The 69309-nt window shown below is 42.7% G+C and overlaps 7 protein-coding genes across 9 annotated transcripts in view; 2 read left to right on the top strand and 5 right to left on the bottom strand.

Annotated features, from left to right (window-relative positions):
* Positions 1-1107, top strand: part of LOC121622401 (hormonally up-regulated neu tumor-associated kinase) — a 12425-nt gene extending 11318 nt beyond the window's left edge. The window contains exons 13-14 of the mRNA XM_041959360.1: positions 1-236; positions 332-1107. The exon at positions 1-236 is cut by the window's left edge and continues 62 nt beyond it. Of these exons, the coding sequence (XP_041815294.1) occupies positions 1-236; positions 332-1107 (1012 nt within the window). The remainder of the gene's footprint in view (positions 237-331) is intronic.
* A 7930-nt stretch (positions 1108-9037) lies between these two features.
* On the bottom strand, positions 9038-20868 carry selenoi (selenoprotein I). 2 transcript variants are annotated; one of them, XM_041958339.1, is made up of 10 exons: positions 20717-20868; positions 18093-18161; positions 17562-17670; positions 15904-15978; positions 13965-14227; positions 13293-13401; positions 13165-13213; positions 12894-13074; positions 12626-12802; positions 9038-12253 (listed from the first exon to the last, which is right to left on the bottom strand). In XM_041958339.1, the coding sequence occupies exons 1-10, from the start codon at positions 20771-20773 to the stop codon at positions 12146-12148; spliced, it is 1197 nt and encodes a 398-aa protein (XP_041814273.1). In that variant the 5' UTR covers positions 20774-20868; the 3' UTR covers positions 9038-12145. The 2 variants fall into 2 exon arrangements, with proteins under 2 accessions (XP_041814273.1, XP_041814275.1); XM_041958341.1 differs by having other exon boundaries at positions 12188-12253.
* Positions 20869-21275: 407 nt separating this feature from the next.
* On the top strand, positions 21276-22477 carry ost4 (oligosaccharyltransferase complex subunit 4 (non-catalytic)). The gene is made up of 3 exons (XM_041959221.1): positions 21276-21280; positions 21795-21932; positions 22347-22477. Exon 2 carries the CDS (start codon positions 21796-21798, stop codon positions 21907-21909), a length of 114 nt encoding a protein of 37 aa, XP_041815155.1. The 5' UTR covers positions 21276-21280; position 21795; the 3' UTR covers positions 21910-21932; positions 22347-22477.
* Positions 22478-22667: 190 nt separating this feature from the next.
* agbl5 (AGBL carboxypeptidase 5) lies at positions 22668-37354 on the bottom strand. Of its 2 annotated transcripts, XM_041959279.1 has the most exons (17): positions 37263-37354; positions 35561-35847; positions 35225-35396; positions 34921-35087; positions 34580-34757; positions 34075-34253; positions 32414-32945; positions 32065-32234; positions 30654-30789; positions 30214-30431; positions 29900-30102; positions 29013-29189; positions 25332-25474; positions 25137-25189; positions 24674-24867; positions 24249-24382; positions 22668-24168 (listed from the first exon to the last, which is right to left on the bottom strand). In XM_041959279.1, exons 2-17 carry the CDS (start codon positions 35773-35775, stop codon positions 24091-24093), a joined length of 2949 nt encoding a protein of 982 aa, XP_041815213.1. In that variant the 5' UTR covers positions 35776-35847; positions 37263-37354; the 3' UTR covers positions 22668-24090. The 2 variants fall into 2 exon arrangements, with proteins under 2 accessions (XP_041815213.1, XP_041815214.1); XM_041959280.1 differs by lacking the exon at positions 29013-29189.
* A 3414-nt stretch (positions 37355-40768) lies between these two features.
* Positions 40769-46049, bottom strand: LOC121622400 (ubiquitin carboxyl-terminal hydrolase 12-like). Its single transcript, XM_041959359.1, has 13 exons — positions 46020-46049; positions 45792-45853; positions 44604-44703; positions 44334-44494; positions 44020-44151; positions 43794-43917; positions 43540-43691; positions 42811-42913; positions 42541-42617; positions 42258-42366; positions 42083-42143; positions 41667-41777; positions 40769-41240 (listed from the first exon to the last, which is right to left on the bottom strand). The coding sequence occupies exons 1-13, from the start codon at positions 46047-46049 to the stop codon at positions 40984-40986; spliced, it is 1479 nt and encodes a 492-aa protein (XP_041815293.1). The 3' UTR covers positions 40769-40983.
* A 2364-nt stretch (positions 46050-48413) lies between these two features.
* LOC121622399 (ubiquitin carboxyl-terminal hydrolase 12-like) lies at positions 48414-53769 on the bottom strand. The gene is made up of 13 exons (XM_041959358.1): positions 53740-53769; positions 53510-53571; positions 52337-52436; positions 52067-52227; positions 51783-51914; positions 51557-51680; positions 51303-51454; positions 50520-50622; positions 50250-50326; positions 49967-50075; positions 49792-49852; positions 49379-49489; positions 48414-48952 (listed from the first exon to the last, which is right to left on the bottom strand). The coding sequence occupies exons 1-13, from the start codon at positions 53767-53769 to the stop codon at positions 48669-48671; spliced, it is 1506 nt and encodes a 501-aa protein (XP_041815292.1). The 3' UTR covers positions 48414-48668.
* Positions 53770-56160: 2391 nt separating this feature from the next.
* Positions 56161-61386, bottom strand: LOC121622397 (ubiquitin carboxyl-terminal hydrolase 12-like). Its single transcript, XM_041959357.1, has 13 exons — positions 61357-61386; positions 61127-61188; positions 59960-60059; positions 59690-59850; positions 59406-59537; positions 59180-59303; positions 58926-59077; positions 58197-58299; positions 57927-58003; positions 57644-57752; positions 57469-57529; positions 57054-57164; positions 56161-56628 (listed from the first exon to the last, which is right to left on the bottom strand). Exons 1-13 carry the CDS (start codon positions 61384-61386, stop codon positions 56372-56374), a joined length of 1479 nt encoding a protein of 492 aa, XP_041815291.1. The 3' UTR covers positions 56161-56371.
* Between the last annotated feature and the right edge of the window lie 7923 nt (positions 61387-69309).

Below are 69309 nucleotides of genomic sequence, written 5' to 3'. Positions count from 1 at the left end.
AACTGCATGTCAGAGCAACAGGAAGAGGCCCGAGGACCTGCACAGAAAGGACCACCGAGAGGACACAGAGAACCGTTCGCCCTCTCCATCTCTACCACAGCTTCCTCACTCTGCCTCCCCCTCAATACCACCCCGCCTTCCCTCCCCGTCCCCCGCCCGTCAGTCTTTGGAGGATGGGGCCACTGACGAGGAGATCGCCATTACCTTGGACACCAGAGAGACGCTGTTTCCTGAAGGTAAAGATTCCATCACAAACAGAAACAAAAGCTGCACACATCCACAGTTCAATGTGTGACAGTCTGTCCTGTGTCTGAATGTTTGTGTGTTCCAGTGTCTGTGTTTGGGGACAGGGAACTCGTCCATCTGTCTCCTCCTAAAAGCTCTGCATCTCAACTCTGTGACTCCGCCCCTTGCCAAGTCCCATTACCAGCTGAGCCAATCAGAGACAGCAGCCCGTTGAGACCGATCCGACACACGCACCTGCTCAGGACAACTCAATCAGACGGGGTGGCAGACCCGGGGTCAGACTGCTTCCACGACAACCGGCAACCGGACGACCACTCTCATCACCTGACCATCAACGAGCGTCTGGAGAAGCTGCAGACGTTTTATTCCTCAGAGAAGAACGGCATCTCTCCCAGGATGCTCCTGGAAGCCGACACACACTCCTCAGACAGAGACCACCTGGGTGCCATGGAGAGGACGCAGACGTCGCCCTCTGCCCCCCTGCCCCGCCTGCGTAACGTGGGGCTAAAGGACGGACGGGGCAGGAAGATGACATGGGAAGGGTTGACCCGACCCGGGCCCCCAGGACTCCTGGTGAACGGGTCTAAACCTCCTGCCTTCCCCTCGCAGAGACAACATACTATGGTCATTAAGAGCCTCAGGCAGGAGAGGGGCAAGAGAAGAGATTTGTCAGGAGCAGGAGGTGGAGGAGGAGGAGAGAGAGGGATGGCAGGAGGAGGGATGAATGGAGCAAAGAGGAACTCAGTTCAGCTACGCTCATCTCTCCAGCGCCGGGTGGCGGACCTGAATCTGCCGCTGCTTCCTACAGCCCTGCAGGGGAAGACAGACAGGAAGAACCAGCTACACAGCATGGATTATTGATACATAGGCAGGGGCACGTGACAGAGGCAGTGATAGAGGCCTAAAGGTGCGGTGGGAGGACAGGATAGGACTGAGGTTTGGATGGTATGGTAACATGGATGGTATGAAATACTGTCTAAAGTTAAGGCAGCAGTTGAGAACTGTGCATAGACACTTACTGAGGAACAGGTGTAAACGGCAGCTACAAAAAGATTATTGTTCTCTACTTTCACTGTTCCATTCATGTCTTGCTCACTAACAGGACAACAACATACAGGATGCATCATTTACATGCTGTAGTGCCAAAATTCCTGACTCTGACCAAACTCATGCATTTTCATTTGGGCTTTGGCAGCTAGTAGGGATGCACCGATGCAAGAGACACACGGAGACACAAGACAGACACACAGACACATTTCACCTTGGATCGAGTTCAGTTGCAATGCAGTAGAGTGGCTGTTTACTGTGTCAGTGAAGCATCTCTTGAAGGCTGCAGCTAAAGTTCCCTTTACTGTTTTGATGCCATGGTCCTCGTCTGTCTCTCCGGTCGAAAGTCTGCGGTGATCTGATGCCAAAGCATCAGAGGAGCTTACTTTGCAGGTTGACTCCACAAACAAAGCCAGAACAGTTAGTCTTTGCCAGAAGTGTCCCATGGTAAGTGGTAAGGATGTCAGGAACCTCATATTTGGACCCAGATATTCCCAGAATCCTCTTCTGCTCGATGAGACATGGTTTGGTATTACAGTTTCTATGATGTGGTGACGCCTGGGAATCTCAAACCTCAGCTTCAGTTCACTGAGAAGACAACAAAATGCTGTACTATCTACAGCTGACAACAGCTGGTCATCCTGGGCAATAGCTTCTGTTAAAGAGCTTCTGTTATTTGTACCGCCAGTGGGTTGTCGCTGGCTGTTTTCTCTTGCTTCTGCATCATTTGCTGCAAAGTAGGTTTTCGCTGTTTCCTGTTGCTAGCATTAGCAAACTCATTGACCTCTGTTGGGTCATGTTAAAGCAGCTACTTTTCGCCCCTCATGTTGACAATTATTTGCAGTATAATTTACAGTCTGCTCTACCTTCGGTATCGTCGTTTATCCTAAAATATGTCAATCTGCTGACTTCGCTCCTCCTGCTTGCCTGCTCAACTGACAAGAGGTTAACGCAGTGTTGCTGTAAGGTGGCATCGGGTACCATAGTATCACAATAGTATTACAATTACAAGTACATGAGCACTCTATCGTACCTGATATCCAATACTGCTATCAGGGCATCCCTATTAGCTAAACTTTGATGTGGTCAGACTTGACCATTTTCTTCAACATGTTAATGTCCACCCAATGTGAAGTGCAGAATGCACACAGACTCATGGTCCTATTTGTATTCACTGTTCTTAAATACATTTTTGTACTAATGTTGAAAGTGAAAGTAAAAACATGTCTCAAGTCTACCCTTCACGTTGTTATGTCTTGAATTTATTTACAAAGTTAAAGCTCAATTAAGAAGATATTAAGGCACAAATGGGGTTTTGACACACTGGACTTGTCTCTTAGCCGATCATGCTCAGCTAAATCGCTGCTGGAGCTAAAGGCAACTCCAGGCTTTAAAAGTTCTGTAAATGTGCCTGCAGTCATTTGACAATATGTTCTTCAACCAAACAACACATTTTGAATGGACCTTTCTGTGGGACTGATTTGACTTACTGTGGTGTGCTGGAAAGAAAATCTGATACGCTGGACTGTCTCAAACTAATTGTAGCTTGTTAACAAGCAAATCAAGTGCCTGTCTGTTAGTGGTCATTGTGTTCACGTAGAATCTTAGATACTGAGAAGAAACCAACTAAAAACTAAACTAAACTAAAAAAAGGAATAATAATACTGACTAAGTGGTATGTAGAGGCTGGATTTAATCAGGAGTGGTGAATTAAGAATGTGTCTCACACATCATTAGATCCTGTTATCCAACAGACTGTTCTCAAGATTTTATGTTGAATTGAACTGAACTGAATGTATATTAGCAACTGGCTGCCTTTTCATTCAATAAATTGTCTTAGTTCTACCACAGCTATTTGTGTGGTAAACTGATGAGCTGACTGTTGTCAGGTTACAGTTTGTAGTGTTTTGTGGTTACGGACATGAGCCAAAATGGCTCCGGTCAAATCGTTACCTAACCGAAACTTAAGGGATGAACCAACCTGTAACTACAACCCAGGTTTGAAGCTCTGCCTTTTACTTGAGCATTTTATTGTGTGTTTAGAATTCACTGCACAAAGCCAACTCTTCATCAGACCGCTGTGAGGGTGTCGGATGTGCTTGCTGAATTATTTGTCACACGACTGCAAAGCTAATTTACCTGAAAAAAAGTCAGCCTTAACAAGTCTTTCCCCAAAATCTCTGAGTGTGTTCTCCCTCCTGCGCCCTCTGTCTCGGCACTCTGGATCATTAATATTCAGATGTGCCGCAAAGAGGTGGAGGAATCTGGTTGCTGCTCCGTGGCGCTCTTCGTGGCTGTTCAATAATTGAGGGGTTGTTGCCTGATACTCTGTATGCGTGTGTGTGTGTGTGTGTGTTGGGGTATGGTGCATGGAGCATGGTGCATGTTCCGCGTGTGCCCACTGAGGACAGATTGAACCCACTGAGGAGGATACATCCCCCGCTCCAGTTACCTGTCTGGCTACTTAACAGTGATATGAAGCAGTAAGCTCTGATACTGTATCAGACGAACACACACATTCACGGGGAACAATGGCAAAGCGCTAAACAAGCCCGGCTGGTTAACTGGACAAGCTAAGTGAGCCTAAAGAAGGGCACTAATAATTCAATTTTAGTCATTTCAGTGAAATCCAGTGACAAAGGCTCTTTAAATACGTATTAGCACTCATGCACTCATGCAGGGGACCCACCAAAGACCCCCCATCCCAGTGAGAACTGAGCTCCATGTGAATGGTCTATTTGCGTAAGAATTGAACAAGTATGGAAAATCGATCAATAATGCATGTTGCACATAAGGCTGCATCCACGGCTCCCGGAACATTGCGTTTGCATGCACGCTGCAGTGAACATGGTTCCGTCAGAAGAGCGCGTGCCTGTAACGGTGACATCGAACGGTGACTTAAAACATGTTTCCATGTGACCACAGCTGGTTATCAGTTACATAACGTCGCGCTGTTTCGCTCAGCGTCCTGACCAGTGAGAGACACCAAATCAGAGCGAAAGGCAAAGTGAAAGTCAACCGAGCGCTTACAAGTCAGGGATTGAATTCTCATCCGTAATCGTGCATTGATCTAGCAGTGTTTGGATCCTGTTCTTTTGTAAAGAGGAATGGGCATAAGCAGGGACAGACTAATCGCTGGCAGTATGTAATGTACCTGTTCACACTCCGATGGTTGACGCTCCACCTTATGGGAATTGTAGCTTTTGAATACTGATTGGAGCACTGTGAGGCATGCAAGAGGAAGCCATGCTTCCAACCTTCGGTCTTTGGCGATGCCCACGTCCTCCCTCCGCGCCATTTCTCCTGTTTCTTGTTGTTAACACGGCAGAATGTAGGTTGAGGTGCATTAAAGTTTCAGCCACTGTCATGCCCCCTTAGGTAAGACGCTATAGAGACGGCCAGTTACGGTCAGCAGAGTTAGTCGTGCATGTGTGTGCGTTTCATTTGGGTTTGTTGGCATTATTAAAGACACAAAACATGCCCGGGCATGTCTACTTGGTTCTTACCTACTTTGAGCTGGTTACTTATTAGTGAGGCCTTACTGGACAAATTGAAACTTTGACCTGATGATGGTGGTGTGCGATGATAAGTTAAGGGATCACCAAGGCCATTATGACTGATGCCGTCCGAGACATGTAGGTTATATCAGACATGTAGGTTATATCTAGACGATTTCACGGCAACCACAGCGGCGGGCCGATCGACATTATCATTAAGAGAGACAATACGTGCAGATGGACTGACCGCAAAGAACGGCACTGAAAACTGACATACTCTGATTCCAGCCTGCAAGCTGAAACCTCCATCCGATGCGTGCATGTGTGTGTGTGTGTGTGCGTGTCACATTGTGGACCCACGACCATCGATGCCATCATTTGATGTAGCGCAGCCTAATCCCTGTGTTAATGACTGATGAGAGATATGTCCTTTGTGTTTGCTTTTTCAGAGGACAAATGGAGGATTAAGAGCCGAGACAAAAGAACGAACAGCCAGTGCAGCTGACCCCAACAGTGACCTCCAGATACAGCGGGTGGGGAAACCGTATTGTTCTTGTCTTATAAACCAGCACTCAGCTACCTGGAAAAAAGCAAAAACTCTGTGAAATGTAAAAAGCTTGTTGTGATATCAAAATTTGATCAAATTTATTTAGCTAATAATGATACTGATGTGGATAAAGCATACTGGTGGTCACCGGGAGGCCACGGGGGTTACGGGTGCAGTGGTTATGGAATGAAATGGATGGTGTTACTCCATTAGCACTTCAATAGTCTTGGGTGTCTCTGAGAATAATTGCCGTGCCCATCACAGTGTTTGTGTGTATGTGTGTGTCAGTCTGGGCAAGCCTGTGTTCCGGCGTGTCTGGTTTCTAATGATGGTCATCCATAATTGAGACTCAGCCCGCAGGGGGAGCGGTCCAGGGTGGCGTGGTGGTTAACTAGTCTCCGGCTGCTCGCCACGGCAGCGTGCGAGCGCCGCGCGTGCGTGCGTATGTGTCACGGGGGTCAGCGGCGCACAAAACGTCCAGCAACGATCAGCAACCCGAGCCGAACGCTGTTTAATTGATGCCACCTCTGATTAACTGTCAGTTCAGGATCAACACCAGCTAATTCACTAAAAGACGCCCTGACCAGAGGCACGCTGTGTCACTTTAACCTCAGCAGAGGGGAACTCAGGATGGTGAACGACAAAAACGGAATGGAAGTTTATTGGGAGTGACCACTAATTATTCTATGAAGCTCCTCAACACTTTCAAATGTGACACCGTACAACATCTTTTTAAAATTTTTAAAATTCTGTTGATGGCTCAAGTTTTCGCCTCATTTTTGATGGTCGTCTCATTTTTTCTTTTGGTATCACTTTATCATAAGGTGCCAATAATAAAAGCTTCGTAAGTCATTTATTAATCATTTATAGACCAGGTATAAGCCATTAAAGAGAACAACTTTAAAGTTTCTTATTTATAGTTCCTCAATTGTAAGCGTGTAAATTCTGCATTTATGCGCGTACAAATACAAGTAAGAGGTCATTTAATTTCCCACCTTTTAACAAGCCATCAGCTAAAGCTGGTCAGTCACCTGCAGTTATTTTTAATAAGTCATTTAAAACAGCTTTTTATACCTTGTCCACACATGCACAGGTATTTTTCACTTTGGCCTTTCGTCCACACACAATCGCAGTTTTACGTTGCTGGATGTGGAGCTTTTGGAAAACTTGGTTCCAGGGGGAAGATGCTTAGAAAGTGAGGTGATGTCGTGCAATGGCTAACAGGATGTCTCTGCTACATAATCCCACACTCCCACGACCCAGACCCCTGCCACCAACGCCACTGGTTTTGGACAATGCTGGTTGGGCCTCTAGTAGCGGTAATAGCTGTTTTCAGGCTTCTGATTGGCCGACATGGCTTTAGGGTGAGGGCTATATTGCTGTTGCTTTGGCGACCTTTGACAGCGCTTCGATTGTATTTTCACATGGCTGTTGGCTTGTGTGGGTGGGATTTTTTTTATGAGAATGAGGGAGGAATTTAATAACAGTTTAAAAAGTCATTAGTTACATGTATTAGTTATTACCAGCTTTTTAAAGGAGTCTATGGTAGCTGTCTTGAATCAGAGCTGACAACAATCGTCGCTTTCAGTGAAGGAGAAAGCTACAGCTCGATACTAAAAACACTGACTTTTGGCTTTTGATGAAAAAAACGTTAAACAAATTAAATTCCTCTAATGTCGGTACAGCATGAAAATTGCTTCACAACTTACTATGTGCATGTACGTACAGGAAAATCTGAATTCTTACAGTAACGTGCCTTTAATGTGTGAAGAGCAGGGGAAAGTGTCAGAGAACCACAGCCAGATCTACTAAAAGGCTCTCAACTGCTTTTCTTTCAATGCTCCACATTGTGTGGCGATCTTTAGCCGAGGAAAACACTTTGAACCCCGCTTCATTTGACTGCTCCCAGACAATGATGTGGATCACATATTTAATGGACGAGCGAACCTCTGGCTCGCTCGCAGCACATTGTTTGGATGAATCATTGCTCGACGAGGGTCATATTTCTGGATGAAAAAGATCCCGTCAAGATAAGCGGCCATCGCGATCGGCCGCCAGCTGTTTTGACAGGCACAACTCAGCACCTACACTTTCACAATAGAGGGGTCGATCCAAGACCGGCATGCTGGGCCTCCACGTTCAAACATAACTGACTCAATGATATACAAGCCATTATTAAAGGAAAACTCGCCTTGTAGTTCCTTCCTTTGATGTCCTTTGGCAGTTTCTCTTAAAGATTACTTGAGGATTTCTGATTGCTTTCCGTTTGGAAGTCAACGCTCCCTCCCCAACTTCAGACTTCAAACCGAGCTCTTGCTGCCAGACCAAATCGCGGGCGAGGAGACAATCAATTACTAATGAAGCCTGTAACAGAAAGCAGAGCCACATGAGTCAGAGGTGTTAAGTTCAGCACACACGTTGTTCACACTGCGGACGATAAAAATGCTGTGTTGTTTTACCTGGGAAAGTCATTTTAGAGAAACTTGCATCATTCAACACTGTTTAGTCCTCGACTGCTGCAACCGTGGGCATACAGCAGAAAATCATGTGGCATGTGTTGTTCTGCAGCGCCATCTGCTGAAGCCTCTATGTAGTGCAGGTTGTTTTGCTATTACAGTATTCGCTAAATATGTCCCTCTCTGCCAGCTCTGCACAACACTGAACACACTGTATCTGCTCTCACTGCACAACTCAAAAGCATTTACCAAACTGACGAAAAATTGAAGCAATGCATCACATTTCTGAGCACTTTTGCTGACATTAATAACATATTCCTCATAAATAACTGTGGTATTGTGATGCATCATCTGTACTGCAGTATGGTAGAACGTCCTGATGACACTGAGGGAATGATTATAAAGATCAGGCTTTACCCATAAAACTACATTACTTCTCCAAACATAAGAATTTTAAGTGTGGTATTTTTTTTTCTTTGCTTTTGCATGGTGTGAAGGCGAATGACCAGCAGCTGTTCTTCAGAGATGAGGAATTGAGGATTTGGAAGGGAAGTAGCCTTCGAATGGCTGAAGCTGAAGCGCGCAGTAAGTACTCCTATGATGAGGAATAAAATCCACAGCATGGCTGCTTAACTGTCTATGAAGGGGCCACGAGAGGAAAAGTTCAGCTCAAATTTCAGCTTATTCATTTCATGCATTTTCTAGCTGGGTAGAAGCAATGTTGTGAATGGAGAATATAAAAATATAAGCTACATGAGAGCACACACACTACCTGCAATGCTACAAATGTCATTTTATAGTATAGCGTTGACATATGCCAACACATACAGCATAAATAAGACAAAACAATCATTAACAACATGTAGCTTTTTGATCGTAGATGTTAGCGTACGTGACAGACGTAGAAAGAAAATGTGGTTCAAAGATGCATGCTGTAATTAGAGTGTGTGTAGCTACACGTGCTTGTACGTGTGCAGTATGTGAAAAGAAAAGCCAGCTTTTTTTGTTTGTTTGATATGCTTATGTAGTTGCAAACTTGACCTTTTGTAAGCAGTTGAGAAAATCTGGATAAAGTGCCATGCAACCATGGCACAGGTCATGTTTACACTGAAGAAATATAATTACTTGACATGTAAATGCTACCGAGCACACAAGCTGCTCTCTGCTGGTCCCTAGTGGATATTAAAGGAACTCATAAAAGTTCCAGGTTTCTGGCTCCGACACAGTAAAGTGGTTAAAGAAAAGTCACTTTTATTTGCTTCTGGACAGTCCTTTCTTTCACTGGTTAAATACAACATCACAAGTAGCCACACTGAAGCCCTGGGGTGTTGGCCAGGGCAGCATTATACAACAACTTAGTCACAATTTGAACAGTTTGGTTCATTGATCCAGGGGGGATTAAGACTGTTTCCTACAAAGTGGTGAATGACGCTGAGGAGCACACTACAAAAAATGCCCAGAAATTAAGCTCAGAAATTTAACAAATGTGTATTAAATTGACTTCAGCTGCCAGCTGGATGAGAATTTCACTTGTTCTGTGTTTTGTTCGGGTATTTTCTGCCTGCTTGTTTCATTGAATGGCACAATTTTTCTCACCCAGCTAACATTTTTCATTTAACGTGACATGAAATCCCTTGTTGCATTTAGCATTGTTTGTAGTGTTTGCAGCCTGCGGTGGAGGCATTCACATCTAGATCCAATCAGATAGTAAGGAAGCAGAGACTAGAAGTGTTAGAAAAACAAACAAACAAACAATAAACAACTGCCTCGTCTGATCCAGTAACTGCTACATGGATGGATTTGTAGCTTTGCAGGGTTTGGAGCTGATGAAAAGAACACTGCTGATTGGCATCATGCTCTGGTCTAAAAAATGACCTGCCCCATGTTTATAGAAATCCGCCTATGGGAAAACAAACCCATTTGTAGCTTAAAAAATAAAATAAAAATGAAGAAATAATATGTGTATTTACACAGATATCCACACATACAGAGTATACACCCATACATTAACAGACTTGTACACAAGGACCAGCACATAGCCGGACAGTGCATGTGCCCACCAGAAAAACAGTTCACTGTCCTGGTGGCAAAATCTCTGTTGTCCTCACATCACTACAATCTACGGTCTCCAAAGTCACAGATGTAGGGCTTCATTAACAACGTGTCAAATTAAATTTCAACCATTACAATGTGCTTATGACTGCATACAAGCCTTCCCCAGTTGCAGTGCAGAGGTACTGCAAACCGAAACAGCCTACTGTACTGGGTATTATGGCAGTAGAGATGGATCTTACGTTGTTTCTCCCAGTCGCGATAGTATGACAGCGACCCTACAAGGCTGTGGTCTAAACGTTCAGTGTTGCATAACAGTTCATGTACAAAACGTCTTGGGAAGTGGCAAAAATGATCCACAAAGAAAGATCCGAGTAGATTTTTCCTCCTGTGTATCGAATGGGTCCTATGTACCTTTTCATCACAAAGTGTTGTCACACTTTCAATCTGCTGTATACGAGATGATGAATATTAAAAAAACAAACAAAAAAAAAAAAAACACAGCTTGCCATTAACAAGGCAAGTACTGTTAAAGGCTTTCCCAACATACTTGATATTCTGGCTCGTTTCAACCATTTTCCTTCAGAACCGTTGAGACCCCGACACTGGGCCGATGGTTTAGCCGACTGGATCCACTTGTTCCACCCCAAACCGCGGCATGACATAAAAAGGGCTCTGGATTGCTAGTCTGGTTGAGAACTACAGTTTAAAAACATCGGTGGAGAAGACTCGTGGAATGCTCCATCCTTTGTCTTGGCTCCACATTGATCATTTAGGATTCAATCAGCTTGAACTGTGAAACTCTTTAAGTGCAGCTGGGACTTCTCTGTCCTATGTCAACAGATACTGGAGTCCTTGCAGATAGACAAGGCACTCCAAAAGGTCAGATTACACATAAAAGAACGACTTTCTTCCAAGCTACAGCCACACTGACAAACTGTCGATGTCGTAGCATGAAGAGAGCGAGAGGTGACACAGATGTGAAGCCTTGTCAAATCTGAACTGATGAGTCCAGTCTGCAGCCACTACTGAATATCCATTCACCATGGAAACGTTTGAATCACACAGAGGAACAGTGTTTACCAGACCAAAAAAAGAAACTCAACAAAACACAACTTATCTGACAGACAATATAAAAGGTGTGTTAATATGTGTGCGAGCAGGAGACTGATGCCAGGCGGTGTTGCGGTGTTTGTGGCGTCCTGTGCGACGGCTTGTTCCCTCAGAGTGAGTCCGCTCCGCTCGCGGTTTTTGAACGCACTCTTCATTCAAGCGCTGCGCGACTAAACCACAAACCGTTGCCGTGGCGACAGACAAACAAAGTAATACCAAACAAGTGTATATAAAAACGGAGTAAAAAATAAAAACCGAACGAATCAGCGTGAAGACACGACACCTCAGAGGGTAGGGAAGAGCCGGGAGGCCAGTGCTCAGACAGAGGTCGAAGTGGAAGGTTAGTAGAGGTCACCCTGGTCAGTTCTCGCCCTGGTTAGTCAGAATCCAACTCTGTTTACTCGTGACAACCGTCAGCGCACAGCAGAGTGTGGAGTTAATTAGAGGGAAATGTATACAATGTTTTACAGGAGTAATCGTTTTTTTAAAGTTTCATTTCAGCTTGGAAATAAAATGCCCCGAACCCCTTCACACATATCACTGGGATTTCAGGCTGAAAATCATCCGATGATAACGAAGGTGACGGAACCTTTAAACTGGACACAGCTGTGGATGCATGAGCCACATCTGGGCACAATTGAGAGATTTGGTCACGTTTGAAACAACACTACTTGAGGCATTCCTGTTAATATAATAAAACTGAAAACATGTTTCCCCAAGGCATATCGTACATTCATAATACTGTGTGAGTGTGACTGCTCGTGTGTGTGTGTGTGGCTGTGTTTGTATTTGAAATACCTGCCACGAGATATAAATTATCTGCACGAAAGCAGAGTAATGTAGGGTAAATGTGTGTGTGTGTGTGTGTGTGTTTTTGCATGGCTCCTGTCCTCATGACTGAAGCACATTTCCGTAGGAAACAATTGCACCTCATTGGCTCAACCAAGTTAGCCAATCACCAATGTCGGAAGCCAGAGCCCCTGGGCCCGCCCCATTGCAGAGACCAGAGTTTGGTTGGTTGATTAGGAACGTGTGCGTGTGTGTGTCTTGTGTGTGTCTGAGGACAGTGGGGGGGGAAAAAGGGCCGCAGTCTATTCCACTTGCAGTATCCTCATGGATGGAGGGGAGGGGATGCGGTTTCCGTGGTGATGAGAGTGAAGTGTCGATAAGCCGAGGAGGGAAGGAGCCTAAACCTCTGCTTCTTTCAAGCCGATTCGTTCCTCCTCCTGTCAGTCACTGTTGGGCTTTTTCAGGGAGAAGGCAAGGATGTTGAAGTGGCCGCTGAGCTGTTGTACCTAGCAAAAAAAAATTGACCATTTATTTATATAAGGCCATTATTTTATACCTCAATTCTGTCTTAACTCTAACCCTAACCAGGCAACCAGCGGAGGCTCCAGTACATGACCACTAAGAGCAAATAAGCCAAACCCACACACACTTCTGAACTAAATTAAATAAACAAGATATAACATGTTGAGCTTTGGAGATGCTGGTAGGTGATTTTTGTTAGCTTCTGACAGGGCGAGGCCAGCTGTCTCCCCCTCACGTACAGTCTTTATGCTAAGCTAAGCTAACTGGCTACTAGCTTTTTTCAACAGAAGTAGTCTGTGTGTGTGTGTGTGTGTGTGTGTGTGTGTGTGTGTGTGTGTGTGTGTGTGTGTTCTTACCACTGATACGCCGTAGTGTATGTGTGCTAGTATGACAGCAGCTGTCCACACATATAGCAGTAGGGTCTCGTTGGTGAACGCGGTCATCGCTAACAGCACCACCAGCGTCATAGGCAGCAACAGCCAGCTCAGCGCCTGGCAGCGCGTGTTGCTCATCTGACACACAATCAGCTTACACTGCGAGGTAAATGCAGACAACCACACATGAATAGGTGCACATTAACACCTGAGTACACACAGTTATGTGCTGCGCGGGTCGCCGGCTCACCGTGACATTGGCGAAGGCTGTCCCCACCATGAGGTAGAAGATCCTGGGCTGCAGCTCGACAATGTTGGATGGAGAGTAGACCACCCAAGTTGTGGACAAGACAAAGAGGAGGACGGGAGACAGGAAGGGCAGGAAGGCTTCGTACAGGCTGCTGTGCTTCAGAGTGTTACTGCGGTGAGCTCTGCAAAACCACAGAGAGTGAAGAGTTCAGAGCACCGTGTGAAATAATAATACTAAAATATCCTAAAGCACCAGTGAAAAGCTGACTTACTTCAGGACATTGTAGAGGCTCATGGGTAAGGTCACACTGAAGGAACAGACTGGGAATCAAAAGACAGTAATTATTGCAGCTGCTTCAGCCAGTGAATGAATGCACACAATGTGACCACCACAGCTCACCGATGATCATGAAGGTGAAAAGGTCTCTGTAGAGGAAGTGCCAGATGATTGGCTGGTACCATGTTTCCACGCCGACCACAGCGGTGACCAAGTAAACGAGGGAGATGGTCTGGAAGGAGATGAGACGCAAAATCATCAGGATAAAAAGAGATGGGATGGCAGTATGTTTGACAGCATGTTTCTCTGCTCTTCACCTAACTAGCTTCCATGTGTAGTGCCGTAGTAAGCAAGCATTATTTCCAAGGCCACGTTGTCCTGTGGGATTGCAGCTTATGCTAAAAAAGCCCTGTTCGTTGCTAGCACATCCACTGTTTAGTATTTACTCACCATCTGGGAGCCAGTTCTCTCTACACTACCTTTACCAGCGTGTGCGCTAACGCCAGCAGCTCTTTCAGCCGCAGAGTTAAACAACTCATGAAGCTAACATTAGCTAGCTAGCTACAGCTGATAAAAGCTGCAACAGGTGTATTTTTCAGGTGATAAATATCTACAATTATATAGTTAGGAAGGAGAAGCCTGGTTTTATGTACCAGTGTTTCAATTCAAAGATCCTTTTAAGGATTAGGAATTTTGATGTTGAATCTGACACTTTTCATTGTAAACTGTGTTATGCAAAGCTACCTGTGCATTTCAACTCATGCCACACCTTAGGCCATGTGTGTGAGTCCTTACCACTTGGCTTATGTCGTATCCCCACGGCAAAAACAAGATCCCAGTGTTGTATTTCTCCCAGTGAGACAGAATGAATGAGAACAGCACCACCCACAGGATGTAATACAGTGTGGCAACGCCTACGCCACTTTCCCCACGGCCAAATATGGAGTAGACGGTGGCCACGAAGAAGATGCAGGCCCAACTGTCGAGGCCGTGGTCAAACAGCTCCCCTAGTGGTGTGGAGGAGTTGGTGCGACGAGCCTGTTTACCGTCAACACCATCTACACACAGAAAAAAAAAAGGACACGGATCATTCCATACAGTTCATGTTTATGTGAATATTTATAGAGAAGCACATAAACATACAAAGTGCAAGCAAGTTTTTTTTTTTAACATCTCGCATTTCCACTTCGCTGCCCACACTCACATAACTGTACAAAGTCTTTGAAAACAGCCACATTCCTGCCTCCCACCACTGAATTCACTGTCACACCAACTGAACTGCACTTCTTTCATTTCATCCACACATGGAAGTATTCTGCAAACGCATCCTCGTAAGAAACGCCATATGGAGAGTTGCTTTATTTCACGGGTTCACAAAATGGTCAGCAAGACTTTGAACAGTCGTTCGTCTGGTTCACAGAGTACAAGTCTACGCACGAACAAACACACAAACAGAGAAGGAATTTGACAATAAAAGAAATCTGTATTTATTAGACTGTAGTAAGAGTCACTGCCCAGGAGAAAATTTGATGGCATCTGTATGACTAAGTGCCCTCAGCTCTCTAAGTGAATGAACTATGAAAAAGTAGAAAACATCAGAATCAGTTTTCCCCCTCTGGCACTTTGATTATAATCCCTCTGAGCTTTGGAGGTTTATAGGTTCATATTTGTGATGCAATGCTATAAACTGCAACTGCCTGCTGATGAGAGGCATCATTCAGGTGCTCTGGGTGTGAAAAAGTTGGGAAGACATGTCCAAGTATTCATCACGCTTAATGTAGCACCTTGCTGTGTAAATACTGCTCTGTTGCTGTGACTAGTCCCTCTTGGAGGGTTTGGGTTGATCCTAATTCCTGGAGTACAATCACCTACATTATACATCCATTTAAAAGTGCATTAAATGAGTGTTTGGCCACTGACACAACATCACCTATTTCAGTTGTTATGATGAATGTGTCGGCAAACAATTGACAATTAACATCAGCAGACATGGAGCCATATATCAGTTCATTTGGAGTTGTGTTTCTGGCCACCTGATGAACTTAGGTGCTGTGTTCACTCTTCTTCAGCTGTGTTTTGCTCCACCAACTCCAGAGAGATCTATCTGCAACTCCCTTCACATTACACACATTCATCACGTCCACTGTCGATATGAAAAGAATATTTACTCGTGCAGTTTTTTCAACTAAAATTGTGTGTGTACTCATGTTGACAGGCAGCTAAAGGTGCGTCGGGAGTATTTGAATGCTGTGATCATACTCCACATTAACACCTTGAAATATCTGGTTGATGGCACATAAACAGTTACTGAAGTTCTTACAATGTCATTTTAGTTTCTTCGCAACAAAATCTCCTCACAATCCAGTTTATTCTAATGATAATCCTGCTGATGGCATTGCTAATGTGGCATCCTGTTGATATTGGTATCTGTATTCACCTGAAGCAAGATATTCAGGATTATATATCTGCAATCACATTTCAACACACAGTACCTTGATTATCTAAAGGAAATTAAGATGAAACTAAGAGGAACAGTGTTTACCAGACCTCTGGTGCAGTATATCTTAGCAGAATGCGCATGATTTTGACTAGGACACCCTCTCCTCATAGCGGTTTTGGATGAAGTCCCAGAGTCACCGTACAGAATACATTCCATTAGGAAGAATTTCCCCTGAGCCTCACAAAAAGCCAGAGAAAAAAACAACACAGAGGGGCTGCAGGGGTTAGGACTCACCGAGTGTATAGGCCAAGAAGTTGAAGATCCCTGCAGCAACCCAGACCCAGCTAGGCACGTGTTCGTGTCCTGCAGCTGAGAAACAGATAGTGTAAATATGCAGCATACCACACAGACAGTCATAGATTAGCAGAATGAACTTTCACTTCTCTTACTGTCCTCAAATTTCCTGAGGGGTTGGTTTAAGCCTATCTAATGTAAAATAAAGGGCCATTCACAAACAACTCTATGGAGTAAGAACTGCTAAGTAGCATATATTTAGGTGAACCATTAACACGTGTGCATCATTTGAGTTAGCTCTTCTTGTGAGGACACTTGGACTGGTCATTGAATAGACTCTAGAGGTGAGAGTATGAGTAATGTCTACCTGTGTGTGTGTGTTTTAATTGTGTACCAACATTATTGTTCAAAAGTTTAGAATCGCCCGCCACAAAAGCTTTGATTCGATTCTCAGGTGGCTGAGAGGGCTGCTCCAGATTTATGAATGCTCTTTCATGCTTTTAGGTCGGAGACCATCCTCTTTACACAGAGATGTTATTTTGTATGAAGGGTTTGTATAAAATGTTTTGTACATGAAGAACAAAACGCTGCACAACAGGTGAACCTGACTGACAAGTGAAAGGGCAGAAAGAGACAACGAAACCTCTGAGCTACAGCTAAATAAGAATATCAATCACCAGTCACTGGTAAAAGACGCTTCACATCAAAATGTGTGCAGATTCAAACAGGAACAGGTTCCTGTTTCAGTGTCAAGTGCACAATAATCCAAAACAAGCTGGAATTAACAGGCGTGTTGCTTTAGCAAAGCTTCTCTCAAATCTTCCAAATAAAACAGGTTCGTCCAGGGTTAACGCTACAGGAAGTGGATGACAGAGAACCAGCTGAGCATCTGATCAATCTAACCACTGAGCAGACTGTAGAGGGGACAAAGACAAACAGGGGCCCAAAATATTCAGAGCCCAGCTGCAGCGGTTTGTGGATCAGTAATGATCTCAGGTCACTTTCTCTGGACAGGAAAACAAATTCACAATCGAAGAATAAAACGGTCACAACAGAATTCTTCCTGCCACGCAACACCCTGGCAACATGGACTAAATTAATAATCATTTAATTGTTCTTCTAAAACTATTTAAATGTAAATAATAGCAAAAATATTATTTACTATGTATAATTTACATAGAAAAACTCACAAATAATAAATTTGGTGTCTAAATGATACTCTTTTTGTCTGTTAAAACAGCCACTATTGGAAAAAACATCAATAACACAGGTGATGCCAAACTTGAACAGCAGTGTGTGTGTGCACAAGATGAGACTGAACAGACATCTTATCTGTTATCCTTAAAGGGCAGTGTGTCAGTCTTTGTTTATGCTCTAGGGATACTGCTGTGTATGTTAACAGTAGTTCCAGGATGTGTTGCAGGACGTAATAGGTTAGTGATTACCCTGAGCCACCTATAGGCCATGTTTCAGTGGGTGATGGACTTTGCCTTTCATAAACCAACTCGCCAGTATACACGCCTCCGGTTTTCTCTCCACTCTTTAAACAGACGGGGTGGATTCACCCACTTTAAAGAATGATGCAAAATAAACTGAACAACACTCTCGCACACACTCAAACACAACCAGGGCAAAAAGAAGTGGTGCGGAGGACTTACCAGAGGCATTGAAGTCAAAGTCGTAGAAGGCCAACATAAGGAAATTCAACACAAGGAACATAAAGCCTGTAAATGTAATGAGGTTTGGAGCCAACCATGTCGGTAAAAACTGTAGAGAAAGAGACAGACAGATATAAAAAGATAAAGAGTAACACTTAACATGTCCCCTGGCTCTTAAAAAGAGTCTTCCCCTCATAATATTGACACTGACTTAAACGACGTGACAGTAATTATTGTTGTCATACTTTATGAACAGTTACATAACTGGGACAGGGATGAATATTGTAAAATGAACATCAGGTTGCAGTCAAGTGGAGATTAGTATAAAAATAAAGGCTTGGTGTAGATAAGTAGATAAATGTGTCAGTGCTTCAACAACCTGCTCACTTTACCAGGTACATGAGTGCAATCAAAACAACACAGTATCTCCAAAGACCAGAAAAACACTATGACAACACAGACACACAGACACATGCACGCACGCACGCATGCATGCACACACACGCACAGAGCTGAATAGGTCTCTCTCACCTTCACCACAAAGTTCCAGAAAGGGTGCATGACGTACACAGACAGGGGGTTCGAGTCCACTGCGCTGTACTGCAAAGAGACACAACTTTATCAGACGGTGTGATTATCAAACACAAACAGCAGCATGTTTAAATTGGATTCAATTCATCTGACTGCATGTGAAGTGAGGTTTGCCATGTGGCCTCACGTGTAACTTGTTTACTGGCTAATGTTGGTTGGTGGCCTGTCATCACGCAGCTCAAAACAAACCTGATTCCAGTCTCTGTTACTCTATCCTGGCATGACGAACATGTGTGCGTGCTACAGGGTAATGTACCCTCCCTGGAATACATATAATTTAAGATGCGTGTAAGGCTGCTTTCTCTGTGCTCTGTTACACTTTCCAGTTAAGACCAAATGCCGCCCATCTGATGTCAGTCTTCTGTGAGGGCTGCTTTCTGTGATTGACTTTAATGTCTACATTTTGGTCTCATTCTCACTCTTGGTTCCCTTGGAAGAGGACGGGGATCTTCATTTTCAGATGACATCAAGAGGTTTAATTATTGATTTTTAAATGCACTGTTCTCACAAGACTCTCTGGAGCTCAAATTAACTACTACAAATGTGTATTAATGCAACAACAGCCTACACAGCACTCCCTCAGGCAGTATGTACTCGAGCTTGCACTGGGCCTGCACAATTAATCACTATAAAAATTGTGCTGTCATATTAACACTATATAGATATATATAACGCTCAAACACTGGTGGATAAACTCATGAGTAATGTCAAAACAGTGAGTTCCTCAAATCAACAAGGGCAACTAATGTGCCCAATCATCACCACGTATGCAAAAGCAGACACTTCAACCGTAATTCACACTCTAATCTTGCACAAACGCGACTGCACGAATGAAGGCGCATACATGCAGCCACACAGAGACACAGCGAGGGAGGAGGCGGCAGCCTCTGTTGCAGAAAGATGGACAACGCCACCGGTGGAACAACCTTTCTCTCTCACATGTTTTCCACATGCATGCTTGTGTCTGTGCACTGATTGAGAAAATAAACACAGTGTCAAAGAGAGCCACGGTCCTCTCATTCACTCACACATGCCATCCCCCGCTCTCCTCCATCCTGGAGCCACGGGAGCTAACACATGGAGCGAGCCACTTAAAAGCAATTATTGGAAAAGGGTCTCTCGTGAAAAACAGCTCAGGGGAGCAGTTCCACACAGTAATCAAAGGAGGAGACAGAGCCTCTGTGACCTGCGCTGGTGTCATTTAAGGATAAAGAAGATAACCAGGAAAAACTAAAGACTTTGCAAAACACACAGGTTTAAATGAATGAGGACTTTGAATGCATTGCTATTGCTTCTTGTTTGCAAGCTTCATGGATTCACTGCGTGCCGTTCGGATCATGAAATCCCACATGTACAGCGGCCAAGTCAAATTATATCCTCCTTATCAAAACTGTATTGCCCTGTGTTGTTAGTTCTTTGAATAACTGCCACTCCTGTTTTCTACTGTCCTCAATGGCCAGTGACAAGACAACTGACTGCTTGTATCTGTGTTGGCACACTGATATTAATCTTTATGAGAATCATCTGAACACTAAAAGGTCTGTGTGGCAAGCAGAAAGGGTGTTACTGTTATAAACCGTCTAACAGCACAATTCTATAGTCACTGGACCACAGTGCTGTATTGTTCAAGTTGAGTGTTTTCCCCTCACTTATCCATTACAGCAGCTACTTGGATTTCTTTCTCTTATGTGGTTGCATCTAAAAAGTGGCCTTCCTTGTAAACAGGGGATGTATGTCTGAAATGTGTAAAAACACAGTAAAGTAAAGCTTCATTTCATTGCTAAGCACTGTGGCACAGAAAGAGTAGCTAGCTAACTATTAGCACGTTTGCGCCAGTGTCAAGAGCAGCATGGTAAACAACGCGACTTCCGGCCTTTACTTTCAAAATAAAATAGTATTCGCCAACATTTTGTTCACACATTCGCTCCACTAATATTTAAGTATCTTTGCAATACGTGAATATTATGTGTTTTGTTTAATTCACCAGGCTTGCAACAGCATATAACGCTTAAAAGTCATCCTTGTAATTGGAGATAAGTTGTTTTTAGGGTTTTTTCTTTTAGATGTTTATATGTGCTTTTATACCCATTCAGTCTTCTCTATGTAAAGCACTCAGTTGGTTTACGTGATTTCTTTCTTGTAAAGCACTTTGAGCTGCAATTCCTGTATAAAAGGTGCTAAACAAATTAAGTTAATTATTATTATTATAGCGTTCAAGCGCCACTGATAAAAAGTGTAATCAATAGGTAGTGAGGACAGCTCCATAAATAACAAATGTATGGTCATAACAGCATATAGGATGCCATCATAATTGACCTGAGCAGATCATACTGTAGTTTTTACTATCGAATCACAACACGCTTTTATTTTTGGGGGGCATTTGACCATCACCGTGTGATTGTGGCGAGCTAACTCTGGTTACCTTCACGCACTTTTCTTGCCTGGGAAGCACCCTGCAGATCGTGACAGCTAGCTGTTAAACACCCACACACACACACACACACACACACACTGTCGGATCAATGGCTAGCTGCTAAGAGGCTACTGCTATGTATTAACCATACCTTATATTTGTCGAAGCCTGCAAGCTGCTCCTGAGTGACATATTCATAAAGAGCCATGGTGAGATGGAGATGAATGGATATCTCTTCTCGGAAATGCAAATCCCCAACGTTAGCTGCCGAGTCGAAGTACCATCTAGCTTGTCCGGCCACTGTCTTTCACGCCGGGTGAGGTGATGTCGAAACATTCGGGCCACTCCTACGGGGGGCAAACATCCTGCTAGCTGCAGCTCTGTACCGCCACCTCTGGCCTGGATGACAGCGATGAAAGAATGAGAAAAAACATCATGAAATTTTTTCGGGTGGTCCAAAATGACACGATTTTAATTAGTTTGAATGTTACTCAAGAAAACAAAAACGGAAAATGATTGTTGAGGTGTCGTATCTAGATTTTTTGTTTGTTAATTGGTCATTGAGGTCCGCTCTATTAAAACGATTTCTATTCCACTCTCAAACGTGACGTGGCCTTCCCCTCCAACCGGAAGAGAGCGACAGATCGGCGTGTTTGCTGCTGAGCGGCTGAAATATTGCTCGGAACGAGAGAAAATAAACAATTTAAAGGATAATGTAAGTAATAACATCAGTTACGCTACATTGCAACATGTTGCATTTTGTAATTTTATTGATGCATCATGTGGAGCGTCCGCTGTATTGGTTAATTCGGCCAGTATTCGTTCTACTAGTTAGCTAGCTAGCTAGGCTAACGTTACACAGATTTATGTTCTATTCTCAAATTGACCATAATTTGTCAGACTGATTTAACGTTGCCATCGTTTAAACTGTGATGTACTGTAGTGATAATTGTTACAGTAACTCTAGGATTTGTAATGTATTTTTCCTACTTTCCAGGCAGACATAAAATTCCCTCAAGATTTTAAACTTGACATCATGCTTACTATCATTATGGATATAAGTCAGGTGGATGACTTCACTGAAATGAATGTAAACAAGTGGCTGGAAAGCTAAATCGGAAGTCATGCTAAAACATTTCCATGATCCTTAGCTGTTTGCTAAGGCCCAACATGCTCATATTGTAAGACTGAGCAGCTTTCTAACACCAGTATGTCTCTATCCTTTGCAGAATGGTGACAGACGTGCAGCTGGCCATATTTGCCAACATGCTTGGCGTGTCATTGTTCCTGCTGGTTGTGTTATATCACTATGTTGCTGTCAATAATCCCAAGAAGCAGGAGTAGAGTCTGCCGGTGTGATTGGAGAGGTGAGTGCAATTTATGTTTGTCTAAAATGGGGGGTATGTTTTTGTGGTTGCCACTGTCAGTCATGTTCCACTGTGACCCTGAGCACGTCAAATTGTTAACTCGGTGCTACATTATTAATTTGACATACTAATGAGTGAAAGTAGCAAGTGTGGTGTTTTTGTTGGTTTAAAATGCAAATGAAGGTCATCATGACACATGGAGTGGTTGAGTTGTTCCAATTTAGTGCATAGTGGACGAGTTGACATTTGATCATTGAGCATCACTATCAAAATGTTGAGTAACCTTACTTAGATATTTGTTATTGACTTCTCATAGTCTTGTTTAAAAATCAAAGAACAATCAGCTTTCAAGAGGAGTTTTCTTTCCAATGTTTAACACCTGTGAACCTGCTTAAAGTCTTATTCTCCCCACAGGTGAGATGGGACCCCCACCACCATGGAAACAACATTCCCCTCTTCCAGGCCTCTTTCCAAGACATGAATTTCTTTGTAAGATTGCACAGTAGTGTGTTTGTTTTTTTTGTAATAAAAATGTATGAATTCTATTTGCGTTAACGTTTGAATAAATTCTTTACTTTGCTCTGCATGCACACACTAGATCCATTCTGAGTCATGATATTGCAAAAAGTAACAAACATGGGAGTCTTTCTCAAGTTCATTTATTCATACTTCAAGTTTGTTTAAACACAGTATTTTTACCAGTCACAGTATAGTTAAGTTGGTAAAAGTCAGTCACTGGGTTAAAGATATGTTTATTACAACTCCTGTAACAGTTTAGCATACACAAAATAGTTATTTGAATATATATGGTAATGAAAAGATATGTTCCCATACTGGTGTGATGTAGAGCAAAAAGCTCTAAAGGAATGTGACAGGGAAGGTATGTTCAACACAGATATAACAGTATCCACCCACCCTTTGGACCTTATCACTAGACTCTTAACAGTTTCAAAGAAACAAATCAAAGTAAAGGAATCTCTTAGATAACCGTTTGCAAGAATTTCAGCCATTACTAATTATGTCTGACTTGTTTCTAAATACCTGTGTTATAAATTTCCCATGAGACAGTTCTGAGGTAGGCTACAGCAGATTCTTCCTCCAGGACTTCATTTGACCCTCACATTTCCACAAGCCTTTCAGACATACGCTGCCCCTGCCAGGCTTCGTGGGATTGGTACTTTTCAGTAACCTTGTTTTTATTGCCTCGTTAACTAGTAATTGACATTTCAGGTACAAGTATTTACCCTAAAATACCCACACACAGATTATCTCCATTCACTATTAGAATTCCATAAAGAAGTGGGTGCAGCAGTGATAATTTAGGCGTGCCATAATTAAACATGATGAATAATTGTGCAGCTAATTACTGTTTCATATTTGCACTGAAATCTGTGCTAATTTATGATCTTACATTTTAGTTTCTTTGCTGTTGATGAGTGTCAAAAACAGAAAAAGTCCACTGGGGGGGGGTGGATACCTTTCATAGGCACTATGTGCAAAGCCCAAAGAACTTCTGGAGTAATTACATTAAATACACACTTCACTCACACATTTATCTCTAAACTCACAATGGAAATAAGGTGATAAAGGTGCTGCCGTGCTCAGTCTGTGTGAAAATCAACCGTTTGCTGTAAAAGTGCAGGTGTCTGACGGTGAAAATACTTATCAGTGCAAAACAGTGTTGGTCCGAGTGCATTTAACATCTATCTGGGGGAGGGGACAGCAGGAAGAGAGGACTAAAATGACAAAAACAGATATGTGAGGTACAATAATGATAGCTGAAATGTTAACAGATATTTCAAGTTTATGGAATCTAATTCAGTTGGAAAGTTGTATGTCTCCCTTAGCTCAGCCACTGCAGTGGTTTCATTGAGCAAGGCACTTAACCCCCACCTGCTCCAATAAAGCTGCTCAATGGTTGTACTGGACAGCTCCTTGGTCTGACTATGTTGAACAGCATTGGTTGAAAACCCCACGCATCCCCTGGACAATCTAAATAAATGCTTAAAACGTTGTATTGCACATCACGATAGCCCAGATATGACGATGTCCCCTCCTGTTTCCTAGATTTAAATACTTTCGATCAAAATATGGTCATTTACGCTCACATTAAGAAAATACAGAGGTTTACACAGGGGCCTCCTGTTATGTGCAGTTCCTACGCTTCTCCACACAGGGTCACTGTCTCGCACATGGTCACAGTCTCAGGCAGAGGCATCACCGGCGCTTCCTCAACCTTCAAGGACAACAAGTTTTACAAATCTGATTCATTCACGTTCAGTCTACATACAGTGTGTGTATCTGCGTGTGCTTCACCTGTTGCAGTGATTCATCTGTTTCTGGTGTGGTTTCTATTATAGCATTTCCTTTGTAGTGGAGACTCCTGTCTGTGCTCTTCTTCATCAGTGCTTTAGAGGCCAACTGTATGGCACCCTCTTTCCCAGATACACCTGTAGAGTGAAGTAAAAGTGATGTTAACTGTCTATATGTGCAGTTTACACACTGGAAAGAGGAAACCCAAAACTGTTAAGCCACACTTAAAAAATATGAAATAAAAGGGAAATATCTTCTGTAATGCTTTGACACTTGTATACGTACGTACAACTAAATGCCATTACAAAAACCCAATGACAAATCTGCTTATCCTATTTTGAGTGATGCGATCATTGCTCAGGTAACTCTCTCTAGGCCCAACGAAGTCAACGGCACAGAAGCGTGTGTATGTGTGTAATTCTACATGCCTGACAGGGACAGGTGTCGATGAAGGCCGGGTTTAAGCAGCTTCCAGACCTTCATGGTGGCTGACTCGTCCTTATCTCCGGACGAGACTGGGCTAGTGCTGCTCGGGGATGTTTTACTGTCCTGTGTAGGAGGGGTTTCGGTTGACCCCACCTGTCGAACGGGGATGCGGCTCACATGAGGTTGCAGCTCACACCTGGGCAGGCAACAGACAGGTTAATATCGATCACGACTCATCGATAAATCATAGCAGGGATGAGGCTCATGTCCAATAAATACAGTGTTTGATGGTGACGATGCAGATGAGTAACCTTTGTATCGTAACTTTATTCATTCATGAGCACCGTTTTCTATATAGATTTCATTACATTTGTGAATTCCAACCCTTGCTTGACTTTTTCAGCTTCAGAATATTCCCTGTGATTACAAAAGTGCTCCAAGACACTTAGACAATTTTGGACTCACTTGCTAAATTTGATGGAGGACAGGATGTGTTCAGGCCCCAAGTCTTTAGCAGCCTGTGACAAATACAGACATTAGAGTGATACTTCAAAACCCTTGTGTGTATATGTTGTATATAGGATATACAGCACTGCAGAAATAATACAAGAAATGAGGAGAGTTTGCTCTCTGTGAGTGAGCCGGCAAGGGTCAGCTAACCTCTGTGCGGGCCTCTGCGGAATGATGAGTGACTGAAAGAGTTCGGCATCCTCTCCCCACACGCCCAGGACGCGTGGGGAAAGGCATTCTGGACCAACTCGCTGAACTGGAACCACCAGCCTGAAAGTCTGGGCAGCTGAGGCCTGTTAACCAGATGAAGGGACATAAACACAGAGAACAGAGAGAGGAAACCTACATACACTGTTGGCTGAATGTTAATGTATTAGTCCCATAGGAGGGCGATCCGGCCTGTAGTTACACTGCAGTTTTCCAACAGATCCTTCCCTTTATCTGACATAACAGTGTTTGAATGACAATCTCATCCAATCAGTTTTGACCCATTTGTGACCAACTACATTTCACATGGAAGCTGAAAAACAAAGATCCCAAACACACAGAGGCAGGAGAGAGTAGAGGACCCACACACAGTAGTTGCTTCACAAAGGGGTAGTTTTTATTCCAGAGGTCACACGGAGAGGCGATAAAAGACAGCAGCACATTCAAGAACAAGATATTCGTAAAGATGTTGCACAGACAAACACTTAACTGTAGTCCGGTATAGAAGGTTAGCACCACATTGAAGGAAACGGCACAATTCTCATAAGGAGCATAAAGCAGAAAGACCTAGTGAGAATGTGACTATGCATACAGTGTGTTTCTGCCTAAAGCTTTTGTTTTTGTCATTCTGGATGAAGATATACAGTATATGTAAGCTTTAGGGCTGAAACAACTGGGAAACAGGACATCAAAGTTCACAGTGAGAAAGAATAAAACTACAGTACACTCTCCCCGTTTCTCAGGGCACTGATCTTAAGTAAAAGCTCGTAACAGAGGCTACATGAAAATCACTGTCTTAGTGATATTCAAGGAGCGTTCAGTAAGACTTTTATGTCCACAGAGCAGAAAATGAGCATCAAAGCTGCAGAGGTTTGACGGACACTGGCATTAAATTTTGTTTGACATCTGCTCTAATTAGCTAGCTTTTTCTTTTGACAGAAGGTCAACAAAAGTCCTAAATGTCCTAAATATGCCCCCTGTAACTTAATATTCAAACATTATCTGCAGTTATATATATAGTGTTTTAGGTCTGTATACTCAAAAAGCCACTAAATTATAAATAAACTGTCCCTATTTTTCCTTCTGTGTTGCGAAGTAGGGCAAATTTTTCCAAACCGAGAACAAAGCAGAAAAGGAGCAAGTTCACAATATAATCCAACAGTTCTGGTACAAAAGAATGAGCAGAGCCTTCAAAAACCTTCTGCTTACAACAGACACCAGAGGAAGGCACACCGTAACTACAATGTTGCACAGCACTGGAACAGAACGAGAGCTACAGCAAATCAAGGCCAGGTGTTCTGAAAGCAATCGATTAATGATCTGGTTTATCTGCTGCTCACAAAACCTCTCCAGGTCTCACACGCTCTACCTCTGCATCTTCAGGGCATCTATAACGGCTGGTCCTAAAACACGGACCATCATCAAGTACTCGGATGACTGCACACGAAACTGAATCACAGACGAAATATTAGAACTCCACATCTTATCTATGAGGCTTACATAAACACCAATACACGAGATATTTCTCACCTCTGCTGCTAACCACAAAATATATTAACTTTGACCATCGACAGCCTAATACATACCTGCCAAGTTTCATTTGTACAAGGAAACACACAAATGTGCTTGAATACATAATGATCGATGTTTTCTTCACCAGTTTGATGAAACATGTCACAAAATAAAAAAATCTCTACACAATATTTACAACAAAACCAATAGTTGAATCTTGTTAGAAAATTAGACACACTTGTCAGCTTTGACTTCGTCAAACTGGACCGCGGAATAAAACAAAGTGTTTTTAGATGATATTGCTTATTAGCAAACAGCTCCTTAGAGCCTCCGTAACCCTTTTGAAACCCAAAGAAACTCTTAAGGTTTTGCCATTCACGAGGATTTAATCCAGCGATGGTCCACATAAGGTTTCTGGCAGTAGGCTATACTGTGAACATCATAATGTCCAGACCAAGACTGGACTGACACTGGAATGATACAGGTTTCACAACTATTAAAGAAATGACTCACTGACTTCAATACAAAAACTAAGCTAACTCCTTTTAAATGGAATTTTCAGCCACTAGTAATTAAATATCATCTACAGAAAGCTCAGACCTACTCTGAACTGACTCTAATTAGGGCTTTAAGTGTAAGGTGTGGTCAGACTGTGACCTGCAGGGTTTTACATAATCATTACAGAGCGAAACACAGATACATTGAAAAAAGAAAGTAAAGCTTAAAAGGTGCTTTAAAAGATTTTACAGAAACAGATGCTACACTACATTCAGTCTAAATGAATTTCTCAAAAATCAATGAATAATTAAAAAAATGCATGTGCAACATGGCAAAAGCAAAAGTAAGTAATTAATACTGTAGCTGATCAGGAAGTGAGACAGCACTGGCTATTTCCAAAACATCAGTACGGTAAAATGGTCATATTTGTTAGCTTATTACTTGTATACAGACTGAAAAAGAGACAGATTTAATGTAATGTGATCCATCCATGTAATATTTCATATATTAATGTATATTCCAAGTATCTAGTGTATGTTATGCAAGTCTTAGGGAACTGGGGCGATAATGTAGCCAAGCAACTGTCTCTGGCTGCACATTCATACACTAAACCAGGGCTGCCCAAAGTGGGCTTTTTTTATATATAAATACGTATATATAAAATAAATAACTGTTTATGCTGTTTTATTAGTGTGAGGTAACAAAGACTGTTAAATATGTTGGATCCTAATTGTAAATACTTTGTCAGAATCTGAGCATGAGGGCAGAGTGCCACTTTGTGCAGGAAGTCAATCAATTAAGGGAAACTACTTTGGAAACTGGTATCATTTTACATCTTAACAAAACAATAGTTGCTTCCTTTTAGCTCGTGGCCCACCGCCAAATTTCACTTTTGACCCTCCAGGAAAAAAAGTTTGGCCACCCCTGACGAAACTGTCAGCTTTGTTTAGTAAAGAACACCCACAAGAACTATATAAGCAAAGCTTGATTCGAGGTTGGTAATAAAATAAAAACATTTTTCAGCAAATTTCCGTCATATTTGAGTTGTGAGGAATACTTACACTCTAAAGTGTATGGTTCATCCTAAGGTGCTAATACTGTAGATACAAGTCATTACACAGATATGTGCAGAAGGAAAAACAATATTTGAGGAAAATTTAGAAGAACTAGCACCAATGATGTTTCACACACACACACACACACACACACACACACACACACACACACACACACACACACACAGATCAAACAGTGATTAGCACTTGTTTTGACCTACATGGAGTGCCAAGCAGGTGCAGGGTTCTGTAAAGACAGTCTCTTGATATAACTTAAAACACCACTTGTCTATTACTCCAAGCAACTTGAAGATCTTCCACTCACTCAGTTCCACCCACACACACACACACACACACACACACACACACACACACCGAAGCCCAAGCTCTCACAGACTAGTTTAGATTTAGTCCTGGCTGGACCCAGTTGAAGCGTTGGTGGCCGGCGGGAGGCCCTGAAGGAGCAGGGGGCTCAGTTTGGAGAGAAGCCCGGGGCGGGGCAGAGCCTGCAGGGAGGGGAGCAAGGTGGAGAGGCTGGGGGACTGGAGGGAGTACAGACCTGTCATACTGACGGAGGCCGGGAGGGGACAAGAGCCCACCGCGCACACTGAGGAAGACGAGGAGGAGGAGGAGGAAGGGGGTGAGAGTGGGGGGCGGGAGGGTGTGTGGCTGTTGCTGGGAGACCGTAGGATGGAGCGGTGGTGGGGGGGGCGTCTCTTCTCCTGAGGCTTAGGGTCTACAGAGAAGGAGACACAAACACACACACACCGACTCAGAGACATGCGGGGATTGTGTGCACACACAAACATAAAGTGGCCACCAGTTGAAGCTGTCCTTCACAAGAGCCAAGTACTGAGAGAACGATGTCCTGACGCTCTGAGTGAGAAAACCGACAAGATCAGAATCAAATGTGCAAAAAGTTCAGTTGAGAATTATGTGAATATGTTTCCACCCAAATAATCAATTCAATTTGGTCTTGGTGCCTTGGACAGGGCTCATGTGTTTTTTATCCTCAATCTGGGTTCAAACTAATCTGCAGAGGTGACAAAATGCATGCTAAGATAGTAGCAGCAGGAGGGGTCATGCTAAGGTCATGCTAAAGCCGTGCAGGGCTCATGCTGTCGTTCCCGGCGACAGACATCCAGGACATGGATCCATTTGTTCATGTCTCGAAAAATCAAGCTGACCCCAAAACCGGGGGCCCATTTTACATCACCAGCACAACACACCTGAAGCTCGTCACACAGACACATCAGCCGCCCATCAGCCTTTCTTCACGACACCAACAGCAGAAAGAGAGGATGGTACCAAGAGAGAGAGAGAAACTACACCACAGAATGTGTGATGATGAGAGAGAAATGGAGAAGAGAGAAGAGGTGCACCCAGGGAGAGGTGACAGAAAATACCAGCCAGCAACACAAGGAGATGGTTGAGGGATCAACTTACCTCTGACTGGCCCGAGTGTCTTGTTGCCTCCGCGCCCACTGGCGTGCGTGCTGTTGTGCTGCGTGTGAGTTCGGGGTGGGGGGCAGCCAAAAGTGAAGCTCGGGGAGCTGTGCATCTTCGGGGAGGGTGTCTGGCTACTGCTGCTGTGGCTGTTGCAGCGAACGCGACTGAGGGTGTTCTCTGACGCCGAGCCGGACAGACAGCTGCTCGGAAAATCAAGACAAACGCAGAAACGCACGATCCAAGTGTTACATGTGAAATAGAAAGTAAGGAAACTGACAGGCGTCGTCTTTTTGGGTTTAAAATAGACTCACTTGTTGAAGCTCTTGGGAGGCGACGCCTTGCTGCCATTGAGGTGTATTCTTGGTGGAGGATGAGCGTGGATGTGTGTGTTCAGGCCTTTGGTGTTGCGGACATGCTTGAGGATCCAAGCTCGAAGGTTCGTCAGGCAGCTGTGCTCAGACAGCACCAGCCGTGGCCAGGGGTTACACTCTGCCATGTCCAGGGCTGAGATAGCCACGGCACGCCCCACCTGATGCACATCAATTGTTTTACTTCAGAAGTGTCGTATCTTTTAAGCTGAATTTGGTTTAATGCAGTTCTTAAATCTCAAAAATCTTAACATTGCAACACTGGCATGGAAAAATCAGCTGATAACAGGGAGTCAATGCTTGGAATGCAATAAAAGGTTGCTCATCCACATTCCTGTGAGTGAGGAGGAATATTTGTGCAGAAACGGCTGTTGTTGTTCTACCTGTTCAAAAATCTCTGGAGTGTATTTTGGAGGGAATGATGGAGGTGGAGGTGGGGTTGCCCGTCCGTTGTCATGGCAAGCAGGTGGGATGGTGTTCATGGTTTTTCCCGTGTTGTAGTTGCACTCCAAAGTGTAGCTGGTGGGAACCCAATAACAGAAACATGTTAAAAATGAAAAAAAATAGTTCATTTACATTCAATGTAATGACCAAGGACTCAACAGCCTTAAAGCATGACTAAATGTTGCTGACTGATAGACCTCCGCAGGAAAAGCACCACAGACTACACCGGTGTGCATCCAGGGATCTGATATTGAGCTCGTGGAGGAGTACAAATACCTGGGTGTACACCTCAACAATAAACTGGACTGGTCCACTAACACTGAGGCCCTGTATAGAAAGGGCCAAAGTCGTCCTCATCTCCTGAGAAGACTGAGGTCCTTTGGAGTATGTAGGACATTGCTGAGGACTTTCTATGACTCTGTGGTTGCATTTGCAGTCTTTTACACAGTGGTCTGCTGGGGACAGAAAGAGACCTAATAAACTGGTCAGGAGAGCTGGTTCTGTCCTGGACTGCACTCTGGACACCACTGAGGATGTAGGTGAGAGGAGGATGTTAGCCAAGCTGACATCCATCATGGACAACCCCTCCCACCCCATGCAGTGGGGGCCCTTAGCAGCTTCTTTAGTAACAGACTGCTGCATCCAGTGTGTAAGGAGGAAGCGCAATGCAGGTCCTTCATTCCATCAACTGTCAGATTATTCAACTCCACCTAACATAAGACTGTGTTGATGTTGTTTGACAAATTAAGCTCATATCCTTACATTTTGTGCAATATTACATATCATTTACTGTTTAGTATATTTTATTCTTCTGTGCAACACTAGTGACACTATTTATTATTACTTTTAATCTGAAGGCAGCATACATTGCTCTTTTTTCCACAGCCACTGGGGCAATACATACTTTTTACATATTTTTTATATATTTTTTCTACATTTTTTTTCTTTTATATAGTCAAATTTCATTTTGCTTGTCTAATATGTACATATACATAGTCTACTTTTTATTTTTTTCGAATGTTCTCCTCTGCTGCTATTTTTCTTCCCACTGCTTTCACATGCTGCTGTAATGCCCAAATTTCCCAAGCTGGGGATAAATAAAGTTTTATCTTATCTTATCTTGTTTTTTTTGCACTTTTATCCATGTAAATAGTTTAAGATGAGTAGAAGCACCATGAGATAGTACCTGATCAACACTTGATAAAACAATTTTCTTTTAATTCCAGGAAAGCTCACTTTACACTCTCCAAAACAAAGGAAGTGTTCAAAATAGATGGAAGTTGCCATGTGCTATTTTAGCTGACTCCACTGAAAATCGGCTGAAGTTTTGTGATTCCTCTGAAATCCGACCTGTGCAGTAGCCCGATGGCCTTGTGAATGGCCACCCGCCCGCTGCCTTCTTTAGACTGGCCATCTCTCTTGTCTCGCGCATACATGTTTTTCTCCGAGAAATTGCAGCCCAGGAAATCAAAGTGGGCAGAGTTCACAGCGATCAGCCTCGGATACAGCATGTTCTCCACCTGCAGACAGATGTATATAACAAAAAGTATTAGTACCTCTGCTGCATGGGCATAAACAAGCTTGTCAAGGACACAACTCAAAACAACTTCATTAGTTACTGAAATGAAAGAAAATCTTTGCTAAAAAAAAATAATCCAAAAAAACTGCAAAAGGAGGGTAAGGGTAATCTTATTTTCACCTGCTGGCTCTCGTCAGGAAGGTTATTTCCATACATGAAGCATCCCCGTTTAGATGCGTGGCCATGCAAGTCCACATAATATGCCACACCTCCCTCCTGGGGTGGAATAGATTCCTGTTCCTCCACCTGTGGCACTGTTACCTCTACAGTAACAGGAGCTACAGTCTCTGAGGAGCTCAACGAGCTGTTCTGGTCCCCCTTCCCCATCTCTGTGCTGACCCATGCGTTTTCCTCCGTCACCATGGGAACCTCTGGCAGCGAGGGGTTTGCGTCCTTCTCTGCATTTCGTTGGTTCAAGCTGACTTCCAGGGCAGTGAAGGGGGGAGACTGATGCTGATTGGCGGTTTTGATGTTCAGGGGGGTGGTCTCTGTGTGTGAGGAGCTGTTAGAGTGAGTGCTGGACAGGGGATTGTGCAGACGGTTGTGTGTGTGGTGGTACAGCAGCAGTGTTTTGGCTGCATAGATGGAAGGATGCAGCTCAGGGCTGGGGTTCAGGTATTGTCTGTTCAGGTTCACACCCCTGGAATCAGTCCTGCAAGAAAGAGACAGGTTAATATTACTTCAACAAAATCATTTTAACATTTTGACAAAACACAGCACAAGCCCTACATACATATCTGCACTGGGCCAGGTGAAGTTAAGGTCACATCGTGCTATTGCATTTCGTAGATTGTAAAGGCTATTTTCCACAGTTACTCTGTGATGTTGTTTATTTAAGATGAAGAGAAGATTGTACAGATGAACATCATCACATATTTCTGATAATTAAAAGAAGAAGCAGCATACCTCGACACACTGATGAAGAAGTGTCACTGCTACTGATACACCTAATACACCAATGTCTGAGATGCAGGTTGAACCTGTGACTCAGATTTAACCTGCACCTACTGAAACGGTCAAAACGTGACATCCGACCTGTCTCTCCTCACATCTACCTGGCCAGCAGGGTGTTTACATGCACTTGAGTAACTGGGTTACAGTTGGCTTTCTGTAGTAACCTGGTCTCCTAAATGCCATGTATTGTATACAAGAACACCAGTTTCCATAGACGGAGCTTAGAGAAACCTGATTCCTTCAGCCTGATTCCTTGAAAAAGTTGATTTCCTGGCCTTGTATACAGGTAGCTGGTCTGTAATCAGCTTTTAACATATAAATATTACAAACTTCAGATAGGGAAAGCATCACTGCAACAGCACAGCGGCAGGATGAAAGGAGAGATAGCCAACAAATGAATTTGCATTGTAGAGAGAAACTGATCTCTCACCACAGCCTGTTCTCTCGCACACACAAAACCCCACTGTATGCTTAAAATAAATGTAACGCTTCTAAAATAAGGTTGGGTGTAGGGGAGAAATCTAATTATAACAGCAGCGAGGTTTTTAACAGTGCATGTAATCTCGTAACAATGGTGTATCAGTGCAGCATGACAATACATGATGTCAGAGGCCTATTAATAGAACCTTTCAAAACACATTACCAGAGAAGAGAGAGAAAACTCTTTCATATACAAATAACACGACACTTAAAAGCAACAAGAGCGTTTAAAGTAATGCAAACAATGTGATCAAGACCAGAGTTTATACGATCCCAATCACTGAGCCAAAAGATTTTTACAACGCTGTTGTAAGGATGGTGTGTGTGACTACGCGAGCAGCTCTTACCTGTAGTGCCCACGGATCACCCCGTCTGGGTTGAGCATGGGAATGAGCTTGAACACGAACATGTTTCGAAGCGCATGAGCACGAGGGTCATCTCTTCTTAGGATAAAGTTGAGGAAGCCGTTAAACACAAAGGATGAAGGAGTCTCCCCGGGATGCACTCGACTGCTGAGGAAAAACACCTGCAGACGCACAGATTTGATAGTATTCAGTGATTCCACGTCAGTGTTGTGATTAAAAGCCATTAAAGATATCATGTTACCAAAAACAGTACTGATTGTGAGTTTATTAAGATTCAGTAAAAATTAATTGATCCCCAGGGGAAGAATTGCTTTGTTGCAGTAGAAGTTACTAAACACACAGTTAGAAAACACAATAAGTACTTGAAAAGGTAAAAAAAAAAAACTACAAAGTTACAAATACTATAAAGATGACATAGTATTATTATTAGTATCATGGCTAATAATGTGCAAATATTATTAGATTATCATGCGTGACTGAGTGATACCCTTTTGCCAGGGAAGCGGTGTGCTCTTGGAGTGTTGGTGTCAGGAAACAGCTTGGGCAGACGTGGTTCTCGCTCCTCTTGCATGCCGCTGCAGTTGGTCACAGTGAGCAGGTCCACCCTGTTGCCATCTAGAGAGTTGCACAGCAACTCCCTATGGTAATATACCGTGCCCGGTGAACTGACAGTGAGAGGAGTGGAGGACGGAGATTGGTGGGAGAGAAAGTCAGACATTGTACAGATTAATGTGGCAGAGGAAAAAAAGAAAATGGACAATTAGAGGAATTTCCCGACCAAAAAAGCTTAAAATAACACGTGTTGCATGTGTGTGTGTTTTGTTTTACCTGCTTGGACTGAGTTGAGCAGCATTGGTGTAGCTCTTGTCAAACTGCTGCAGCATCTCCTGACACTCACTGTAAGAGAACGGGTAGCAGAAGGAGAAGTAGGTGGTTGCCCCTCGCACCTCCAGCAGCCGGTGGGTGAATGAGAGGATGAACTGGTTGTCTACAATCTGGAAAGTGACAGAGGAGAGACATTTTATTAGAAAGATAATAATAGCTGTCAGGAAGCCAGACTGACAGCACTCTGCCTCACTGCCTCCTGATGGCCACACGCTCTGCCTGACAGCCTCAGAGTATGCGTATGCACCTCAGATGTGGGTCTGTCCCGGACCCTTTCCCACCGGTTCTTGCCAGGTAAAGTGCGTACGAGAGGAGCCATGCCCTGGCTGTAGAGCTTCCTCTGGTTGTTCATGTTCATCACGTTGATCTTCAGTATCTTCCCAGGAGCTGCACCCCGCACACTGAAGTAAAACCATGATCTGAAAAACAAGAACATGATGTAAAAAAGTAATGTAACTCAGTGTGAGGGTTGTGTGCAGCCAGAAAACACATTTACTTACAAAGAAGCATTTTGCATGCCTTTCTCTGTCCTCTCATGTAAGTAACACAAAAAACTCGCTACAAAAGCCAGAAGTTTTGTTACCTGTTTCCATTCTCATTTTCTGTGCCGCCACAGTCTGGCTGCGTCCACACATTGAACTCATAGTCGGGGCTAAGGTTTGACCCTGAGGGGCCACTCCCACTGGGAGCTGTATCGGTTGGAGGGCTCGAGCCGCCCCTCTCCACCTTCTCCACGCGTGCCAGGTTCCCTGAGTCAAACTTGGAGCTGAACACAATATTACCAAAGCGAGCCTCCATGGTTCTGAACTCTGGCCTTTTCTCGCCGCAGGTTCCTCGTGAAGTGCCAGTCCGAGGTCTGATACAGACGGCCTGTTAGGAAATAAGAGAAATTACACTGAGAAAAAATATAGAGGAGGAAAAAGGTGTGCTTCTGGTGAAACATCAAGTGAAATAAACTAAACAAGGAAAGATATGTGGATTCAACAAACAAAAGCAGCCCGTCAGTCTTACATGGTGCAGCCATGTAATACATGGCAGAGTGGCACAGCTACAGTGTTCTGGGACACTTGAAAAGACATTTCTCAGCTAACCAAAGAAACTTAATCAGATTTCTAAACTGGTTCTGGGCCAGTCTATCTAAGCACTGATCTCAGTACCGATGAGTATGATGTACTATATAAAAAATGGGTGAGCTGACAAAAAACAAATTCCCTGCTTGACTAAGTGCTCTCCAAACGGATGTCATCATTCATTTAGTCATGCATCCTAACAGCATGCACTTTACTGGATGCCACAAATAGGATATTGCATGATTAGTCTTACAGTAAATATCTTTAAAGGGACTGTGAGTAGCAAAAAGTCAAATTTCATGTCTCCTCTAGTTTTGATTAGCTTAGTTCTAGATATTTGAAATTGAAGTTAATAGGAATAATTTATATGTGGTAGTGATATCTTTAGATATTTTTTTGTTATCTCTCTAGTCAGAAAATTAAATATATCTTTAATTGGAATTGTGACTTACTTCTAACAATGATGATATCTGGGATTCACATATCAAATAGTCAAACTTGATTTGCACATATCTTTAACTGAACTTATAAAATAAGGAAAAACAAGTAACTTCAGTCTTACTAGTCAAGATGTGACAACAGATATCTTTTAGATGAAGATGCAAATGCATTGACCTGCTTTGATGCAAGTAAACACTTAACAGCGACACCCTGAGGCCACTGAAGAAAGTACAACTACGGCCAAACCATACACAGTATTTTCTGGTTATAACCAATGTTAGCTGGATTCCTGTATTAACTGTACCAACGAAATAGGCAAATTGTTGCACAGTTGCTTGCTCGTCATTACAGCAACAGGACTGCACCCTTGTCCTGCGAGTTAAAACAATGGCTGCTATTTGACGTCCGTTACAGAGCAATAACAACACCAGCTGACCGAGATCTAGCACACAGTAAGGGGGAGTGAAGTAACGGCGAGCGTTACAGTCGGTTCACACGATGCTTTCGTTTACAACTATTTAAATCAGCACATGCTAGCTAACACTTACAACCATGCTAATCTCAGTGGTCAATGTCAAACCGTTAATGTTACACATAGCTAATAACGCTAGCATACGTTTCTAAGCTACAGAGGCTAACTTAGCTACCAGACTAGCAGTCGGTTGTCGAAAACGGCAGTCCTAGCAGCGAATACACGTCTTTTCGTCGTTACATTATCTGTACATTTTAGCTGCGCGTATGCTTATACACGACACAACGAGTTTTCAGTCTTACTAGGCTATTTTCGATCGATGTCCATTTTTGTTTTCATCGTCCTTCTCAACCCTCAATTCATTTCTCTGGTTGCTGCGTTCAGGTCCCTCTGTAAAAATGAAAGCTTGAATTTCGTTGTCGCTTAGCGTCCACAGCAACAAGTAGCAGGATGTTTGTAGTTATCCCCCTGCTCCGACATCAGAGAGAGTTGCAGTACACAAAAGCTGTGGAAGTATTTCACCGATGTTGACAGTGAAAGATAGTAAGAGCCATAGTTACGCTGATACACACACAATTTTACTCTAATCAAGTGTTGTGACGCTATTTGGACTATGTATGGTGGCCCTGCAGTGCAAAATAAAACCAGTCTTGCAGAAAACAAATGCATAAAAGCAAAAACAATGCCAAAATGAAAAAAAATGAAATGAGATACAAATAAAGCAATCAAACAAAACAGAAATCTCAACACTAAAGCACAATGCACATTTTTCTGATTCTGGAGTCAGGAAATTTGAGGAAATACCTGAGGAAGAGTTTGACAGAGTGAACTTTAAACGTGTCAAGCCAGATCTGTACAGCATTCCTGCACATTGCCTCCTGCAGACACTGGTAAAAAGGCTTTAGTACAGAAAAAGACTTCAAGACATTATTAACTCAAAATGTAAGAAAAACAATTTCTAATAGTATTGTATGATACAGAATGTGTTGTTCATCTTCATATTACAACGTTTTTTTTTTAGGTTGAATGGATATTGGCGCAGCAATAATAACTTCGGTATAACTTCTTCTTCAGCTAGGATAAAAATAATTGATTTCTAGTGGTGGAGGAAGCAGTAAGTTAATTGTGTTAATTATTGAGAGGTGTATCTTTATGCTTTGTGCCAGTGCAAGGTTCACTGCCTCGCACCAATGAACCCAAATCTATAATATTCTTAGATATCTGTGATTGTTCTAGGGGCACACTTTCAAAAACACAGACAAACGCATCTGTTTATTATATACGTACATGCAATCAGTAAACAGGAATGAGGCTGGCACCTGCCCTTTCTGGTTGGTGAGATGTTCATCTTTTCTGTTTATTTATTTGTGTGTTTTTGGCAGTTTGTATGTAGAAATGTCATGCTGAATCTTTTGTTTTGTGAAATGTTGCTCTGTCACAAAGTATTTTTTTGAGCATAGCTGCAGTTTCCAGTTGGTTCAGGTAAACTAAGCTTTAAAATAGAGCCGCATCATATAACATGATTGTTCTGCCTGTTTAGCTGAACTGTGTGTTTACCAGTAAGAAATTGATAAATAGTACGGAAGCCACTCTTGGCTTCGTGCCATCCGTAGGGGCTTAATTATCTCATAACAGCTTAATTATCTCTCCACAACAAAAGTTTTGAGATGAGGAGAAAGGACCTTTCCAAGTCCAGTTTCAACTGTTTCAGAGTTGCTGTGAAATAACATGATTCAGTCAGCAGCAGTGATCCATGACCCTCTCTTTGGCCTTTTAAATGAATTGAGGCAGATGTGACAGATGCAACGATTGTTTGCTTATACAGTCATACATGGTGGGAGATGTTAACAGTAATGAATGAATTGATTGTATCATTAGACTCTATGGTCTTATTCGCACCCCAGTTAAACCTGCATGACAGCAAACAAGCTGTAAGCACAATATTGACACATGAACACCTTCAAAGTTGATTCAGTGAATCTGTCAGCCAACTTTTGTGTTTAGACATCCAGCAGACACAAAGCAACATTAGTAATAACTCGAAGTCGTTAGTCTCGTCACCTGACAAATGTAAGTCCGTTCAGTCTCCTTTTAATGCGCTCTTTCTCCCAAGAAAATCATGTGGCCCTTTAGCTGCTAAATGTGCCGCTATGTTTCCTGTTAAGTCCCAAAGTTCACCCATGTCTGTGGGTACTGGGGATGTAGCCTGCAGCGGATGTTTCACTGCAAACAGCTGCATGCGTCGACCAAAAACTACACTTCAGTGAGACTGAACCGAACCAAAACAAACCGCAAAACCAACACAATGAGCTGAAAGATGCTGAAACACAAATTTTCTGTATGTTCGTCACTGCAGGGGACCCCTTTCACATTTCACACAGTCATTTGACCAATTCTTGGTGCAAAATGTTGATCAGAGCAGCTTTAACATCTGCCCAACACATCTGGTCCTGAGAAAGACCACCTTATGATGTTGTCATTCACTGTGTCATGTCATGTATTCTTCTTCTGTATTTACCGTAGACAAAAATGGTGAAATAGTTTGCAAACATCTTTTTATCCTGCTCTCTCAAGTTTACAGGTGAGGTGTCACATGATCTCAGGATAACAAATTAGTTTTCTTGTAATAATGCCTTAATTATCACGAGAAAACAAAATATTGTTTTCTTGTAATTAGTCTATTTCCAAGCAATTGCATTGTCTAATTTCTGGAAATTACAATCACAGCAATGATTTTGTGAGAACAAGTGGCTCAGCTGCCTACTGTACATTTCTGACAGACTTGTGAAGCCACAGGTCTCCTTTGGACTTGTGCTGGTGCATTAGTTAACACAGAGTTGGTTATCAATGATAATCAGCAACCCTTTCTCTGGCCTTAAAAATTAACAAATACGAATGTAACATAACATAATAAGACTTTATTATGAGATCATGGTGAGACGCCAACTTAGAAATGGACAGACTGATCAGGGATCAGTAGAATTCTCTGATCACTTAAAGACCATCTTTGCAGCAGTAAGTTTAGCCAAACATCTGGCGCAGTCAGATATACTTTTTGTTAGAAGAAAGTACAACATTGCGCTCTAAAATATTAATAAGTGTAGCAAAAAACAACTGGACAGATGTTTTATTATTAATATCTTTTACAAAAAGTGCTCTTATATTTACACCTTTTCCTTCCCATCAAGGTGTCTTGACATGGCCGTATTGTGATTATTGTTGTTATTATTATGACCCCAACCAGCAGGAAAATCACTTTCCTTGTCAAGTCGTTGCTTTCGACATAAACTTAAACCAATACGTGGTTGTCTGGGATATTATAAGTATATTTTTTAATCCTTGTGTGAAGACTACAGATGGCTGACTTCCTCCAAGACTCATTGAGAAGTGCAGCTGTTCACAGGAACCACTTTTCCATCTTCAGCTTGAGATGCTCACTGTAGAGATGTCAGCTCACTGCAGGACTGTACCACTGTGGAAACAGGGAGCTCGTTCGCTCACCTCTTGAAGACTTGGTTTGGACTTTTACTCTCTGTGTGTGTGTGTGTGTGTGTGTGTCCCAAGCTTGAGAGCAAACAACTGTTCGACCAAACTCTCTGATGTGAATGAACTCAGTTTGGAGCATTTTATTTGTGACGTGAGTTCAGTCGAGCTCCAGAGAATCACTGTTTTTAATCACAGTTGAAATGAAACAGTTTCCACAATGTGAAAAAACTTTGCAGACATTTGAGAGACAAACTGTTTGATATAATAACACTGGAGAAGCTGAACCTTTGATCCATTTCATTTATTATGGATAATTTGGTGCAAAAAGAGTCTGCAGGTACAAGAACATTGCATTTTGATGCAAATACACTCATCTGACATTTATATATATTTTTTTATCAATGTCTTTTCCAGAGAGCAAGCCAAGTGGCGACTGTGGCAAGGAAAAACTCCGCTTTACGAAGAAACCTTGGGAGGAACCGGACTCTCTGGGGTGGCCCATCCTCCTGAGGGCTGGGGGACCTGCTGGTGCTCCTGTCAACGGACAGGCTCTTCATCCTTCCTCTGCTGGAGGTGGTCTTCATCCATCCTCTCCTGGAGGTGGTCTTCATCCTTCCTCTGCTGGAGGTGGTCTTCATCCTTCCGCTGATGGAGGTGGTCTTCATCCATCCTCTGATGGGTGTGCTGGTGGGCCATCTCAGACCTGTAAAAGATAAGACAGGGGGAAACCATACCTACCTTATCACATCCCGGGGTTGATCCTCTGACCTCGAGTCCTGCAGAGTTCAGTCCAGCTGGAACAGAAACACACGTGAACACAGGAAGTTCATCGTTCTTTTGTCTTTTTTCTTGCTCCATTTCTCTCCTCAGCTGTGATCAGTCTGAAGTGCTGTCTGAGTGTCATGATCCGTGCTCTGCACGCTGGTTTTTGTTAAGTTCCTCATTGTGTGTTGTCTTTGTCTTAGTCAAGATTTGAAGGATGTATGAATAACCCTTGTCCATAGTGTGTGTGTTATCCTAGTTCCCTTAGTTGTGTTTCTCTTTGTGTTTAATAAATTTAATTAATTGTACCAAGCGCCCCCTTGTGTGTCTGCATGTGGGTTCTACCCCTTAGTTCTTAGTCCCCACTTCCCTGATACTGAGGACATTTAAGGAACATCAGTGTTTTGCGTCATGTCTCTTATAAAAAAGGATGTAGGAGCTTTGGTTCTGCCGCTCACATACAGAGGCACCAGTTGTTTCGGTGACCTGAGCATCATTGTAGGTGAACCAGCGGTCATTCGAGTCGATCGGTCCGACGTCCAGATCCAGCCCATGAGAGATGTAGTGTCCTAACAGGAGAGGAATCGGTGTTAGGTGGGTTGTCACAGGACTCGGTGGATGATGTGAACATGAACTGACGTTAACTGATACCAGACAACAGTGAAAGTAAGAAAAGGTTTGTGTCTGACTTTCTCAATGGAAAAAAAAAAACAGGTGCATAGGATCAAATGTTTTCCAACTTGTACAGTCATACAGTGACTGACAGCAGCAGCAGCCAATAGCAGAATGTAGGAAAGCTGCTGGTCAACAAAGAAAGATAAAGATTTCTATTCATGTTGAACGTGAGCGTAAATAAAATAAAATGTTATCTTACCTTCTTCTGTCCCGGAGCCGACATGACTGATGATGCTGACCAGACTCAAGCAGCAGCCACCCTGCGACGGAGCACAGATGATCAGAGTTAGTACACACAGTCCACATGTTGACTTACAGCCACCACAGTCTGATGATTGATTTATTTTGTTATCAGGTCATTCAGTTGTTCTTACTTGTTGAGAGGAGACCACGAGGTCTCTGCAGAGGAAGACGGGGCAGTGGACCTTTTGGAGCTCGAAGTTGTCGGTGTACTTGAAGCGCTTCAGGTGTAAGACGAGCACCCTGCAGACAGACAGAAGATGTTTTAGCAGCAGGTGACAGAGGAAAAAGATTCCATTTTGATTCATCTCAATTCTTCCCGAGGGTCAGTGGAGCCCAGTTTGACACCAGTGGGTCCACCAGTATCATCACTGGGCACCGTGGTCAGGAATTTGGTCATTTGTTGATGTTACTTACTTAGGCAGGTTCACGAATGCTGAGCGCTGGCCTGATGTGGTGCCTCCACACTCGCACCGATACTCCAGCTTCTCCTCCTGCAGAACAGCACAGAACCCACAGGTTAGTACTTTGATACTGGATTTACATGCACAACAGCACAACATCTACACATCCCTCCACATGGCCACATGAGCAGTGGTGCTGGGACTGAAATGTCTTTTCTACATCATATTATCACATTCTATCAGTGGGATGTAAGGGGACTGACTGAGGAGAAGTGTTTCATACCTTCTGGTAGTCCTCGAGCATGCCCATCACCGTCCCTCCTTCAGGTAACAGGTCGAGGGACAGGTTAGTGAACTCCTCCTGTCTGATGGATTCTTCTCCACAGCTACACGTTCAAGAGAAAACAGAGTTAGAAAACAGCTGCACATTTATTTGCTGGCAAACACATGAACAGCGGTGGATGTAACTAAGTACATTTACTCAAGTGTATAAGTGTGAGGTACTTTGAGTATTTTCTTCTGATGCTGCTTTATACTTCACTACAATTCAGAGAGCAATACTCTACTTTCTACTGCACTACATCTATTTTGACAGCTTTAGTCACTTGACACATTTAGATTTTTACATATAAAACACATGGAGAGTATATAAACTATGAGCTTTTGTTATAAATGAAATGACTGAACCTAACAATACATACATTAAGAGCTGAAATGACAAATATTTTGATCATATTTCAAGTTATTTTTCATGTAAAAATGCTTTCATTTCATGGCTCCAGCCACTCAAATGTGAGCGTTTGCTGATTTTTCTTCAAATCAATTGAAATAATTGTATAACAGTTTTCTGCATTGACTTCTTTTGTTTTTGATACTTGAAGTATTTTCTCTTGATGACACTTAGATGCTTTTACTTAAGTAGCATTGTCAATGCAGGACTTTTCGTTGGACTGGAGTTGGACTGCACATGAGTGTGTGTGTGTGTGTGATGTGTGTGACTGCGTTGGCATACCTCTTGCAGGTCCTGGTCTTCTGCATCTTAAACAGCAGCTGATCCTCCACTGGACACCTGTAGCTCATGTCCATTGTGGCCGCCATCACCCGAAGCTCCACGCCCAGAGATCGTATCTGGTCCAGCACGGAAATGAGGAACTCATGAGCGTCCTGCAGAGAAACACACACAGTCAGACAAAGGAGCTCATACACAGAGGAGAACCTATCAGCAAACGGTGAAACAATATTACAACATTAAACCAGCTTACGTACTTTCTGTTCGAAATCCTCGAACTCCGGGCTCCAGACAGAGGCCGCCTCCTTGAACTTAATGGTGAGGATAAATTTGTGGGTCAAATCACTGGAAAAGTGAGACGCTTTGATGTCCATGAATAATCTGGAGAGGAGAATAAAAGGGTCAGAGGCTTTGTCTCTTTTGTTGTTGTTCATGGTACGACTTGAGAATAAACTGAGTGGTTGTTTCGGATGGTTGCTTTACCTCATGAGTTCAGCCTCAGGGAGCAAACTCCACACCTGCTCCTGAGAGCTGATGGCTGTAACAAAGTCCTCCAGCGTCAGGAGGCTCTGCAGGCTGGAGTTGATGTAGCAGAAGTTGGCAGGGTTGGGGAACCTGACACACAAACATAACACGAGTCAGACATCTCAGAATCATTTTACTTTGATGGATGCATGTCTCTACAGCACTGGTTCTTGTGTGTGTGTGTGTGTGTGTGTGTGTGTGTGTGTGTGTGTGTGTGTGTGTGTGTGTGTGCGTGTGTGTTTGTGTGTGTACACACATGCAGATGTACTTACCCAAGACTTGTAAAGTTGACGGGCTTCACAGTGGAGATGATCTCCGTCTTGGGCTCAGCTGGAGGATCATTGTTGTCCTCTGTGCTGGTCACCTGCTCTACCTGGTCAGGAGGAGAGTTGTTCTGTTCCTGTGGGGTCTCTTCTTCAGCAGCTGGTGCAACCTGTCATAAATGATACTGGAGTCAGGAAATAGTCATGCAGAGACACACTCATCAAGTCATAAATGTCTGCATCGTGTCGAGTGATGCACTTTGTGACACTCATACATACCTTCCCAAACTTCTTTCCCCGAAGGCGGCCAAAGAGCCGACGCCACCACGGGATCTTTGGGCCCTTCTTCTTGGCAGCAGGAGCATCTGGGACAGACCCACTGTTGACAAAGAGAAATGGAGTTATTTTTTTCTGTTGTGCAATCACAACATACTGTATATGTATATATGTATATGTGTATATGAGAAATTATTTAGAGGGATCATTTAAGGCAGTGGTCCCCAACCGCGGACCGGTCAACGCTTGACAGTTTTACAGCAGAGGGAAGGGGGTATAGGTAGATTGTTTATATTGGAATATATGGTAATAATAATAATAATAAATACAACAGCAATAATAATAATAATAATAATAATAATAATAACTATTATAATAAACGGAAAGCATTCAACTTTATCAGAAGCTTCCTCGTAACATTGCACCAACAACATAACATGAGTATAACATCAAAGTCTCAGGTAACATCCTCTCTGCCCCCTAAATAAATTATTTAAAAAAATAACCTGTCGCAACAAATCCATATTTCAAGCAGGACTGCTGGTATTGTCTGCTAAAAGCTTTCTTTTTCTTGGAAGTCGTCGCTTGTTCTTCTGTCTCTTCACTGGGCCTTTTCCCCTTAGCAAACAAACTTTCTGAACACGTCTGTTTTTACTCATTTTGCGAGCTTGTGGGTTAAATTTGAGCGCTCACGCGACCGAGATGTAACCGAGAGGATCCGGTCATTTTTCAAAATAAATGACTTTTCAAAATAAAAGATCGTTCGGACTCAGATAATAAATAAAACGGAAATTATTCATTATTTCTTGTGCGGCCCGGCACCAATTGATCCACGGACCGGGACCGATTCGCGGATTTAAGGAATCATTCACTTCCCAGTCTGAGGTGAATTCCGGCTTGGACTGCCTGGAACAGGTTTTGAGTCTGTCAGGGTGAGTCCTGAAAGATGAGTCCCTGCCAAGTCTAAAGTCTTCATGGGCAAAATTCCAGTCTGCATCCAGGTCTTTTCAACATTGTGTTCATGGTATTTTACATAACTGACACCAACTACATTCAGAGCATCTTTGCTCAATAAAATTTGTGTTTCCTGACACGCATGGTTTTCTCTGAACAAGGAAGCTAACGGGCCGGACCATGCAGGTGAAGAAACCGTCAGGACAACACTATGACAGCAGTGATGGATTTACTTACCTCCTCTGAGAGTCGTGTGTCTGCCTCCTCTGATCTGCTTCCACAACATAGTTTTTAGATCTCTGTACAGAAAAATAAAGAGAATGAAATGATGAAACATCATGTATCTACACAGCTGACATGAAGTGGCTTCACAGAAAGCATCTAGCACAGTGTGAAGTGTGAAGCTGAAATCAAGTCAAAGTGATGTTAACAGTAGAAAATGTGGAGTACATCTCCATGACATACCTTTCCAAAACAGCCAAATAGTCGATCCATCGTTGAAAGTTTTCTATTCGTGTCACGAGTCCAAGCAAAATGTGTCCAAACTCACTGAAACTAGTTTCATCTCCAAGGTGATCCGCAGGTAAAGTCATAGACTTTACCTGCAGGCTCTGTGACATCACTGGATTCCGTGCTTTATCTACGCTCTGATTGGCTGAAAATGCTGGAGGTCATTTACATATAACCATGGAGCTGTTTCTGTTGTATGTCAGTTGGTCTTAGACAAAAACTACAAATATGTGAAATTCAAATAAAAACAAAGTGAAACAAGTCAATTTATTACAGAAACCCCAATTACAACCTGCTGCACTGGGCACTAATGAACAAATACATATCTGAATGAACTCAGTAAATGTAGAAAAACCTTTTTGAAACCTGACAAAGTTTTGTTAACATTTAACATAACACAACTAACATAACTGACAGTTCAGAGCATTCAGAGCTGAGATCAGTCACTGAGTTTTCTGATGGGACTTGACGAAGCTCGTTTTTGTGGTCCTTTACTTTAAGTTGCAATTTATGACGGCAGAAAACCACTAACTGAATCATCATTTTTATTATTATTAAGTTCTTTTGCATATCAATCTTGCTTTAAAGGAAACACACACTGGAAATGTATGATGCCAGTCAAAACAATAATCCATAATACATAAGAAATCATCATGGCAGCGTGCAGTGAAACAACCTGATCTACAATCAGACAAAACAAAGGCATCAAGCTACTGTTGTAGACGCAAAGTGAAAAATGACTGTAAAAATACAGATTTCGTCCATCATCCTCCTGTGCTTTACTTAACAACATAACTGTGGTTGAATCAAAGTCAGCCTCGCCCTGTTATCTTATTTTGTGCTGAATTTATATTGACTTTTCTTTTTTGTGTTACTGCATGATGCTAGCATGCATGCAGGTGTTAAGTCAACGTTAGCTAATATCTCCCCTTTAGCGGCTGCATGGACCAAATTTGATATCTTTGTGTTATATCTGTTATATCTTTCTAATTTATTTGACTTCTGCAGCAACAGGATTGGATTTCTATGCAATCAACAAACGGTGGCACTGTAATTAAACCCAAAAGTTCAATTTAAAAACCCCACATCCCTCGAACAACGAGTCTGATCGACTTGAAATTGCACACACAAGTCCAGCTCAGTGTGCTCAACAAAAAGCCTCTTGGACCATAAAACTCCACCATTTTGTGATGTCGGCCATTTTGTGATGTCGGCCATTTTTAATTTTCCACCATTTTTAATTTTTAATTTTTCACGTCCTGCTCTCCTCCCGGACAACAGACAGGGCCCAGCATCCTCTATCCCATTTGTTGTTGAGCTGTTTCAAGTTTTCTGTCCCTCTGGACTGGGGAAACTTGTCCTCATGTTTTGTTTCTCATAATGATAAAATATTTAAGAAAAATGATATTATTGTTTAATGAGGCACAGAGGTGATTATCATGAAAACATCCTATAATTTCTATTTGGTGAATGCATTGCATGCAGGCAATCTACTTACTACACCTCATATATGCTTTCTCCATTATCACATTCTATGAGTGAGGTGGGGCAGAAAGACAAAACTGTGGCTCATATTTAAAGGACATGTTCTGAACCGCAAGGTTAAAAAAAAACTGCTTAATGCTGTGTGTCCAAAAATAATGATAGGTCTCCTCATATCTTTAATTCATATTTCCTGTCACATTGTTTATTCTCATGCACAGACTTGGATGCAAAACTGCAATACTGTCTATATGAAAAGCGCTATACAAAAAAAGGTATTATTCTTATTATTCTTCTTATTATTATTATTACCCCAACATAACCAGCAGGAATATCACTTTTCTTGTCAAGTCTTGGCTTTAGACATAAACTTAAACCTTGTCTGTGATATTATAAGCATAATATGTTTTTAAATCCTTGTAGTCGTCTGAAAGATGTGTGAAGACTACAGATGGCTGACTTCCTCCAAGACTCATTGAGAAGTGCAGCTGTTCACAGGAACCACTTTTCCATCTTCAGCTTGAGATGCTCACTGTAGAGATGTCAGCTCACTGCAGGACTGTACCACTGTGGAAACAGGGAGCTCGTTCGCTCACCTCTTGAAGACTTGGTTTGGACTTTTACTCTGTGTGTGTGTGTGTGTGTGTGTGTGTGTGTCCCAAGCTTGAGAGCAAACAACTGTTCGACCAAACTCTCTGATGTGAATGAACTCAGTTTGGAGCATTTTATTTGTGACGTGAGTTCAGTCGAGCTCCAGAGAATCACTGTTTTTAATCACAGTTGAAATGAAACAGTTTCCACAATGTGAAAAAACTTTGCAGACATTTGAGAGACAAACTGTTTGATATAATAACACTGGAGAAGCTGAACCTTTGATCCATTTCATTTATTATGGATAATTTGGTGCAAAAAGAGTCTGCAGGTACAAGAACATTGCATTTTGATGCAAATACACTCATCTGATATTTATATATATTTTTTTATCAATGTCTTTTCCAGAGAGCAAGCCAAGTGGCGACTGTGGCAAGGAAAAACTCCGCTTTACGAAGAAACCTTGGGAGGAACCGGACTCTCTGGGGTGGCCCATCCTCCTGAGGGCTGGGGGACCTGCTGGTGCTCCTGTCAACGGACAGGCTCTTCATCCTTCCTCTGCTGGAGGTGGTCTTCATCCTTCCGCTGATGGAGGTGGTCTTCATCCATCCTCTGCTGGAGGTGGTCTTCATCCTTCCTCTGCTGGAGGTGGTCTTCATCCTTCCGCTGATGGAGGTGGTCTTCATCCATCCTCTGATGGGTGTGCTGGTGGGCCATCTCAGACCTGTAAAAGATAAGACAGGGGGAAACCATACCTACCTTATCACATCCCGGGGTTGATCCTCTGACCTCGAGTCCTGCAGAGTTCAGTCCAGCTGGAACAGAAACACACGTGAACACAGGAAGTTCATCGTTCTTTTGTCTTTTTTCTTGCTCCATTTCTCTCCTCAGCTGTGATCAGTCTGAAGTGCTGTCTGAGTGTCATGACCCGTGCTCTGCACGCTGGTTTTTGTTAAGTTTCTCATTGTGTGTTGTCTTTGTCTTAGTCAAGATTTGAAGGATGTATGAATAGCCCTTGTCCATAGTGTGTGTGTTATCCTAGTTCCCTTAGTTGTGTTTCTCTTTGTGTTTAATAAATTTAATTAATTGTACCAAGCGCCCCCTTGTGTGTCTGCATGTGGGTTCTACCCCTTAGTTCTTAGTCCCCACTTCCCTGACACTGAGGACATTTAAGGAACATCAGTGTTTTGCGTCATGTCTCTTATAAAAAAGGATGTAGGAGCTTTGGTTCTGCCGCTCACATACAGAGGCACCAGTTGTTTCGGTGACCTGAGCATCATTGTAGGTGAACCAGCGGTCATTCGAGTCGATCGGTCCGACGTCCAGATCCAGCCCATGAGAGATGTAGTGTCCTAACAGGAGAGGAATCGGTGTTAGGTGGGTTGTCACAGGACTCGGTGGATGATGTGAACATGAACTGACGTTAACTGATACCAGACAACAGTGAAAGTAAGAAAAGGTTTGTGTCTGACTTTCTCAATGAAAAAAAAACAGGTGCATAAGATCAAATGTTTTCCAACTTGTACAGTCATACAGTGACTGACAGCAGCAGCAGCCAATAGCAGAATGTAGGAAAGCTGCTGGTCAACAAAGAAAGATAAAGATTTCTATTCATGTTGAACGTGAGCGTAAATAAAATAAAATGTTATCTTACCTTGTTCTGTCCCGGAGCCGACATGACTGATGATGCTGACCAGACTCAAGCAGCAGCCACCCTGCGACGGAGCACAGATGATCAGAGTTAGTACACACAGTCCACATGTTGACTTACAGCCACCACAGTCTGATGATTGATTTATTTTGTTATCAGGTCATTCAGTTGTTCTTACTTGTTGAGAGGAGACCACGAGGTCTCTGCAGAGGAAGACGGGGCAGTGGACCTTTTGGAGCTCGAAGTTGTCGGTGTACTTGAAGCGCTTCAGGTGTAAGACGAGCACCCTGCAGACAGACAGAAGATGTTTTAGCAGCAGGTGACAGAGGAAAAAGATTCTATTTTGATTCATCTCAATTCTTCCTGAGGGTCAGTGGAGCCCAGTTTGACACCAGTGGGTCCACCAGTATCATCACTGGGCACCGTGGTCAGGAATTTGGTCATTTGTTGATGTTACTTACTTAGGCAGGTTCACGAATGCTGAGCGCTGGCCTGATGTGGTGCCTCCACACTCGCACCGATACTCCAGCTTCTCCTCCTGCAGAACAGCACAGAACCCACAGGTTAGTACTTTGATACTGGATTTACATGCACAACAGCACAACATCTACACATCCCTCCACATGGCCACATGAGCAGTGGTGCTGGGACTGAAATGTCTTTTCTACATCATATTATCACATTCTATCAGTGGGATGTAAGGGGACTGACTGAGGAGAAGTGTTTCATACCTTCTGGTAGTCCTCGAGCATGCCCATCACCGTCCCTCCTTCAGGTAACAGGTCGAGGGACAGGTTAGTGAACTCCTCCTGTCTGATGGATTCTTCTCCACAGCTACACGTTCAAGAGAAAACAGAGTTAGAAAACAGCTGCACATTTATTTGCTGGCAAACACATGAACAGCGGTGGATGTAACTAAGTACATTTACTCAAGTGTATAAGTGTGAGGTACTTTGAGTATTTTCTTCTGATGCTGCTTTATACTTCACTACAATTCAGAGAGCAATACTCTACTTTCTACTTCACTACATCTATTTTGACAGCTTTAGTCACTTGACACATTTAGATTTTTACATATAATATATAATATATATAAACTATGAGCTTTTGTTATAAATGAAATGACTGAACCTAACAATACATACATTAAGAGCTGAAATGACAAATATTTTGATCATATTTCAAGTTATTTTTCATGTAAAAATGCTTTCATTTCATGTCTCCAGCCACTCAAATGTGAGCGTTTGCTGATTTTTCTTCAAATCAATTGAAATAATTGTATAACAGTTTTCTGCATTGACTTCTTTTGTTTTTGATACTTGAAGTATTTTCTCTTGATTACACTTAGATGCTTTTACTTAAGTAGCATTGTCAATGCAGGACTTTTCGTTGGACTGGAGTATTTTTACAGTGTGGTATCAGTACTTTTACTTCAGTAAAGGGTCTGAACACTTCCTCCACCGCTGCACATGAGTGTGTGTGTGTGTGTGATGTGTGTGACTGCGTTGGCATACCTCTTGCAGGTCCTGGTCTTCTGCATCTTAAACAGCAGCTGATCCTCCACTGGACACCTGTAGCTCATGTCCATTGTGGCCGCCATCACCCGAAGCTCCACGCCCAGAGATCGTATCTGGTCCAGCACGGAAATGAGGAACTCATGAGCGTCCTGCAGAGAAACACACACAGTCAGACAAAGGAGCTCATACACAGAGGAGAACCTATCAGCAAACGGTGAAACAATATTACAACATTAAACCAGCTTACGTACTTTCTGTTCGAAATCCTCGAACTCCGGGCTCCAGACAGAGGCCGCCTCCTTGAACTTAATGGTGAGGATAAATTTGTGGGTCAAATCACTGGAAAAGTGAGACGCTTTGATGTCCATGAATAATCTGGAGAGGAGAATAAAAGGGTCAGAGGCTTTGTCTCTTTTGTTGTTGTTCATGGTACGACTTGAGAATAAACTGAGTGGTTGTTTCGGATGGTTGCTTTACCTCATGAGTTCAGCCTCAGGGAGCAAACTCCACACCTGCTCCTGAGAGCTGATGGCTGTAACGAAGTCCTCCAGCGTCAGGAGGCTCTGCAGGCTGGAGTTGATGTAGCAGAAGTTGGCAGGGTTGGGGAACCTGACACACAAACATAACACGAGTCAGACATCTCAGAATCATTTTACTTTGATGGATGCATGTCTCTACAGCACTGGTTCTTGTGTGTGTGTGTGTGTGTGTGTGTGTGTGTGTGTGTGTTTGTGTGTGTACACACATGCAGATGTACTTACCCAAGACTTGTAAAGTTGACGGGCTTCACAGTGGAGATGATCTCCGTCTTGGGCTCAGCTGGAGGATCATTGTTGTCCTCTGTGCTGGTCACCTGCTCTACCTGGTCAGGAGGAGAGTTGTTCTGTTCCTGTGGTGTCTCTTCTTCAGCAGCTGGTGCAACCTGTCATAAATGATATTGGAGTCAGGAAATAGTCATGCAAAGACACACTCATCAACTCATAAATGTCTGCATCGTGTCGAGTGATGCACTTTGTGACACTCATACATACCTTCCCAAACTTCTTTCCCCGAAGGCGGCCAAAGAGCCGACGCCACCACGGGATCTTTGGGCCCTTCTTCTTGGCAGCAGGAGCGTCTGGGAAAGACCCACTGTTGACAAAGAGAAATGGAGTTATTTTTTTCTGTTGTGCAATCACAACATACTGTATATGTATATATGTATATGTGTATATGAGAAATTATTTAGAGGGATCATTTAAGGCAGTGGTCCCCAACCGCAGACCGATCGACGCTTGACAGTTTTACAGCAGAGGGAAGGGGGTATAGGTAGATTGTTTATATTGGAATATATGGTAATAATAATAATAATAATAATAATAATAATAATAAATATAAATATAATAATAAAAGCATAATAATGAAAGCATTCAACTTTATCAGAAGCTTCCTCGTAACATTGCACCAACAACATAACATGAGTATAACATCAAAGTCTCTGGTAACATCCTCTCTGCCCCCTAAATAAATTATTTTAAAAAATAACCTGTCGCAACAAATCCATATTTCAAGCAGGACTGCTGGTATTGTCTGCTAAAAGCTTTCTTTTTCTTGGAAGTCGTCGCTTGTTCTTCTGTCTCTTCACTGGGCCTTTTCCCCTTAGCAAACAAACTTTCTGAACACGTCTGTTTTTACTCATTTTGCGAGCTTGTGGGTTAAATTTGAGCGCTCACGCGACCGAGATGTAACCGAGAGGATCCGGTCATTTTTCAAAATAAATGACTTTTCAAAATAAAAGATCGTTCGGACTCAGATAATAAATAAAACGGAAATTATTCATTATTTCTTGTGCGGCCCGGCACCAATTGATCCACGGACCGATTCGCGGATTTAAGGAATCATTCACTTCCCAGTCTGAGGTGAATTTCGGCTTGGACTGCCTGGAACAGGTTTTGAGTCTGTCAGGGTGAGTTCTGAAAGATGAGTCCCTGCCAAGTCTAAAGTCTTCATGGGCAAAATTCCAGTCTGCATCCAGGTCTTTTCAACATTGTGTTCATGGTATTTTACATAACTGACACCAACTACATTCAGAGCATCTTTGCTCAATAAAATTTGTGTTTCCTGACACGCATGGTTTTCTCTGAACAAGGAAGCTAACGGGCCGGACCATGCAGGTGAAGAAACCGTCAGGACAACACTATGACAGCAGTGATGGATTTACTTACCTCCTCTGAGAGTCGTGTGTCTGCCTCCTCTGATCTGCTTCCACAACATAGTTTTTAGATCTCTGTACAGAAAAATAAAGAGAATGAAATGATGAAACATCATGTATCTACACAGCTGACATGAAGTGGCTTCACAGAAAGCATCTACTGAACAGTGTGAAGTGTGAAGCTGAAATCAAGTCAAAGTGATGTTAACAGTAGAAAATGTGGAGTACATCTCCATGACATACCTTTCCAAAACAGCCAAATAGTCGATCCATCGTTGAAAGTTTTCTATTCGTGTCACGAGTCCAAGCAAAATGTGTCCAAACTCACTGAAACTAGTTTCATCTCCAAGGTGATCTGCAGGTAAAGTCATAGATTTTTACCTGCAGGTTCTGTGACATCACTGGATTCCGTGCTTTATCTACGCTCTGATTGGCTGAAAATGCTGGAGGTCATTTACATATAACCATGGAGCTGTTTCTGTTGTATGTCAGTTGGTCTTAGACAAAAACTACAAATTTGTGAAATTCAAATAAAAACAAAGTGAAACAAGTCAATTTATTACAGAAACCCCAATTACAACCTGCTGCACTGGGCACTAATGAACAAATACATATCTGAATGAACTCAGTAAATGTAGAAAAACCTTTTTGAAACCTGACAAAGTTTTGTTAACATTTAACATAACACAACTAACATAACTGACAGTTCAGAGCATTCAGAGCTGAGATCAGTCACTGAGTTTTCTGATGGGACTTGACGAAGCTCGTTTTTGTGGTCCTTTACTTTAAGTTGCAATTTATGACGGCAGAAAACCACTAACTGAATCATCATTTTTATTATTATTAAGTTCTTTTGCATATCAATCTTGCTTTAAAGGAAACACACACTGGAAATGTATGATGCCAGTCAAAACAATAATCCATAATACATAAGAAATCATCATGGCAGCGTGCAGTGAAACAACCTGATCTACAATCAGACAAAACAAAGGCATCAAGTTACTGTTGTAGACGCAAAGTGACAAATGACTGTAAAAATACAGATTTCGTCCATCCTCCTCCTGTGCTTTACTTAACAACATAACTGTGGTTGAATCAAAGTCAGCCTCGCCCTGTTATCTTATTTTGTGCTGAATTTATATTGACTTTTCTTTTTTGTGTTACTGCATGATGCTAGCATGCATGCAGGTGTTAAGTCAACGTTAGCTAATATCTCCCCTTTAGCGGCTGCGTGGACCAAATTTGATATCTTTGTGTTATATCTGTTATATCTTTCTAATTTATTTGACTTCTGCAGCAACAGGATTGGATTTCTATGCAATCAACAAACGGTGGCACTGTAATTAAACCCAAAAGTTCAATTTAAAAACCCCACATCCCTCGAACAACGAGTCTGATCGACTTGAAATTGCACACACAAGTCCAGCGCAGTGTGCTCAACAAAAAGCCTCTTGGACCATAAAACTCCACCATTTTGTGATGTCGGCCATTTTGTGATGTCGGCCATTTTTAATTTTCCACCATTTTTAATTTTTAATTTTTCACGTCCTGCTCTCCTCCCGGACAACAGACAGGGCCCAGCATCCTCTATCCCATTTGTTGTTGAGCTGTTTCAAGTTTTCTGTCCCTCTGGACTGGGGAAACTTGTCCTCATGTTTTGTTTCTCATAATGATAAAATATTTAAGAAAAATGATATTATTGTTTAATGAGGCACAGAGGTGATTATCATGAAAACATCCTATAATTTCTATTTGGTGAATGCATTGCATGCAGGCAATCTACTTACTACACCTCATATATGCTTTCTCCATTATCACATTCTATGAGTGAGGTGGGGCAGAAAGACAAAACTGTGGCTCATATTTAAAGGACATGTTCTGAACCGCAAGGTTAAAAAAAAATTGCTTAATGCTGTGTGTCCAAAAATAATGATAGGTCTCCTCATATCTTTAATTCATATTTCCTGTCACATTGTTTATTCTCATGCACAGACTTGGATGCAAAACTGCAATACTGTCTATATGAAAAGCGCTATACAAAAAAAGGTATTATTATTATTATTATTACCCCAACATAACCAGCAGGAAAATCACTTTTCTTGTCAAGTCTTGGCTTTAGACATAAACGTAAACCTTGTCTGTGATATTATAAGCATAATATGTTTTTAAATCCTTGTAGTCGTCTGAAAGATGTGTGAAGACTACAGATGGCTGACTTCCTCCAAGACTCATTGAGAAGTGCAGCTGTTCACAGGAACCACTTTTCCATCTTCAGCTTGAGATGCTCACTGTAGAGATGTCAGCTCACTGCAGGACTGTACCACTGTGGAAACAGGGAGCTCGTTCGCTCACCTCTTGAAGACTTGGTTTGGACTTTTACTCTCTCTCTGTGTGTGTGTGTGTGTGTGTGTCCCAAGCTTGAGAGCAAACAACTGTTCGACCAAACTCTCTGATGTGAATGAACTCAGTTTGGAGCGTTTTATTTGTGACGTGAGTTCAGTCGAGCTCCAGAGAATCACTGTTTTTAATCACAGTTGAAATGAAACAGTTTCCACAATGTGAAAAAACTTTGCAGACATTTGAGAGACAAACTGTTTGATATAATAACACTGGAGAAGCTGAACCTTTGATCCATTTCATTTATTATGGATAATTTGGTGCAAAAAGAGTCTGCAGGTACAAGAACATTGCATTTTGATGCAAATACACTCATCTGATATTTATATATATTTTTTATCAATGTCTTTTCCAGAGAGCAAGCCAAGTGGCGACTGTGGCAAGGAAAAACTCCGCTTTACGAAGAAACCTTGGGAGGAACCGGACTCTCTGGGGTGGCCCATCCTCCTGAGGGCTGGGGGACCTGCTGGTGCTCCTGTCAACGGACAGGCTCTTCATCCTTCCTCTGCTGGAGGTGGTCTTCATCCATCCTCTCCTGGAGGTGGTCTTCATCCTTCCTCTGCTGGAGGTGGTCTTCATCCTTCCGCTGATGGAGGTGGTCTTCATCCATCCTCTGATGGGTGTGCTGGTGGGCCATCTCAGACCTGTAAAAGATAAGACAGGGGGAAACCATACCTACCTTATCACATCCCGGGGTTGATCCTCTGACCTCGAGTCCTGCAGAGTTCAGTCCAGCTGGAACAGAAACACACGTGAACACAGGAAGTTCATGGTTCTTTTGTCTTTTTTCTTGCTCCATTTCTCTCCTCAGCTGTGATCAGTCTGAAGTGCTGTCTGAGTGTCATGACCCGTGCTCTGCACGCTGGTTTTTGTTAAGTTTCTCATTGTGTGTTGTCTTTGTCTTAGTCAAGATTTGAAGGATGTATGAATAGCCCTTGTCCATAGTGTGTGTGTTATCCTAGTTCCCTTAGTTGTGTTTCTCTTTGTGTTTAATAAATTTAATTAATTGTACCAAGCGCCCCCTTGTGTGTCTGCATGTGGGTTCTACCCCTTAGTTCTTAGTCCCCACTTCCCTGACACTGAGGACATTTAAGGAACATCAGTGTTTGCGTCATGTCTCTTATAAAAAAGGATGTAGGAGCTTTGGTTCTGCCGCTCACATACAGAGGCACCAGTTGTTTCGGTGACCTGAGCATCATTGTAGGTGAACCAGCGGTCATTCGAGTCGATCGGTCCGACGTCCAGATCCAGCCCATGAGAGATGTAGTGTCCTAACAGGAGAGGAATCGGTGTTAGGTGGGTTGTCACAGGACTCGGTGGATGATGTGAACATGAACTGACGTTAACTGATACCAGACAACAGTGAAAGTAAGAAAAGGTTTGTGTCTGACTTTCTCAATGGAAAAAAAAAACAGGTGCATAGGATCAAATGTTTTCCAACTTGTACAGTCATACAGTGACTGACAGCAGCAGCAGCCAATAGCAGAATGTAGGAAAGCTGCTGGTCAACAAAGAAAGATAAAGATTTCTATTCATGTTGAACGTGAGCGTAAATAAAATAAAATGCTATCTTACCTCGTTCTGTCCCGGAGCCGACATGACTGATGATGCTGACCAGACTCAAGCAGCAGCCACCCTGCGACGGAGCACAGATGATCAGAGTTAGTACACACAGTCCACATGTTGACTTACAGCCACCACAGTCTGATGATTGATTTATTTTGTTATCAGGTCATTCAGTTGTTCTTACTTGTTGAGAGGAGACCACGAGGTCTCTGCAGAGGAAGACGGGGCAGTGGACCTTTTGGAGCTCGAAGTTGTCGGTGTACTTGAAGCGCTTCAGGTGTAAGACGAGCACCCTGCAGACAGACAGAAGATGTTTTAGCAGCAGGTGACAGAGGAAAAAGATTCCATTTTGATTCATCTCAATTCTTCCTGAGGGTCAGTGGAGCCCAGTTTGACACCAGTGGGTCCACCAGTATCATCACTGGGCACCGTGGTCAGGAATTTGGTCATTTGTTGATGCTACTTACTTAGGCAGGTTCACGAATGCTGAGCGCTGGCCTGATGTGGTGCCTCCACACTCGCACCGATACTCCAGCTTCTCCTCCTGCAGAACAGCACAGAACCCACAGGTTAGTACTTTGATACTGGATTTACATGCACAACAGCACAACATCTACACATCCCTCCACATGGCCACATGAGCAGTGGTGCTGGGACTGAAATGTCTTTTCTACATCATATTATTACATTCTATCAGTGGGATGTAAGGGGACTGACTGAGGAGAAGTGTTTCATACCTTCTGGTAGTCCTCGAGCATGCCCATCACCGTCCCTCCTTCAGGTAACAGGTCGAGGGACAGGTTAGTGAACTCCTCCTGTCTGATGGATTCTTCTCCACAGCTACACGTTCAAGAGAAAACAGAGTTAGAAAACAGCTGCACATTTATTTGCTGGCAAACACATGAACAGCGGTGGATGTAACTAAGTACATTTACTCAAGTGTATAAGTGTGAGGTACTTTGAGTATTTTCTTCTGATGCTGCTTTATACTTCACTACAATTCAGAGAGCAATACTCTACTTTCTACTGCACTACATCTATTTTGACAGCTTTAGTCACTTGACACATTTAGATTTTTACATATAAAACACATGGAGAGTATATAAACTATGAGCTTTTGTTATAAATGAAATGACTGAACCTAACAATACATACATTAAGAGCTGAAATGACAAATATTTTGATCATATTTCAAGTTATTTTTCATGTAAAAATGCTTTCATTTCATGTCTCCAGCCACTCAAATGTGAGCGTTTGCTGATTTTTCTTCAAATCAATTGAAATAATTGTATAACAGTTTTCTGCATTGACTTCTTTTGTTTTTGATACTTGAAGTATTTTCTCTTGATGACACTTAGATGCTTTTACTTAAGTAGCATTGTCAATGCAGGACTTTTCGTTGGACTGGAGTTGGACTGCACATGAGTGTGTGTGTGTGTGTGATGTGTGTGACTGCGTTGGCATACCTCTTGCAGGTCCTGGTCTTCTGCATCCTAAACAGCAGCTGATCCTCCACTGGACACCTGTAGCTCATGTCCATTGTGGCCGCCATCACCCGAAGCTCCACGCCCAGAGATCGTATCTGGTCCAGCACGGAAATGAGGAACTCATGAGCGTCCTGCAGAGAAACACACACAGTCAGACAAAGGAGCTCATACACAGAGGAGAACCTATCAGCAAATGGTGAAACAATATTACAACATTAAACCAGCTTACGTACTTTCTGTTCGAAATCCTCGAACTCCGGGCTCCAGACAGAGGCCGCCTCCTTGAACTTAATGGTGAGGATAAATTTGTGGGTCAAATCACTGGAAAAGTGAGACGCTTTGATGTCCATGAATAATCTGGAGAGGAGAATAAAAGGGTCAGAGGCTTTGTCTCTTTTGTTGTTGTTCATGGTACGACTTGAGAATAAACTGAGTGGTTGTTTCGGATGGTTGCTTTACCTCATGAGTTCAGCCTCAGGGAGCAAACTCCACACCTGCTCCTGAGAGCTGATGGCTGTAACGAAGTCCTCCAGCGTCAGGAGGCTCTGCAGGCTGGAGTTGATGTAGCAGAAGTTGGCAGGGTTGGGGAACCTGACACACAAACATAACACGAGTCAGACATCTCAGAATCATTTTACTTTGATGGATGCATGTCTCTACAGCACTGGTTCTCGTGTGTGTGTGTGTGTGTGTGTGTGTGTTTGTGTGTGTTTGTGTGTGTACACACATGCAGATGTACTTACCCAAGACTTGTAAAGTTGACGGGCTTCACAGTGGAGATGATCTCCGTCTTGGGCTCAGCTGGAGGATCATTGTTTTCCTCTGTGCTGGTCACCTGCTCTACCTGGTCAGGAGGAGAGTTGCTCTGTTCCTGTGGGGTCTCTTCTTCAGCAGCTGGTGCAACCTGTCATAAATGATATTGGAGTCAGGAAATAGTCATGCAAAGACACACTCATCAAGTCATAAATGTCTGCATCGTGTCGAGTGATGCACTTTGTGACACTCATACATACCTTCCCAAACTTCTTTCCCCGAAGGCGGCCAAAGAGCCGACGCCACCACAGGATCTTTGGGCCCTTCTTCTTGGCAGCAGGAGCGTCTGGGACAGACCCACTGTTGACAAAGAGAAATGGAGTTATTTTTTTCTGTTGTGCAATCACAACATACTGTATATGTATATATGTATATGTGTATATGAGAAATTATTTAGAGGGATCAATTAAGGTAGTGGTCCCCAACCACGGACCGGTCAACGCTTGACAGTTTTACAGCAGAGGGAAGGGGGTATAGGTAGATTGTTTATATTGGAATATATGGTAATAATAATAATAATAAAAATAAATATAAATATAAATATAATAATAAAAGCATAATAATGAAAGCATTCAACTTTATCAGAAGCTTCCTCGTAACATTGCACCAACAACATAACATGAGTATAACATCAAAGTCTCTGGTAACATCCTCTCTGCCCCCTAAATAAATTATTTAAAAAAATAACCTGTCGCAACAAATCCATATTTCAAGCAGGACTGCTGGTATTGTCTGCTAAAAGCTTTCTTTTTCTTGGAAGTCGTCGCTTGTTCTTCTGTCTCTTCACTGGGCCTTTTCCCCTTAGCAAACAAACTTTCTGAACACGTCTGTTTTTACTCATTTTGCGAGCTTGTGGGTTAAATTTGAGCGCTCACGCGACCGAGATGTAACCGAGAGGATCCGGTCATTTTTCAAAATAAATGACTTTTCAAAATAAAAGATCGTTCGGACTCAGATAATAAATAAAACGGAAATTATTCATTATTTCTTGTGCGGCCCGGCACCAATTGTTCCACGGACCGATTCGCGGATTTAAGGAATCATTCACTTCCCAGTCTGAGGTGAATTTCGGCTTGGACTGCCTGGAACAGGTTTTGAGTCTGTCAGGGTGAGTTCTGAAAGATGAGTCCCTGCCAAGTCTAAAGTCTTCATGGGCAAAATTCCAGTCTGCATCCAGGTCTTTTCAACATTGTGTTCATGGTATTTTACATAACTGACACCAACTACATTCAGAGCATCTTTGCTCAATAAAATTTGTGTTTCCTGACACGCATGGTTTTCTCTGAACAAGGAAGCTAACGGGCCGGACCATGCAGGTGAAGAAACCGTCAGGACAACACTATGACAGCAGTGATGGATTTACTTACCTCCTCTGAGAGTCGTGTGTCTGCCTCCTCTGATCTGCTTCCACAACATAGTTTTTAGATCTCTGTACAGAAAAATAAAGAGAATGAAATGATGAAACATCATGTATCTACACAGCTGACATGAAGTGGCTTCACAGAAAGCATCTACTGAACAGTGTGAAGTGTGAAGCTGAAATCAAGTCAAAGTGATGTTAACAGTAGAAAATGTGGAGTACATCTCCATGACATACCTTTCCAAAACAGCCAAATAGTCGATCCATCGTTGAAAGTTTTCTATTCGTGTCACGAGTCCAAGCAAAATGTTTCCAAACTCACTGAAACTAGTTTCATCTCCAAGGTGATCTGCAGGTAAAGTCATAGACTTTACCTGCAGGCTCTGTGACATCACTGGATTCCGTGCTGTATCTACGCTCTGATTGGCTGAAAATGCTGGAGGTCATTTACATATAACCATGGAGCTGTTTCTGTTGTATGTCAGTTGGTCTTAGACAAAAACTACAAATTTGTGAAATTCAAATAAAAACAAAGTGAAACAAGTCAATTTATTACAGAAACCCCAAAAACAACCTGCTGCACTGGGCACTAATGAACAAATACATATCTGAATGAAAACATTTTGAAACATCATTAACATTTAACATAACACAATTAACATAATTGACAGTTCAGAGCATTCAGAGCTGAGATCAGTCACTGAGTTTTCTGACGGGCCTTGATCAAGCTCATTTTGTTCTCATCTACCAAGATACATATTGTGGTCATTTACTTCAAGTGGCATTAATAGCATTTATGACTGCAGAAAAACACTTAAAACAGAACAAATAAACTAAAGTCAAAACAAAACTCGCCAGTTTTCTAGACTATCGCTCATTTCCATGTCGAGTTAGTGGACGTCAACTTGCTGCTGAGAGTCATACAGGTTGTGTGTCTGTTCGGACACTGTCCGAAGAGGCAAGGGGGGGCAGGGGATAGACTGATGCCGCCAGGCCACACAACACAAACTGCTTCCAAATAAATTGTATTTCATAACTAGAAAATTCCCCCTGGGAAATTTTGAAAGGGACACGGGGTGTGTTTGAGCCGACAAAATTATCTACGTTTTAAAGTTTGAATGAAGTCTCTAGGACAAAGTATGGCCGAGCAGCGGACAATTGAAAAAGGCTGAAATTTGAGGAAATTTCCCCATTCATTTCTTATGGGAAATTTATCGCAGTTGTTTGCGTCTTACGTCGGCCTTCGATGGTCATAGCTCGAAAACCGTAAGAGATATCAAAATGTGCCGAGGGTCATTTTGAGCCGACAAAATTATCTACGTTTTAAAGTTTGAATGAAGTCTCTAGGAGAAACTATGGCGAAGCAGCGGACAATTGAAAAAGGCTGCAATTTGAGAAAACAGCAGATATCAGAGGTAGTCAGTCCCTGATTAATGAACTGGTCCCAGCTGTGTTTCTGTGGCTTTCTCCTTGTCTGTCTCTGTTGATCACCTCAGCTGTCTGTGTCTGCTTCTCTCCTCTGCTTCATGTCTCTGTTAACATGAATTAATGAACTGAATCAATAAACATGAATGGAGCTAATGCTAACGGAGCTAACAGAGCTAACACTAACGGAGCTAACAGCGCGAATACAGCTAACAGCTCTAACGCTAACAGAGCTAACTGTGCTAACAGAGCTAATAGAGCTAACGGCGTTAACAAGGGGGCGGGGGGATGGGGTTTTCATTATGCATTTGTCTGTGTGTGTGTGTTTATGTATCTGTCATTGTGTGTGACTGCGTATGTGTGTGTCTTCGTCTGTTTGTGTGTGTGTGTCTGCTTGAACTACACAAGCAGCCCAACCAGCTCCTACATGGAGATGTGTCTGGTATATGTGTGTCTGAATGTGTGTGTGTGTGTGTGTTTGTTTGTGTGCGTGTGTAACTTCTGCCCCACCTGCTGATAATTACCTCTCTACCTCTCCCACTTTTTACCTGTTCCTGTTCAGTTTTGACGTGCTTGTTTTTAATCACTTTTTAGCTGTTGGTTAGCCCTGCTTGTGTGTGCGTTTGTGTGACTACTGTCTCAACCTTTTTGGCAAAGCGCTTGGTGAAGCTGAGTTTAACTGTTTGTTGGACGGAGATTGTTTTCAAACAATGCCCTTGTTTTGACTGAGCTCGTTAAGATAATCATTCTCAGGCTTGTTGTCCTGCAGATGTGTGTGCGTGGGTTATTGACCGGTGTGTGTGTAAATGACAGTTACACCTGTTAACTGAAAAGCGACTTTTTCGCTGTCGGTTTCTTCCGAACAACTTGCGATTGTGTCAAAACCGTAGCTGCTATCAAAAAAACGATTACACTGTGAGATGCGGACAAGTCTGGGCCAGATGTACGTGTGTTTTATGTCCAGATATTCTTTAGAAAAATGACAAAATGGTCGACTTAAAAAGACTCTGCGACTCAGAGAACAGGAGTTTGTATTGTATGCAGTGAGATTTGGGTTCGGCGAACCTCCTGAACTAAATCCTCTGGTGAGAGAACCGTACCTCGTATCAGAGTGTACTATAGATCATCGGACTCCCGAGAACTTCCTGAGTCCGACCATCATCTCGTTTTATTCCTGACACAACAACTTTTCGTTTTATGGCGATCTAAAGACAGGAGGCATTTCTGCTTTGCTCACAAAACAGCTCTGAATTTTAACATGGGACTTAATGGGAGAACAGGAGGGCGCTGGCTGCACAAAACGTCTCACTATTTAAATTCAGTAAGTCTCTCGGCTTTTTCGAGGACATCACACGAAAGAGGACAAGTTTGTCTACAAACTGATCCCAAAATTATGCGTGTAGAGTGTAATTTGTGGCCGTAGCGACGAGAAAAAGAGAAAATTTTCAGATCGTTTTTAGACTCTGTGCCACTCTAGCACGCACTCTAGCACGAACATTCCGCGCAATACACACCCATTATAATCTCAAAATTTCCCTCCAAACGATCACTGTCATTGAACAGTGACTGATCAAAAACTATAGGACCAATCAAAATGTGGATGAACACACCAATAGACCAGACTTGGGTCTACATTTTAAAGTTGAAATGAAGTCTCTCGGTGAATGTATGCCTGAGCTACAGATGTTTGAAAAACTCCAATTTCAATCTTGTTTTTTTCGCCCGTCCCATTCATTTCTTATGGGAAATTTATCGCAGTTTTTCGCGTCGTAAGACGCGAAAAACTGCGATAAATTTGAGAAAAGTAATAGCACACCGATCCCGATCAAACCGCACGTTTTGATATATAATTTGCGAGGGTTTTCTCAAAGCTGTGGGACGAGTTTGAGGACGAAAACTTGGAGGAAGATGAAAAATAATAACTAGAAAATTCCCCCTGGGAAATTTTGAAAGGGACACGGGGTGCGTTCGAGCCGACAAAATTATCTACGTTTTAAAGTTTGAATGAAGTCTCTAGGAGAAACTATGGCGAAGCAGCGGACAATTGAAAAAGGCTGCAAATTGAGAAAACGGCAGATATCAGAGGTAGTCAGTCCCTGATTAATGAATTGCTCTCAGCTGTGTTTCTGTGGCTTTCTCCTTGTCTGTCTCTGTTGATCACCTCAGCTGTCTGTGTCTGCTTCTCTCCTCTGCTTCATGTCTCTGTTAACATGAATTAATGAACTGAATCAATAAACATGAATGGAGCTAATGCTAACGGAGCTAACAGAGCTAACACTAACTGAGCTAACAGCTAAAGGTGCGAATATAGCTAACGGCGCTAGCGCTAACAGAGCTAACTGTGCTAACAGAGCTAACAGAGCTAACGGCGTTAACAAGGGGGCGGGGGGATGGGGTTTTCATTATGCATTTGTCTGTGTGTGTGTGTTTATGTATCTGTCGTTGTGTGTGACTGCGTATGTGTGTGTCTTCGTCTGTTTGTGTGTGTGTGTGTGTCTGCTTGAACTCCACAAGCAGCCCAACCAGCTCCTACATGGAGATGTGTCTGGTATATGTGTGTCTGAATGTGTGTGTGTGTGTGTGTGTTTGTTTGTGTGCGTGTGTAACTTCTGCCCCACCTGCTGATAATTACCTCTCTACCTCTCCCACTTTTTACCTGTTCCTGTTCAGTTTTGACGTGCTTGTTTTTAATCACTTTTTAGCTGTTGGTTAGCCCTGCTTGTGTGTGCGTTTGTGTGACTACTGTCTCAACCTTTTTGGCAAAGCGCTTGGTGAAGCTGAGTTTAACTGTTTGTTGGACGGAGATTGTTTTCAAACAATGCCCTTGTTTTGACTGAGCTCGTTAAGATAATCATTCTCAGGCTTGTTGTCCTGCAGATGTGTGTGCGTGGGTTATTGACCGGTGTGTGTGTAAATGACAGTTACACCTGTTAACTGAAAAGCGGCTTTTTCGCTGTCGGTTTCTTCCGAACAACTTGCGATTGTGTCAAAACCGTAGCTGCTATCAAAAAAACGATTACACTGTGAGATGCGGACAAGTCTGGGCCAGATGTACGTGTGTTTTATGTCCAGATATTCTTTAGAAAAATGACAAAATGGTCGACTTAAAAAGACTCTGCGACTCAGAGAACAGGAGTTTGTATTGTATGCAGTGAGATTTGGGTTCGGCGAACCTCCTGAACTAAATCCTCTGGTGAGAGAACCGTACCTCGTATCAGAGTGTACTATAGATCATCGGACTCCCGAGAACTTCCTGAGTCCGACCATCATCTCGTTTTATTCCTGACACAACAACTTTTCGTTTTATGGCGATCTAAAGACAGGAGGCATTTCTGCTTTGCTCACAAAACAGCTCTGAATTTTAACATGGGACTTAATGGGAGAACAGGAGGGCGCTGGCTGCACAAAACGTCTCACTATTTAAATTCAGTAAGTCTCTCGGCTTTTTCGAGGACATCACACGAAAGAGGACAAGTTTGTCTACAAAAGATCCCAAAATTATGTGTCTCCTATTCACCGTTTGGATTTTACGGCAATTTTAGAAACACATTTCAGGCGATTTCTCACCGGCTGTCTCACTCTAACTTTTGAATTTATCCACTCTAGGGGGAGAAATTCTGAGCATTTTTGTGAGAAACTTGATGGTCTTCAGATGGTCGTAGCTCGAAAACCGTAAGAGATATCAAAAAATGTGCCGGTATTAATTTTGAGCTGACAAATTTATCTACGTTTTAAACTTTGAATGAAGTCTCTAGGACAAAGTATGGCCGAGCTGCGGACAATTGAAAAAGGCTGAAATTTGAGGAAATTTCCCCATTCATTTCTTATGGGAAATTTATCGCAGTTGTTCGCGTCTTACGTCGGCCTTCGATGGTCATAGCTCGAAAACCGTAAGATTTATCAAAATGTGCCAAGGGTCATTTGGAGCCGACAAAATTATCTACGTTTTAAAGTTTGAATGACGTCTCTAGGAGAAAGTATGGCAGAGCAGCGGACAATTGAAAAAGGCTGAAATTTGAGGACGTCCCCATTCATTTCTTATGGGAAATTTATCGCAGTTTTTCGCGTCTTACGACGCGAAAAACTGCGATAAATTTGAGAAAAGTAATAGCACACCGATCCCGAACAAACCGCACGTTTTGATATATAATTTGCAAGGGTTTTCTCAAAGCTGCGGGGCGAGTTTAGGGACAAAAATTTGGAGGATGATGAAAAATAATAATAACTAGAAAATTCCCCCTGGGAAATTTTGAAAGGGACACGGGGTGCGTTCGAGCCGACAAAATTATCTACGTTTTAAAGTTTGAATGAAGTCTCTAGGACAAAGTATGGCCGAGCAGCGGACAATTGAAAAAGGCTGAAATTTGAGGAAATTTCCCCATTCATTTCTTATGGGAAATTTATCGCAGTTGTTTGCGTCTTACGTCGGCCTTCGATGGTCATAGCTCGAAAACCGTAAGAGATATCAAAATGTGCCGAGGGTCATTTTGAGCCGACAAAATTATCTACGTTTTAAAGTTTGAATGAAGTCTCTAGGAGAAACTATGGCGAAGCAGCGGACAATTGAAAAAGGCTGCAATGTGAGAAAACGGCAGATATCAGAGGTAGTCAGTCCCTGATTAATGAATTGCTCTCAGCTGTGTTTCTGTGGCTTTCTCCTTGTCTGTCTCTGTTGATCACCTCAGCTGTCTGTGTCTGCTTCTCTCCTCTGCTTCATGTCTCTGTTAACATGAATTAATGAACTGAATCAATAAACATGAATGGAGCTAATGCTAACGGAGCTAACAGAGCTAACACTAACGGAGCTAACAGCTAACGGTGCGAATAGAGCTAACGGCGCTAACGCTAACAGAGCTAACTGTGCTAACAGAGCTAATAGAGCTAACGGCGTTAACAAGGGGGCGGGGGGATGGGGTTTTCATTATGCATTTGTCTGTGTGTGTGTGTTTATGTATCTGTCATTGTGTGTGACTGCGTATGTGTGTGTCTTCGTCTGTTTGTGTGTGTGTGTCTGCTTGAACTACACAAGCAGCCCAACCAGCTCCTACATGGAGATGTGTATGGTATATGTGTGTCTGAATGTGTGTGTGTGTGTGTGTGTGTGCGTGCGTGTGTGCCTGTGTAACTTCTGCCCCACCTGCTGATAATTACCTCTGCACCTCTCCCACTGTTTACCTGTTCCTGTTCAGTTTTGACGTGCTGTTTTTAATCACTTTTTAGCTGTTGGTTAGCCCTTTTTGTGTGTGTGTTTGTGTGACTACTGTCTCAACCTTTTTGCGAAACTGCTTTCTGAAGCTGAGTTTAACTGTTTGTTGGACGGAGATTGTTTTCAAACAATGCCCTTGTTTTGACTGAGCTCGTTAAGATAATCACTCTCAGGCTGGTTGTCCTGCAGATGTGTGTGCGTGGGTTATTGACCGGTGTGTGTGTAAATGACAGTTGCACCTGTTAAACTCTTCCCTTGAAAAGCGGCTTTTTCGCTGTCGGTTTCTTCCGAACAACTTGCGATTGTGTCAAAACCGTAGCTGCTATCAAAAAACCGATTACACTGTGAGATGCGGACAAGTCTGGGCCAGATGTACGTGTGTTTTATGTCCAGATATTCTTTAGAAAAATGACAAAATGGTCGACTTAAAAAGACTCTGCCACTCAGAGAACAGGAGTTTGTATTGTATGCAGTGAGATTTGGGTTCGGCGAACCTCCTGAACTAAATCCTCTGGTGAGAGAACCGTACCTCGTATCAGAGTGTACTATAGATCATCGGACTCCCGAGAACTTCCTGAGTCCGACCATCATCTCGTTTTATTCCTGACACAACAACTTTTCGTTTTATGGCGATCTAAAGACAGGAGGCATTTCTGCTTTGCTCACAAAACAGCTCTGAATTTTAACATGGGACTTAATGGGAGAACAGGAGGGCGCTGGCTGCACAAAACGTCTCACTATTTAAATTCAGTAAGTCTCTCGGCTTTTTCGAGGACATCACACGAAAGAGGACAAGTTTGTCTACAAACTGATCCCAAAATTATGCGTGTAGAGTGTAATTTGTGGCCGTAGCGACGAGAAAAAGAGAAGATTTCCAGATCGTTTTTAGACTCTGTGCCACTCTAGCACGCACTCTAGCACGAACATTCCGCGCAATACACACCCATTATAATCTCAAAATTTCCCGCCAAACGATCACTGTCATTGAACAGTGACTGATCAAAAACTATAGGACCAATCAAAATGTGGATGAACACACCAATAGACCAGACTTGGGTCTACATTTTAAAGTTGAAATGAAGTCTCTCGGTGAATGTATGCCTGAGCTACAGATGTTTGAAAAACTCCAATTTCAATCTTGTTTTTTTCGCCCGTCCCATTCATTTCTTATGGGAAATTTATCGCAGTTTTTCGCGTCGTACGACGCGAAAAACTGCGATAAATTTGAGAAAAGTAATAGCACACCGATCCCGAACAATACGCACGTTTTGATATATAATTTGCGAGGGTTTTCTCAAAGCTGTGGGACGAGTTTGAGGACGAAAACTTGGAGGAAGATGAAAAATAATAACTAGAAAATTCCCCCTGGGAAATTTTGAAAGGGACACGGGGTGCGTTCGAGCCGACAAAATTATCTACGTTTTAAAGTTTGAATGAAGTCTCTAGGACAAAGTATGGCCGAGCAGCGGACAATTGAAAAAGGCTGAAATTTGAGGAAATTTCCCCATTCATTTCTTATGGGAAATTTATCGCAGCTGTTCGCGTCTTACGTCGGCCTT

Source organism: Chelmon rostratus, chromosome 18 (genome assembly GCF_017976325.1).
Source record: "Chelmon rostratus isolate fCheRos1 chromosome 18, fCheRos1.pri, whole genome shotgun sequence".
In the NCBI taxonomy this organism is placed as follows: domain Eukaryota; kingdom Metazoa; phylum Chordata; class Actinopteri; order Chaetodontiformes; family Chaetodontidae; genus Chelmon; species Chelmon rostratus.
This window is presented reverse-complemented; position numbering and strand designations above follow the sequence as displayed.

What these genes read in the sequence shown, in the direction of transcription:
- selenoi (XM_041958341.1), bottom strand. Translation starts at nt 20,773, where the DNA reads ATGGCTCTTTATGAATATGTCACTCAGGAGCAGCTTGCAGGCTTCGAC. An exon ending in CTTCTTGGCCTATACACTCG is followed by an intron (nt 14,228 to 15,903) that starts GTGAGTCCTAAC and finishes TTCTGTGTGTAG; the next exon opens with ATGGTGTTGACGGTAAACAG. An exon ending in TTTCACCTTCATGATCATCG is followed by an intron (nt 13,214 to 13,292) that starts GTGAGCTGTGGT and finishes TTTGATTCCCAG; the next exon opens with TCTGTTCCTTCAGTGTGACC.
- ost4 (XM_041959221.1), top strand. Translation starts at nt 21,796, where the DNA reads ATGGTGACAGACGTGCAGCTGGCCATATTTGCCAACATGCTTGGCGTG.
- agbl5 (XM_041959279.1), bottom strand. Translation starts at nt 35,775, where the DNA reads ATGGAGGCTCGCTTTGGTAATATTGTGTTCAGCTCCAAGTTTGACTCA. An exon ending in CTCCAGAGATTTTTGAACAG is followed by an intron (nt 30,432 to 30,653) that starts GTAGAACAACAA and finishes GATGTGCATCAG; the next exon opens with GTGGGGCGTGCCGTGGCTAT. An exon ending in TCCTCCATCAAATTTAGCAA is followed by an intron (nt 24,868 to 25,136) that starts GTGAGTCCAAAA and finishes TTGCCTGCCCAG; the next exon opens with GTGTGAGCTGCAACCTCATG.
- LOC121622400 (XM_041959359.1), bottom strand. Translation starts at nt 46,049, where the DNA reads ATGGATCGACTATTTGGCTGTTTTGGAAAG. An exon ending in TATTTGGCTGTTTTGGAAAG is followed by an intron (nt 45,854 to 46,019) that starts GTATGTCATGGA and finishes TTTTCTGTACAG; the next exon opens with AGATCTAAAAACTATGTTGT. An exon ending in CGGCTCCGGGACAGAAGAAG is followed by an intron (nt 41,778 to 42,082) that starts GTAAGATAACAT and finishes CTCTCCTGTTAG; the next exon opens with GACACTACATCTCTCATGGG.
- LOC121622399 (XM_041959358.1), bottom strand. Translation starts at nt 53,769, where the DNA reads ATGGATCGACTATTTGGCTGTTTTGGAAAG. An exon ending in GTCAACTTTACAAGTCTTGG is followed by an intron (nt 51,915 to 52,066) that starts GTAAGTACATCT and finishes TTTGTGTGTCAG; the next exon opens with GTTCCCCAACCCTGCCAACT. An exon ending in TCGAGGATTTCGAACAGAAA is followed by an intron (nt 51,455 to 51,556) that starts GTACGTAAGCTG and finishes GTTTCTCTGCAG; the next exon opens with GACGCTCATGAGTTCCTCAT.
- LOC121622397 (XM_041959357.1), bottom strand. Translation starts at nt 61,386, where the DNA reads ATGGATCGACTATTTGGCTGTTTTGGAAAG. An exon ending in ACACACGACTCTCAGAGGAG is followed by an intron (nt 60,060 to 61,126) that starts GTAAGTAAATCC and finishes CTTTGTCAACAG; the next exon opens with TGGGTCTGTCCCAGACGCTC. An exon ending in TCGAGGATTTCGAACAGAAA is followed by an intron (nt 59,078 to 59,179) that starts GTACGTAAGCTG and finishes GTTTCTCTGCAG; the next exon opens with GACGCTCATGAGTTCCTCAT.